General features: G+C 36.1%; 1 protein-coding gene across 4 annotated transcripts; it reads right to left on the bottom strand.

Moving 5' to 3' along the window:
• Positions 1-20,913: 20,913 nt before the first annotated feature.
• On the bottom strand, positions 20,914-58,102 carry LOC145691874 (uncharacterized). Of its 4 annotated transcripts, none has more exons than XM_081767192.1 (5): positions 57,732-58,102; positions 42,257-42,384; positions 40,927-41,076; positions 40,237-40,467; positions 20,914-28,897 (listed from the first exon to the last, which is right to left on the bottom strand). In XM_081767192.1, exons 3-5 carry the CDS (start codon positions 41,020-41,022, stop codon positions 27,815-27,817), a joined length of 1,410 nt encoding a protein of 469 aa, XP_081623318.1. In that variant the 5' UTR covers positions 41,023-41,076; positions 42,257-42,384; positions 57,732-58,102; the 3' UTR covers positions 20,914-27,814. The 4 variants fall into 4 exon arrangements, with proteins under 4 accessions (XP_081623318.1, XP_081623327.1, XP_081623313.1 ...); XM_081767201.1 differs by lacking the exon at positions 57,732-58,102 and adding an exon at positions 57,553-57,716; XM_081767187.1 differs by lacking the exon at positions 42,257-42,384 and having other exon boundaries at positions 57,732-58,101.
• Between the last annotated feature and the right edge of the window lie 13,987 nt (positions 58,103-72,089).

Below are 72,089 nucleotides of genomic sequence, written 5' to 3'. Positions count from 1 at the left end.
ACAATAAAAATAATCATAATATTAATAATAATAATAATTATTATTATTGAAAACTCGTTTCCTTTTCAAACTTTCTGACTGCCTATAGAGCGTGTGTGCATATAGCGGTCATGTGTGCACTTTTTGTGAATGAGCGGTTCCAAACGTGAAAGAGGACGGAAATTTCAGAGAGAGGAACAAAGAAATTTTCTTAACACAAATTCTAGGTCAAATTTCGAAAAACTTGCTTTAGACAGGTGCTTTTTTGTTTCTCTCTGTTTTTTTCTTTTTTTTTTTGGAAAGAAAAGTTCTGGCGGCTAAGTTCCAGTATATAATATTGCAAATTTGCAAGTGGATTTATTTACATTGCAATTTGTGAGCATAAAGAAATTGCAATTAGAAGAAACTATTGTAAAAATTAAGTTTTTTTTCTTCGTCCATCGTAAGTCTTATGGACCCCTATACCTCAAGTCCCGAGTATCGATATCCAAAAATTTAGGATGTTGATATATCGATGTCGATATATTTGTGATATCGAATCTTGATATATGTCAATATCGATATCGACGATATCGATATGTTGACATATTGCACAGGCCGATCCAAGAAATGATGCAATAATAATAACGCGAATATATAGAGGATCCAGTAGAACTGTAGATCTCCGAGACACTTTAGGATAATGTAAACCTTTAACCCATGTGTTGTTTCCCCGTGCTTCGGTTGCAAATTCGATAGTATTCATTGGACGTACTGATCTGAAATACATTCTAATAAACTGAACAAAAAGAAAGACAGAAAGAAGCAAGGAAACGAAACGAAAAAGAAAGAAAAAATGAATGAATGCTATTTTATTGCTAAATTTCTATCAAAAACACCCTATATTAAAAGTTCAAACTCTATCACAATGAAAAGTTAGAAATATTCAAAGGAAATATTGGATGTTTCTTATAGTTGTGGCAGACTGCATGTTTTCAAATTTCAAATGTGAATAAAACAGGGAATTATAGGATGGAAACAAATTTTGTGTCAAACTAATAGAAATAAAATATTGTTGTAAAGTAACCAAAGAGGAGGGAGCTTTTTTAGTCATCTCCGAAAATTTATCTGTTCCGAACATCCAGGGCCTATTGCGGATATAACGTTGTAATTCGCACAGTTGCAGCCATTATTTTACGCGAAAAAACAATACTACCTAGCGGGGAATCGAACTGAGATTTTCCACGTGGAAGTCTTCCACGATAACCACTCCTCCACCGATTGTTCTATCCAAACTTCGCTTAACAAATGGTATGGGTTTCTTCCTGACAACAGTAACACGAAAAGTGTATGCTGCAGATCAATGAAGTGTTTCGAATGTCCTTGTAATTTTCTTGCCTTTTCCCAACCAACATTCGTAAATCGTTTCTATCATGATTCAAGTGTTTGGTTCCACATTCTTAAGGATTACTCGTCAAGTGTGAGAAGTCGATTCTTCATGATCACTTGCTTAAAAGAAACTTCGGCGTGAACAAAATTTGAACCTACATTGGATAACTGTATTGCTTGTAAGTCCGCTACAATACCCCTACATTACCATTCCACATAAAACTAAACCCCAAATATTACTAACTTCTGCGTTGGAACGAACCAGCTTCTTCTTTTAGGGGTATATACAAATAAATACACAACTAAATTCATTTATTTGACGACGTAGAGACAAATTAGTACCCACTAATAAGGGAAATAACATACAATCCAGGAAAAATTACAGAAATAACATATTATGCAGTAATTTCGCCGTACAAGTTCAAAGTAGGCGAATAATAATAATAATAATAATAATAATAATAATAATAATAATAATAATAATAATAATAGACAACTATACTCTTAAAGTTGACATTTAGTGTATGTTATTTCTTTTATGACTAGGCACTATTTTTCTCCAGTTCGTCGAATAAGTGAATTTAGTTCTACCGTGCCGGACGTAAGTCCTTGACTGCTTAGAAACGAAATGCAGAATATGAAAATTAAAAATGTCTTATCTGTACCTTGTTGTGCAAAAGAAACTAAATCGTGAACCAAAGGTTTAACAACAACTCAAGTTATTAATATAAACTTTGCCAAAGATTATTGACTTATAACATCATAAAAGAAATACGAAAGACGTTTTGAAACGAAGAAAAATAACGTATAACTTTTTAAACGGAGGCAAAGATGTCTAACGTAACCACAGAAAGACAAACCGGTTACCGCGCAGTGATTGTGGTTCTGTCGTCAAGGCACCTGGTCATTAATCTCGAGGTTGTCGGATCCATGTCGGGAAGTATTATTTTTTTACTTTAGGATTTTTGGTGGCGATTGATTGGTGATGATATATGCTTTATTATCTTCAGATATTTGCATACTCGGATGTTTCAATAATTCAACTATTTCAGGAATAATAATAGTATTAATTATTATTATTTCGTATAAGATTTAGAGTTAAGAGCTTATTATCACTCAGATCATACAATTATAAGCAGTAACGCGAGTTTTGGCAAGAATATTTTGGTTTTGTTAAATGTTGCCAGAGAGATGAATTTCTAATCTCGTTCTTAAAACAAAAGTAACCAAATCGAGACGAAAATTATCATTTTACATTCGAGACGGGACAAGGGTAACTCAAATTATCGTCTCGCTTTGCAGATGAGAATCGAGACGAGACAAAAAAAAGTATCGTAAACATTTCTCGTCTTATCTCGATTCTCGAAATAGTGTATGGCCATCCTTTAAAAAATAACTGCTCTCTAGACTGAATCTTATATTCTATTTTCATACTCCGTATTTCGGAGCTCAAGGAGTTATGGGCTGTGTAGGAATTTTTGTAGCATAGCTTTTATACTATAATTAATTTTGTACATTCTAAAAGTTGTTTTATTATATGCTTTAGTGTTCAGTGATATTCAGTTATTTTCCTTAAAACGCAAAGAGAATACTTTCTATATGAAACTTTAGATGAATGCTTTACTTTAAAATTTGGGTAGTTGCAGGGGCGTGTCTTGGAGGTACGAACCTCCCTCTCCGAATTCTCTATTTTTCTGTAACTTTTGCCTAATTTTAGGCCAACTTTAAAAATTTTAATACCATTTTTGTTACTGACTGAATTTAATGGTTTACCCTGTTCCACCCAGTGGGCAATGTGCTGAACAAACGCCATGTGTGTATGCAGGTTTTCTCGGGGTTCTGTTTCCTTCCACTTTTTATTCCACTATTTCATTTTCATCATCGACGTATTCTTTAGCTTACCCGGCATAACCATGGAACGTAAAACTTAAAAACAATTTTTCTTAGGGTTTTTGTGAGTTCAGTAGCCCTACTTTCTACATGAAAATTTCCTGGAAACTTTTCGCTTAACAATTAGTTAGTTGTAGGGACTACGCAGGGGTATATTCTGATGGACCTGACACTTCTCTCCAATCTCAACTATTTTGTAAATTTTGCCTGTTAGTAGCATGTTGCCGCCCACTACCCCCCCCCCCCACAAACTTATGTCTCAAACAAGGAAACAAGCCGTGATTTTGCAAACATACTAGCTCTTGTTGAGTAACAATTTAGGTATTACAAGTTACAATGTAATTTTACATAGTAATATACATAGTAATCTACTTTTAATAAAGAGGTACATAATTATAATACTAGAAAAAAGAATGATATTGATATTCATAATGTTAATACAACTAAGTATGGTATAAATAGCGTTAAGCATAACATTACACAAACTTATAATAGTCTGCCTAAAGATATAAAAGCAATACCTTTATTTAAGAAAGAAATCAAAAAACACTTTTGGAATAAATTTGCTGAATAATCTAGTAGCCATAAAAATGATAAATGAAGACAGGGGATACTGACACATTACTACATAAAAATAGCAAAAAGAAATACTTAGTCCCTTAAAGCGAGCTATTGCTCGTTGGAACATTTTTCATCATCTACTGTCCGTATGTTGTACCTGTCAGTCATAGGGAACTTGGAGGACCAGCTCCCTTTATAATTTAGAAATATTAAGTGTGAGAAATCTGGAGGACCGATTTCTCTATTAATGACATATATTAAGTGTGACAAATTAGATATTATCAAAATAAATTCTAGGAAATTTGGATTTCCAATTTCTGCATAGTATGGTATTTCTGTTACTCTTTGTTTTTACTTTTCCTCTTATTTTTTTTAAAAGGACTTGTGTTAGTAAATATGCATTGATTGTAATGGTATAATATATTGAGAACAAATGTAGATATCTTGTATAAATCGTCCAGCACTGGTCTATATTCTCTAAAATATTTTAAATGGCCTAATTTTTTCAATGATGATTATGATGTGGTGGTCTGCCTGAAGGTAAGTATTTGACACGAAGGCCCCTGGACAAGGTGAACCCAAAGTAGTTTGCCATTGTGTTCCAAGGGATGATGGAGGGGCGGCTTGAGGATTTTAATTTTGGGTAGGCCCATTTCCTCGCTTATGGACATATATTCATATTTGATTGATTAGACAGTAGGAAATTATTTTTATAATAGTGGAAAATATATTTACTCTTTATTGTATCTTTTAGCGTTTATTTGCGTTTCAAAAGTTTTGGGTAGGCACATGCCTTCCCGACCTACCTGCTGAAACCGCCGCTGGGATGATGATGATGTACTATACTGCAATTGAGACTACATGTCATTTCTGACAGCTCGCTACGAGCACGTGGTGCTCAATGCTGTGTTGCCAGCCTTTGCGTCGGATATTGAAACACAAAATTGTTCACTACAAGTAAATCTGTTTTATAAAATTAAATGACACACAAAAAAATAAGAATGTACTCAATAACCAGTAGGTCCACTACTCAAGTTGACATTCGACTAAAACAATGTGGATTTGTGTGTATTCAAATTGGTAACGTGCGGAAAGGGTGGAATGTTTACCATTACAGAGCAAGAGAAATGAGCCACTAAAATTGACCGAACACGCTGTTGCCACAGAAACAGTTCTTCTTGCCTGACTGTTATGACCACGTGCAGCAAGGAAATGAGTTGGTTGGTTGGGTTGGTTTTGAGTTTAACGTCCCTTTTCAGCAGCGAGGCTATATGAGACGTGGACCTACTGATTAACGTGGAATCCGAACCATATGGGCTCCCGCCGGGAATCGAACCTGGGTCTTCCGCGCCAAAGGCGTGTACGCTAACCGCTTAGCCACGGATGAGCTCAGCAAGGAAATGAAAACAGAAAAAAACAACTGTCAGAAAGGACACTTTCTATTAAATGAACTGTGAGGACGGGACCTACAGCTTAACTTGGGATCCGCACCACTTGTCGCCACCGGGAATCGAACATGGGACCTCTTTGTTACAAGTCAATGAACTTAACCAATTTTTTAAAAGTTAACTGACTCATCAAATGTGTCTCAGTAACTTACTTGAACTACTTATTACTAATTTTACTTGCTTTTTCAATTACCTAGAACGACAGGGACACGAATACAGAAACATCGAGGAGTTAAAATCCCAAAGGCTCTCCCAACGAGAATCTAACCTGAGACCCCGCACCGACGCACGTGCTAGCCACTAGACCAGCGGAGAGGGCACCACTCATCCATTGGGGACACATTCTCTCGATACTGGCATGTAATTTACTCATTTAGGTTTTAATTTACTGTCCTGAGAAAATGCATTCTATTAATTCTTAATCAACCGTTATCTCATTTTTATATGTCATGATTTCACTTGAATTATGATTGAATATTTTACATATTCACTCTTATCATTATAATAGTAAAATATTTAATTAAAAATCTCGGAAGTATTTTTGACATTGTTTTAAAATTATCACATACTTAAAGATCATAGTGAGTTTAGTAAAAAGCATTTTATAAAACTTTTTATGTAAAAAATTGTATTAGTTTACATGAGTGTGGATTCTTTCATATGTTTTTAATCTACTCAAAGGAATAAGAATCTCTTTCCAAAGTATTTGCAAATAAACTTTTTTCTCCTGTATGCATTTTCTTTTCTCATGTTTTAGGTTACTTGAATAATAATAAAAAGAACTTCACAAAGTATGTGCAAAAATATTGTTTCCTCCTGTATGTTTTCTCATGTTAGATTACCGAAATAAAAAACCTCCCCTTAAGAATAACAGGGGAGCATTTTAAAAATAATCGAAAACGATAAATATTAGAGTTGAATTTATAGTTTTTGAGTCACTGAGATGAATAGTGACTTTTAATCTAATTCAACTTTAAGGTCATACTCCGCTCCCCAGGGAGGGGGCGAGATTTTAAAAGTAATAGAAAACGACAGATATTAGTGTTGAATTAGTGGTTTTCGAGGTCGCTGAGTTTAATGGTATCAGTTTCCATGATGTTCATCTTCACCTCTTGGGGTGGCGGTGGGAGAGAATGACTTTAAAAATAGTCAGATAGGTAGCTAATTAGTAACTACTGTAATCAGAGCGAATTAAACACATTAATATATTTTCTCGCGCTTTGACAGGACTCTGCGGGTTGCTAGTTTTAAATATCATTTTATTGTCAATCTTTAAAAAATCCAAAATTTTGCGCGCCCTAAATTTGACCGCTCTGTGCTCGAGCACAGAATACCACTTACCTAAATATGAGGCATGAATCTGAGTGATAATAAGCTCCTAACTCTAAATCTTCTGAGATAATATTTATTACTATTATTATTCCTGAAGTTTGATTGTTGAATTATTGAAACATCCGAGTATTCAAATATCTGAAGATAATAAAACGTGTGTCATGGCTATTCAATCGCCACCAAAAATAATAAAGTGAAAACAAATACTTCCCAACGTGGAATCGATCCGAGGATTTCCAGATTATTGGTCAGGCTCCTTGACTATTGTAAAAAAAAAAAAAATAAAAAAAATAAATAAAAATAAAATAAAAAAACGTGAACTGATTCAGTGAACTAGCGTCGTTAAGTTGGCTCACAATTTAGTTTCTTCTCCACACCAAACTACTGATATGACAAATTTAATTTTTATACTCCGCATTTGGTTCCTAACCAGTAGCCATTACCTTGTCATGGACTTGCATATGTCCGGCACGATACATTTTGGTGTAATATTCTTACAGGAAGAAGCCGGCTCGTTCCAAAGCTGACGTTAGTAATATTTGGGGTTTAGTCTGATGTGGAAAGATAATGTACGGGTATCGTAGCGGACTTACAAGCAATAGTTATCCAATGTAGGTTCAAATTTTGTTCACGCCGAAGTTTTAACCAAGTGATCGTGAAGAATCGACTTTTCACACTTGACGAGCAATCCTTAAGAATGTGGAACCAAACACCTAATTCATGAAAAAAAAAAAGAAATGAAATATTTAAGTTTTACGTCCCGCGATTATGCCGGTTAGGCTAAAGGAGAGGCTGATGATGAGAGATGAATGAAATGAAGAAAGTGGGAGGAAACGAGAGAACCCCAAGAAAACCCACGAGCACGGTGTTTATCCACCACAAAGTCCACACGGTGCGAGCTGGGATCGAACCAGGGACCCCAAGCACCGAAGGTGAACGCTCTACCACTGAGCCACCGCTTCCCCCACCTGAATCATGATAGAGACGATTTACGAATGTTGGTTGGGGAAGAGAAGGAAATTACAAGGACATTCGAAAGACTTTATTGATCTGCAGTATACACTTTTCGTGTTATCGTTCTCAGAAAAAAAAGCACTACACCATTTGTTAAACAAAATTTGGGTAGAGCAATCGGTGTAGTAGTAGTTACCGTGCACAACTTCCACATGGAAAATATCGGTTCGATTCCCCGCCAGATAGTATTTTTTCGCATAAAATAATGGCTGCAACTGTGCAAATTACGTTATATCCGCAATAGATGAAATCAACACTGTATGTTCGGAACAAATAAATCTTCGGAGATGACTAGAAAATGGACACTTCTTTGGGTGTCAAAACAAGATTTTATTTCTGTTAGTTTGACACAAAATTTGTTTCATCTAATAATTCAATGTGTTTTATTCACATTTGAAATTTGAAACATGCAAGGTCTGCTACATCTAAAAGGAACATCCAATTTTCATTTTGAACGTTTGTAACTTTTCATTATGATAGCTTGGACTTTTAATATAGGGTGTTTCTGATAGAAATTTGGAAGCAAAGTAGCACTCACTCATTTTCTTCTTTCTCTTGCATACCTTTTCCTTCTTCAGTTTGCATTAGTAGTATGGAATGGAAAGTATGATCTACGCTACGTACTGGGGCAATTAGAATATATTTGGGATCAGTACGTCCAATGAACACTACCGAATTTGCAACCAAACCACGTGGAAACAAAGTAAGTGTTAAATGTTTTACATTATCCTAGATATGTCTCGGAGATCTATTTCTACTGGAAGTTGAGTATTTTATTTGACCACCAAGTTTGGTATCCATTTTGAAAGTTACTTAATGAATGTTTCAAGCATCCTATATATATATCCGTATTATTATTATTGCATCATTTTTCGGCTCTAGACCTGTGCAATATGTCGATATTGATATGGATATATATCATCATTCGATATCGCAAACATATTACATCGATAATGAACATCCAAAATTTTGGATATCGATATTCGGGGGCGGGTATAGGGGGCCCCTAAGACTTGAGATGGATGAAGAAATAAAACTTAATTTTTACAATATTTTTTCTACTGGTGATTTCTTTGCAATTTAAATAAATCTACTTGCAAATTTGCAATATTATATGCTATAACTTCTTAGCTGCCAGAATTTTTATTCCAGAAAAAAAGAAAAAAAAGCATTTGTTAAAAGTAAGTGCTTCGAACTGTGACCTCGAGTTCATAAGAAAATTGCTTTGTTCGTCTCTCGGAGGTGTCCATGCCTTTTCGCCTTTGGGACCGCTCATTGACAAAAAGTACACATATGATCATTATATGCAGACATGCTCTTAGCCAGAATCAGAGATTTTGAAGAGAAAACACGTTTCTAATAACAACAACAATTGGGCTTATAACTAGAGTTCCATTTGTTTATCTTGTATGTGAGGCACGCAAGTCTGCTACGCCACTGGTGTCCCTTAATCAGTTTGTCTCTTCGTTTAGTGTGGATGTTGGTTTCTGTGCTGTTCGGCTTTTATATTAAGCCTTTGCATTATGTAACCGTTTTCTTTTCTTCTTCTTCTTCTTCTTTTTTTTTTTTACGAGATTCTTTGGGAAAAATTAGAGAAATTAGTTTCCTCTGATATGTTATTTTTTTACCATACTTCTTGTTTGAACTGCTTAATGAAGAACGTTTTGTAACTTTTCATGTCATCTATTGCCCTCAAGATAAAGAAAGTCATTCTTAACAATTTATTTTATTCTTATTTGCAGTATTTATAACAAGATTGAGGTTTGGTCCAACGCCTTTCTAATTCTCAACCACCCAAACGACTGTTTTTTGGGTTGCCTTCTATTGCAGGAAAGGGAGAACTGCAGGTGGTAATGCACTTTTGTTGTCCATACAAGGAAATTTATTATTAAATTATCTTTAACTGACTATTTTCACTGCAAAACAAACGCTTGAAGTAACCGAACTAATTTTATAAGTACTATTTTTTTTAGTAAATGCAGAAGGTCAATTCACCTAAGATGGCCAAAATTTGTGCGCTTAACTGCTCACGACAATTCCTTTCTTCCCAAACGGTTGCGCTCGATGTGGTGGCCACGAGCCTGGACTATTGCCCTGCAATGCAATTTCCACTGAAGCAGTGCGCGTTGAAGGTGTGAGATTGGAATTGTAGACCACACCGCTTGACAAGCTTTCCAGAGCCTCGCTATAGTGTTGGGACACCTTCGCGCGAGGCCTTGTTTCAGAAATCCATCGGCGACGCATCTGGTGACTTCACAGGTATGGACGAGAAGGGTATAACAGACACACCAGTCTCCGTGGACATACGCCGATAATACGTGGCAGAACTGCGAGCAGTGTGACTGGATGCTTTGTCCGTGTGAATCCACACCTTCCGGGTGTCCCTGCCATACAACTGTGATATGTGTGTTGTGTATAAGGGTTCCATGGTGTTAGTTTGAAAGTAGGCTGCATTCGCTTTGGTCACCGAACCCATACGACGCATTAATAACTTCTCAAGGGCGCAAAAACCTGCCACCACCATGAAGCCTTTCGAAATCTCGCGATATTCATGGACGAACTCGCCGCAACTTTTCGCATCATGAGGTGAATAAAAAATGGCCCTGAGCTTATTGGTGTCATCAAGGTAACACAGAATTTATCTAAAGTGACAACCTACTGCCATTCGTCACCTGAGAGGTACCGTTGGTACAACTTTCTTGCGTTCGTGAATCTCTCTTGAATGTGCTTTGATGATAACTTATGTCCCATCGCCTTATGACTTTTTTCAGTCCCAAATTGTCCTTTATGATACGACACACTGTGCTGTGATATCCTGCATGTTGTAGAAAGGTTGCTTTGGGTGGGAGTGTTCTCCTTCGCAACTGATGCCCTGATGTTTCTCACAAGGCGTGGTGTCCCGTTTCCTTTTAACTCTCACGCCTCGATCTTGATAGTTACGGTCGGTGCTTCTACAGCGCTGGCTTACCCTTGCTGCTGTACGCCTGCTGATATTGTTGCCCTCGCCGAACAATTTCACAATCACTGTCGCACTGAATTGTGCATCGGAAAGTGCATATATGTACCCTTCCCAATAAGGTGTCACTTTAACAGACATAATACCTGTTCATCACAACTACTTCCACACAGCGTTGTACGGAACTCACTACTGGATTCACGGGCTACTGACTTCTCGTTCCTTCTACGCTGTGCTCGTCATTAGCTCTGTAAAATTGGCCACCTTAGGTGAATTGACCTTCAGTAGAAAGGCAATGTGAAGAAAGGGACAACAGAAGTTTCTTGAAACATCTACCTACCTTACTGAGAATTATTCAGAAGCAAAATCTCTTTTCAAATCAAAGTGAATGGATAGCATTGAAGAAAACAAACTTTTTATTTACTTACTAGAAACTGTTTCACATGCATGTGCTATCGTCTTTTATTGTTCTGGTTCAGATATTCCATTCCTGATCCTGCACCTTTCCTTCTAAACCTTTACTTTCAGGAAAGTACGCTGATATATATGAGTGGAATCAGATGGGCAGTCAAGCAGCTTCGACTTTCACTGTGGTAGCCAGAAAAGGTTGGTTTTCATTTGCTAATTTTAATTTCTTTATGATACGCACAGGACCACATCTCGAACCTTCTAATCAATCATTCAAAGTGTTAATCTTTCTAATGTACAGATCTACACTCAATAATTAACCTCTTTAATGAAACTTTCCCTTACTGCTTTTAATACATTCTTCGAAGTCAATGGTCTTTTATTTCTGTATAATGCCTGAGGTCTCTCGTGACTAAGGTCAACACGGGTGCGGTAGACCTGCATATTATTAAGGAAAATTAATGTAGTATAGAGACTTTCGTCGCTGTAAGTTCACACATTTTCGTTGACTGTGAAACCCGGTTTGACAGAAATCACTGTCTCAAGTTGTTCGAATGAAAACGGATGTTCGATTTCTGCAGGTTCGAGATGGAAGATACTTATGTTAAAAGTCTACAATGGGGGAAAGTGTTAAAGTTTACGGTATATATATACACAGATGGTGATCAGAAAAATAGAAAAACCTGAACGAAATTGCAACGTAACAGATTAATATGGTGTCGGGTCACCTTTCGCCTTCAGAACAGCCTTGATGCGACGTGGGATGGAGGCATAGAGATCGTGAATGGTAGCAAGTGGAATTTTACACCATTCCGCGTGCAGGGCATCGGCCAGTTCTGTGTGAGAGGATGGAGGTGGAAATCGTCGCCGGAGTCGTGTTTCCGAGACGGACCACAGATGTTCAATTATGTTGAGGTCTGGGGATTGGGCGGGCCAGGGGAGGTGTTGAACTTCATCCCGATGTTCCTCAAACCACGCTGCAACAACGCCAGCTGTGTGAATGGGTGCATTATCATCCTGGAAGATGGCGTCATTGTCCAGGAACAACATCCGGACCATAGGATGCAAGTGGTCTCCTAAAATTGCGACATAATCGTTGGCAGTGATTCGTCCGCTAATTGTGACCACAGGACCTAATGAAAACCAGGATATGGCGGCCCACAGCATCACCGAGCCGCCGCCATGTTTCACAGTTGGGCGGAGACATTGCAGATCATAAGCTTCTTTGGGCGTTCTACACACATAAACACGGCCCGTGGTTGGTAATAGGGTGAAGGATGACTCATCCGAATATATCACACGTTTCCAGCCCTCAAATGTCCAAGTTGCATGGTCGCGGCACCATTTGCGGCGTGCGAAAGTGTTATGGTCCCTGATGAGCGGTTTGGCCCGTGCAACACGACCCCGTAAGTTCATGTCATGTAATTCGCGGCGGACTGTGATTGTCGAAACAGGGTGGGGGAGGTACTGATTGAGTTCCTCTGTCACTTGCTCCGCAGTGGCACGACTGTTCTGCGTGACAATGCGCTTTAATAACCGGGGTAACTTGTCACTCATGATTTTCTTCCGCCCACTGTTCCGCTTCCCCGATGTGGTTTTCCCGTGTGTTGTGTAAGACGTCATCACCTTCGACACTGTCCCACACGACACATCTAACACAGTAGCCACTGCAGTCACATTCACTCCACATAACCGTGCACCAACAATTTGCCCTCTTTGAAAATCTGAGAGCTCCCATTTTACACTACCTCCGTCTGCTGCAGCCACAGGACACTGCTGTTCCACTGTGCCTGACGTAGTATGGAGACCGACCTAACACACCACCACCAGCGGTCCGGCGCTGCGGGCGCCACACCACCACTGCCATACATCTGACGTGTTGTCAACTACATGTGTTTCCATTTTTCTGATCACCATCTGTATATATATATATATATATATATATATATATATATATATATATATATATATATATATATAGAGAGAGAGAGAGAGAGAGAGAGAGAGAGAAAAGATCATTTTATCTTCCTACCCTATAAGTTTTAAACTAATAAAAAACGCTGAAAATTTTTACCATGTAAATATTGTCAGCGGAACATTGTTTGTCATACTTGAGTACAACAAAGTTAAGACTGTTGGCAACCTAACAGAGCTGTATTTCTTCAAATGGCACTCCGCTATGTTATTACATATTTCAAAATTGTGTAAACGAATACTATACATCGAACACTATGACGTATTTCGAACAAGTAGGAACAAAATTACAAGGAATTGAAAATTTTAATTATATCGGAGATTGTATTTCGAAAAACTATTTGCAAAAGTATCACATTCAATTTCATTGGTTGTTTTCATTAGACAGATATCACAATGCCGCTTACAGTAATTTGGTATCTCAAACCATTCCAAAGATATGAAAAAATGAATAAATTTGATATATTGTTAAAATGGCGTATTAGCAGATACACCTTACGTCACTCCTCCTTATACGTATGATGTAACTCCAGAAAGTTTAGAGGTATTGTATTGCAGTAAATGCCATGGTAATCTTCACATTTATTGAAAACAATCTATGAAGTGGGATGATGCACTTCTCTAACAGCTTTTGTAAAAATTCAAATTTGTAATACCTTGCATCTTTGCTTCTATTCATTCGTAATCAGTAATAACATGATCATTATAAAAGTATCCAAGAAAGTTCTGTCGCTTTTTCACCCACCATCTTCGAACATCGATATGTCACCTAAGACGTACCTGGAAGATCAAAAATAGTCCCCATCAGCATCGATGACTTTCTGCTGACATTCTGGACGGTTATGGATTCCATTGCGGCAGAACTTGGTGGGCTGTGAAGCGAAGAAGGTATCAAGTGCATTTTACATCTCTACTAGGGATCTGAACTGGCGTTCTCTAAGGTGATTGTCCAAAGAATGGAACAGGTGATAATCGGATGGTGTAATGTTCGGGGAGTATGGAGGATGTGTTTCCCATCCAAGGCGCAGAATGGTGTCCCGGGTCATCCTAGCCACGCGGGGCTTAACGTTGTCCTGTAACAGGAGGACTCCTTTGCGATTCAAAGTTCTGGCTTCAGAGTTCTGGGTTTTTCTTGAACACGGCTCAACTGCTGACAGTATACAGTTCAATTGATGCTGTGACTAGTTAGTAGCAGTTCCCGATGCACGATGCTGCGAGCAGTCCACCAAACATACAGGAGGACCTTCTGGTACAGTGCTAGTTTCGACTGTTTTGGAACCGGTTCATGGTATCTTAACCAACGATAACGGTGCCGTGGAGCTTAGGTATAGGCCCCACTTCTCATCACATGTCAATACCCTGTTCACATGAGACAACAAACACAGGTGTCTACTCGCTGGCCCGGAGTGAAATCATGTTGGACCCAACTTATAGTGCTTCTCAAGTTGATGGAGGTGCTGCCGAATGGCTCACCCACTCACATTGAATTGTAGTCCCAGTTCTTCACATGTGTGGCCACTGTTTACCTGAATTGCTGCCTGAAGATCTTCATTTTAGACATGGGTTGGTCTTCCGGCACGTGTTGCGTCTTTGAGTGTTTCGTCACCGTTCTTAAACTTGTTAAACCACCGCTGACTGTCCGCGTAGTCATGACACTGTAACCAAAGGCCTGGCATATCTTTCGGCCTGCTGCAGCGGCGTTTGACCCCAGTTTGAACTCGTACAGCATACACGCCCTTATGACGCTCTGTGGAGGTCCCATGTTCACTCTGTCTTTACGCAAGTTCACTGTGTAACTGAACTGCCACAACCAGAAATTATGTTCGATATACCCACACCAACAACTGACCTTCGCCTTATCTCCATTCACATTCAACTCATGGTGTGACGGTCAATTGAACAGAGGCCTCCACAAAAACCGACAGAACTTTCTTGATTACCTTTATATCACTTAAAATTCTTTAGATGTATATTGCCTCGTCCGTCTTACTTGCGTTATTACTGGTATAGAGGGGACCAAAATTTTGATGTTTGTGATACTGTACTGTTCTTAACTTACAACGAAGAATGAAAGAAATGATATCGTAGGTTTTCGTTTAGCATATAGATCTGAAATATTAAATAATCTGACGTAGTTCGATTTGGAAATAAGCTGAAATGATATCTTTTAAGTTTTTCGTCCCATGGTTATGCCGGCTAGGCTAAAGGAGACGGTGATGAGAAGTGAAAGAATCAAGTGGGAAGACACGGGAGAACCCACGTGCACGGTGTTTGTCCACCACAAAGTTCACTTGGCACGAGCTGGGATCGAACCAAGGACCCCATGCACAAGAGGTGAACGCTCTACCACTGAGCCCCGAAAAAAAGGGGTTGGTAACTGTTAATCTGGTAACATCACAATGTCAAACAATACACCCTTGCCAATATTTGCAGGGTATGAATTGTAACGTTTTTATCTATAATTTAAAAATTGCAAGGTCGTATCACGACAAATGGTACATCCTGTATTTATACATATTAGTTTAAACATTGTAGAAAACATGTTTTGAAGATAAAATATTATATTTTTCAACACAATACAAATACAAAGACTAATGCACTGAGCTGACTAATTCATACAGTTCATTTTCAGGAATTTTTGGCAGACATCACTGATGATGGCCGTACTGTGAATACACCAAATTGTAGCTATGTTATCAGTAATGGTAGCACTATTTGTGGTGTTGTTGGGGTAATCATTTTTTGTTTTTCAGAGTTTAAAAGTATGAAGTGTGAAATTGAAAAGTAGGATCATCTCCCACATGTTCTCCTGAACGAGTTCAACAAAGATTCTGTCATAGATGGCTTCGGACAAATCTGTGCAGTAAGGAGAGGAAGCTATTGCTGAAAGGACCACACCTGGAAATGATTTGACATATTCCAAAGTAGAAATTTTGACCTGAGCGATATGTTCTGGTTGCCCATCTCACTTTGATAAGGACTATTTGAATAACTTGATCCACCGTAATTCACTTCAAAGCAAAAGGAAATTGGTCACGGATATAAGCAGTGGACAGGCAAGTGTAGTGCGTCACTTTCAACGTATGGGAAAGGGCCATAAACTGGGTTCGTGAGTGTGTCAATCACTCAGTGCAAACAAAAACTAGGGTGTGCCAAATGTGGGTGTTTATTTGTTTATCGTGCATCCTGTTGCCTACATCAGCCCTTTCTCTAAATTACCGGGGAAGAACGGAGAGAAAAATGGTGCCTTACCTCAACTTTACGCAGAGAAAGGAATGAGTCAGCCCTAAGAGAAACACAATATCATGTCCCAAACAGGATATGCATCCCAAGAAGACAACTTGTATATCCAGAGGGATATGGAAGGAATGCTCCACAGTGAACTCCTGTCCCGTAATTGTACTATCAGTGCTGCTGTATACAATGACCATTTTCAACGTGTTCATGCAGCACTTCAAGAATAAACGACATGACTACAGTATTCACATGGATAATAGTATACCATATGTGGCACACACAACGATCATTCCTATTCTACAGCTTCAACAGGAGGTTCTTCTTCGTCCAGTTTATTAACCAAATGTGACCCCTCCAGATCATCATTTTTGTCGGCTCATGTCGAATACGCTCTGTGGTACATCCTTCGAAAACGACAAGCAGCTGCAAAATTCTATCGATGACTATGCATGCAAGCCACTAAGTTTTTGTTTTCTTTCTTCGCTAAAGGATCCAACAACTGTGTGAACATTGCGAACAGATTGTGAACAATGTGGGGGAATATACCAGTGGTCCATTATCTAATTAGTTCAACCCTCAAACAAGAAATGTATCCGTTAGTTCCAAACGGCATAAACTGATCAATCAAACCCAATATTTGTTCTTTGATTGATTTTGTTTTACCTGAACTCGAGGCTCTTTTTGTCTTGTACAAATGCAATTTCAAGAAAGGAAACACACTTAAAAATAATATGTATTTTATTTCTATACATTAAATGTTTAAATAGTAACAGAGAATATGTGACGTTCTACGTACGGTCAGATACAAATATGGATTTTCTCTAATAAATTTTCTTTTAGCAATAAGTTCTAAACAGATGAACCAAATTCACTACCACAATTTTATGTAACCTACAGGAAAGGTTTATTTGGCCAATTTATTTAGAGATTATTGACTAAAAGTTTTATCAGAGAAAATCTACTTCTATTGGTAAATGAACAATTAACATCTTCTGCAAGAGTGTGTCACAGATTATGATCTCTTCCAGTTCATATAAAATTTACAAATTGTGCTAGGCGTAAAGACAACTTCATTGTACCTGGTTTCATACATTCAACACAATACAAAGTAAACATTAAACTCTATTAATTATCTTTAGAAATCTCTTGTTATGTTAGAATGAACAAGTAAGTACTACTATTAATCATACAGCAAACGATACCAAAGGATTATTTCGCCAAACCAAAACACATCTAAATACGGCGAGGTACTATTCTCCACCAAGTACATTATATAAAACAATGTATGAGAGAGAAGACAGAATATAAAAGGATCTACGATGTTTTTGTAATAAAATTTTCTTTCAATAAACATTTAAAGATATTCCTTATTACTTAAAGTGTCTTTATCTGCCTTGTCCTAGTTCTTTCTCTTTTTTAGTTGTAGGCAACTAAAAACATAGGGCTTCAATACTGGTGATTACCTTTCGTGAATATCAAATATTCACAAGAACATACAAACAATTAAAGACCAAAGACAAAAATGTTTGCAACTTTACTACTCACGCATCAATTCTTATAATTATAGATATACCACATTGACATGACAGCTAATCTTTCATTCCAACCGCTGTTATCGGCTGAAGAAATTCCACTCCCTTTCGCTAAGACTCTCTCGCTTAGCAACAGCTGAAACCTCATTGGCTCAACGCGTGGGTGTATCGAGGGTTATGAGCTTTAGTTCGCATTTTCGCCACGGGTCAAGACATTTTGGCAGCACTATAAAAAGATACATTTTTGCCGAAAGAAATAAAAATGGGTAAAAAACTTTGTTTTTGGCTGTCATGATACATCTTTCGAATGCCTTAGTTTCAGAGAGTAACCACGATTACTCAGTTACCGAAAAGAAAGTATAAAGAAGTGAAGGAATATCTTCTTTTACGAAAATAAGCTCACATTTCATGTGATTATTATTTTTTGGAAATCTGCAAATCACAATTTTAGTAATGACTTACATTTTGCTTGTTTTAAATATCTTACCACAAAAGCACAATACTTTTTTTTACTACTGTCCTGATATATATATATATATATATATATATATATATATATATATATATATATATATAAACAAGCGCAAGGCCAATCTGAAGATAGCCACACTGGATCGAATTTATGACTTACAATTAAATCTATCATGGGAGAGCAAACTTTAAACGTTGAAGAAAACACGTCACTTCAATAAAATGTTGATAACTAATGGTTGAGGGAGCCAACTGTCATGACGAAGATTAATGATCTGAGTTTTATGTTTTCACGCAACACAAGATTTACACAGAATGGGACAAACTATTAAAGTGGGTTATGAAAAATAACCGGAGTTCGCAGTTGTCGGGTGCACAGATCATCATGCACGATAAATAGGCCGTGTTTCATCACACTATCTCGTCCCAAAGAGACTGGATTATAGGATCACGCTCCCAACAAACATTACTGGTGAATTTGTACAATTAAATGATTTTAACAACTTGTGACAAACTACTGTATCACACACAAACTTAAGAAATTCTCGTACCTTAGAACACCAAAAAAGACGTAAGACCTAGGTACGTATTGACTATTTGTTTCAAAGCATTTATCATCATCTTCTCGGGGCTTCTAAAAGAAAAAAAGTTGCTTCCAACATAAAAGACATCAAATATGAAATTCTTCTGCATGTCCATTCTACATACAATGAGTGTAAAATATGATAGTAAGAGTTTCTTCTCTTCCTATTTTAAGTGTAACGAAAACCCTTTGGTATGTATTTCCATTTAAATGTTTACTATTTGTAAACAGTATCACAAATAGAGAATACTTAATTAACGATCTTAATCTGTGAATTGATGATATTGCAATTATTTGAACTATATGAACCCTCAAGAAGTACTTACTATGTAAAATGAATTTGTAAATAGATACAATTCATCAAGTTGTGACTTCTATAGAATTCAATCTTTTTATTTTCTCTCTTCTAGAATCAGACATTTGAAATCGATAAACACCTGAAGATCAAACTGCGATTGCTTACGTTAAAAAGAAATTAATGTAGCAGAAATTTTTCTTTGGGTACACTGAGGAAGAAGTGAAGAGAGTCTCAAAAGTGTACGCACATTTTATATCTTTTGGATGTTTTAAGGTAAGAGAGGTTTCTATTTACAATTAGTGGATATGATTTTTATATCAACTAGTAATCATTACATACAGTTCCCGGCAAAACTGCAGTCTTCTTTATCAATAAGTGAAATGAACTAACCAACTTGAGTAATTGTTTTTCCAGAGATACGGTCAATATAACAGAGGAAAAGAATACTTTTCCCTGGCGACTGTGTAAAATATAATATGCTACTTTAAAAGTTGATGACGTTCCGGGTCACAATTTACAAACTTTCAGGTCAATACCTAATGTTAAAAAAAAAGCAACTTTATTTTCCCCGACCAGGGAGCTCCTCAACTACTATGCATGGTGTGTGTATGTAGAGAAGTTTTGCAAAACAAACTGATGTATTTTCTAAAATACCTTCTATCAAATAACTAGGCAAACTATTGCTGTGGCAAAATAAAGGTTTAACAGGGTTCCTACAGGTTTTGAGCAAAAAAAATATTCCCTGACTTTCCATGACTCTCCATAGAAATTCCCTGACTACAAGAAATTTCTACGCAATCGGCCTCCTCCTCTCCCTACAACCGACCGTTCCTCACCAACGTAGTAATTTTCTTTTGATATGATGATTGATTACTATTGTTATGCATATTTATTACATATTCAACATAACTGTTATACGTATTCCATATTAATTAAATTTTGACTATATTAAGGCCGGCAATGAATATCGCAATATCGTAACTATGCATAAAGAATTTAAAACAACAGTGTTCAGTATCTTGATGAAATTTTTAATCAGCACCACCGTTTTCGATACAGTGAAGCTGTTTTCTTCTTCAGCTCTTCAAATTCCGCATCAATTACACACTGTTTATCCTTATTATTTTGACGTAACATTTACTTTCTTCTAATTCCTTGAGTCTTGCATCCAATGTCCTTTTCACAGATTTCTTCTAGTCTTGTTCATTCTTCTCTACCTTTCTCTGGTCCAGATATTCTTGACAGCGTCTAGGTGCATTTGAAACAACACAGCATTCTGTTTGAGATCTCGGCACTCTGTACTATACCTAGGTCTAGGATACTGCCATACGCTTGACGCTGTGCCACAACTGTTTTCTCCAGCATGTTCTCTAACAAAGACTTATTTCTAAAAAATACTTCGACACTTGCGTTGAGGTGAAAGACAATCTTGCAGATTTTATAACATGCTATAACTATTTGACATCCTCCTTGTTCATGAGAAAGTTCATGAAGGAAATATTCAGTCCCTCACCGCAAGATTGAAAGATTTCCTCAGGCTTCTTTATTCCCAGATTACAGAATAAAGACTACTGCTTCTTCATCTTTTCAGTTACTACATGAAGGATGTTGGCATTGTGCATTACATTTAGGAGTTTAGTCTCTTCTGTCCAGTCTGAATAATGTCAGGACTCAAAAATTACAAAGTTCTTATGGCTTTGTGCTTTAGAGGACTTTCTTGCAGTATCATTGAGAAAACATAGTACGAGAAAGTTTCTCCTTCTCCTGTGCTTGAAAGAACGAAAAAAAAAAAAAAAAAAAAACATATCTCAAGGCGGTATCAAATAGGAATCCAAATATGGAAATGTACATTTTTCTAAAAGAAAATTCCTAAATAGATGTGCTACTATGATTTAGAAAACTCTACAACAATCATGCAAAAAGTATTTTTCTAGTCTTTTTCACTTTTTCTTTACAAAACAGTTGCTCAATTTACCTCATTTTTCCATGACCTAAGACCTATTTCCTTGATTTTCACTGAAAAAAGAAAAAAAACTTTCCTGACTTTCCAGTCCATACTGTAGGAACCCTGTTTAGAACAATGGGTTCTGAGAAGAAACAGTAGGTACTTCTCACTTTTCTGACTTTCAGGACTTTTTACGAGTAGGCTTAAATCCCACTTCTCTAGGCTTTCCTTTCCAGGTCGGTGGGAACTCTTTGTATGCATTCATTTAAATCAATCGTGGTGGAACAGTTAAGTATCTTCATTGGAACCTAAGTATGATTATAGGTTACTTACCATTACATTAAGAATACTCGAGATCGATTAACAGCGTAAACAGTAAACCAAAATATATGGAAAACTGAACAATAACTTCTTTCAGTTTGGTTATTTTAAATGACTGACATCAATTTCCACGCAATGAAGTGAGCCTACTGTTGTCGGGTATGAGAAATTACCGACTTTAGTTAGCTCTCTCGACTTTGAAAAAGTTATTTCAAGGTAGCCACGAAAACTGGCTTCAAAAATCTCATCATGTCGTGGAATGAGGTGAATTTGCGGCGAAACGACTTAAATGAATTTAAACTTTTGGTAAATGTATTTATATTTAATAACTTCAGAAGGGTTTAGTAACATCAAACCTGTATCAAGCCCAAAAATCACATTTTTACATAGGGGATCATATTGTATAAAATCATACTGATTTAAACATCGGATGAAAAACGCGCACTGCATTTAGTAACAGATCAAATTATAAAATATGACAAAGTTTTCCTTTCATCCATATATGTTGGGAGTTGTAAATGTAATGTAGCTTGGAATATTACATTGAGGGAAGAAAGTGGGTTCATTCAAGGTACTAGCCACTTTTGTATCATAAGGAAGGTTCTAATATTAATTGCCGAGGCTAGGGCGTAGGGTCAAAGAATATGAAAATCAAATATATGTCATTTAGAGGTTATATTTATGGTGAAGGTAGGACGCAGTGTTTGATACTTCCATAAAGTAGAATTGAAAGATCGTTATATAGTTTATTTCGCACACCTTTTTGGAAGTTTAGTACTACTTCCTGGAGGGTTTGATTCGCTGTAAGGTTAATGGGAAATAAATTAGATGTGAAGCAAAAGTGATATAAGTTTTATTTGGTTTAACGTTATTTTGTAACATTACGTTGAACAGAGGTGCCATGTGCAAATTGAAGTTAATTGCTATAGCATGGAATGGTTTTAATTTATCTGCTCATGGTCACCGCATCTTGGTTTATATAAACTGAATTAGTAATAACACTGGTTTCCCTAAGAAACTTGAAATATCAACAGGATTGGTGACCTTTTAAGAAGAAAGGAAACTAAATACTCGAATTTTCTTTTTAACATTGTGAGTAACTTTATTCTCATAAGATGTTTTGAGCTTGGAAGTACATCAGATACGAAACAAGTCGTAAAGAAGTCTACATTTCGGTACTTTCCTCAAGATTCTTGGTTTCCATTTGTAAAAGGTAATTTACCGTTTTATAAATACCCTAGAAAACATTACATTCTGTCAGGATCATGCATTTTATTTCATTTAATACTATGATTAACAGGGAAGAATATTTGTAACTGACTAGTCATATTTACTATGATGTCATTTAACTGAAATTACAAAAAGAAAATGATCATGTCTATGATTGCAATATAAAAAAGGTTTGTTTTGATTGTATTACTCGTTGTGTTAGAGGTGGGAGTAGTACCACCTATCTTGTTTTAAAAGCTCTATTCACATTAAGCTCACAGGAGTGGCATGAAAATCAAAAATACTCACCTTTGGTTAGTAAATTCTATCTATAGAAGTTTATAACTTAATCTAACTTTGTAGATAAACTACTGAACTATCTTTTTTTGGTTTTAAAAAAATCATCTTTCTAGCACAGCAAATCGATCTACAAAATTAATCATCATAAGTAATTCCAAGATTCCAGCACTCGCCATATTTTGGGTGTACGAGGGTTTTTCAACAACTTTTTCATTCCACCATTCTTCATAATGAACCTCTTTCTATTTCATGCCCCTTCTTTCCACATTCTTTTGCACTTTACTCTTCTATCTTTTCCTTTGTCTTCCTGTCATTTTTACATGTAAAACTTATTTTATTTTTTGTATACGTCCATATGGCCATAGTCAAGATTTTTCTACACTTTCTCGGTCCAACTTGGTTTATCATATTGGTATTAATTTAATTTTTTGTTCCACTTTTATTGTCGTATCAAAACTTTTCTTTCGCACGTCATCTCCCTTGCTTGGATTCTGTTCCATTTTCTTTCCGTGACTGTGTTTCAATAGAATAGTTGTAAGCATAAAGTACGAATTTACAGCAGCAGCATTTTAACTTTTCTGTTCCGATATCTATAAAAAATTTTACACTTCGGCAAGTCTTCTTCCTCTTTGCTGTGGGCTTCCGTTAAATTCTTTCCTTGTTAGCTCTTGTAGTCACCTCTGGCCTCAAGCTTGGTGATTTCCGCTACGTCCAATCCTTTCCCTCATGTTGTTCCTTGTTAGTGTTTGTTTCTTCAAACGAACAGTTTCACTTTTCTCTTGGCTATAGAAGTCATATTATAGTCCGCGTCACCCAAATTGGCGTGTGGCATCAGCTAATAAGCTCGCAGCGCCCTGTTACTAACCCTTCAGGGAGGAATCTGATCATTCATAATTGATTTTGTTTATGTTTGCGAACAATTATTAATAATTAGATTCCTTCTTGAAGGTGTAGTAACAGGGCACTGCGAGCTTATTGGCTGTCACACGTCAATTCGGGTGACGTGGACTATAGTTGGTTGCATTATAGTTCAGCATCCCTTTTCATCATTGAGGTTATGCGAGACGTGGACCTATAGTTTAAGGTGGGACCCGAAACACAGTAATTCGTTCAATGCTCTCCCACCAGGCAATGACACTGAGTACCGTAAAAACACAGTACGTGTACTGAGAGCTCACTTCGAAATATTTGCTTAGTCTATGTTGTTTATTGTTGAAGTTTCGTGTTCTTTTTCAGCACTGTTACTATACGCGACATGGAACTATTTCGAATTATCCTAATGCGTTCAATGTCTTTTTACCGGGAATCGAACCCATAGTTACGTTCACCGTGCATGAAGCGTTTTGGTTCCTCATATCGTTTCCAGGACTCCCACTCTCTTTCCCAAAAAAATTTCCAGGACAAATCACCAATTTTCCAGGACTTCGACACAGGAAAGTATAATAGGATTGCAACTGCAGGTTCAAAACTCACAACAGTAAAATGAAAAGTACAGTAGCTTATGTAGTAAATATTAACGCAAGCAAGTACAGTATTAATGCACAAAGCGAAGTGTAATGTGATTTTCTTTTTCTTTCTTTTGTCGCTTCCCAACTCCCATTATACGGTAGCCACCCGATCCACCCATATCCAGCACATGTATTTTAATTCTTTCTACATGATATTTTAATTGTGCACCGAACAAATTTACAAACGACAAAAATCTGTTTTTCGTACATGACATCTTCATTGTGTGACAGTGTGATAGATATAATTAGGGAAAAAAGGAATTAATTATATCATCAGTTTTTCAACTGAGTATGGAGTTGTGGGATTTCCTCTTTATAGATATTGTAATATCCTATGTGATGTTGTAAACAAATAATTCCACATGTCAGTGTTTACAAACACCACCACGTTGTTCGGCAAGAAGATTTCACACCAGATGGATCACTTGCAGACGAGGGCTTCTAGCCCCTCCCACGGAGCAGCAGCGCCAACGCCACCCAAGGAACCCTATAAATTGGATGCACAAAGGCAATTCAGTACCAGTTTTCTAGTGACCCTCCTCTAGTCTGCTACGGGACTTTAGGAGTAACCTAACCCCAGGTCTCTAGTCTGCTACGGGACTACGCCTATCTTATCTCCTGGCTTAGCCTGTTACGGGGCTCTGTCTGAGAATCCTAATCCCAGCCGCTTAGCCTGCTACGGGGCTCTGTTGGTCACTTAACCCGCCTTTGCTTGCCACGGAGCATTGGTTCCTTAATTCCCCTCTGCTTAGCCTGCTACGGGGCTCTGTAGAGATGCTGTCTGCGACCTTACGGCCGAAAGACAACCTATAACTAACCCTGTATATTAGAGAAAGTATTAGTGTAGTATTTTGTAAAAATACTTTTATAGTGGAGAAGTTTTATAATAAAACTGGTAGTGGGAGATCGATTCCGGACACTCTTTTTATTAATGCTCTACCTATACTTATATGGGACAAAACTTTACAATATAATCTCTTTCTTCTTTAGCGAAGTTGTTCTACGGATAGCATTTGACTTTGTCAATAAAGTAAAGCAAGACTGCTGCTCTGCTTCATGTGCAAGCTGGTTTGCTTCAGTCTCCAAAGCTTTACGTTTCCATGAATTTCCTTTTCTTTTTCTGTAGCTGCTGTACTTTTCACTTATCTCTTTCCTCTTGTTCTATACTTGACTTTATCTTTCAACAGTCCTTATTTTCTTCAGCTTTGCCATATAGCGCTACCTTGCATGAAAGACATGATGCAGCATTTCTTTCGTGATGTTGATTGAAGTAAGGTCTTTATGAGAAATGTTATCATACACCAATCTCAAACCGACCAATCATTTCTCCTTCATATTTTTAACGAGATCTTTATTTATGCTGTAGCCTCGTTCGACAGCAGCCTGCCCATGGGACAAAACCATGATTAACAACAATATATAATTTTCTTTATGATGAACAACAAATCTTTAAATTCTTCCGAACCATCCAACAGTTTGGTGTAAAAACATTCTACCTTTTAATAAAATCCTAATTTAAACAACTCAGGAAAACTTAAAAGTTTCTTTGGTTTAGCAAGGAATTGAGTTTCACCTAGATATGACCTTGTCACAAATAGCATTTATATGAAATTTTACTGAAGAGTAAGTACTGTTGTGAAAATAGACTGATTATAGAGGATTGCTATTGGAGGATAGTGCTGGTGAAGAAAGTGGTCCAAGAATAGGTTGACAGACTAGTGGATGAAAGAAGAGAAGGTCTCTCAGCCAACCAAACTGTTAGGAGAAAGAAAGCCCACCAACCACCCACATACCCATGATCATGACAAATTATTATTCAACACAAAAACAGGAATAGCAAACAAAAATTGCAATCAATTAAAATCTTCATTACAATTATGAAAAATCTGACATTCAGTATTTCAAGGACAGAAATGCATTTTCAAGGACATTTCCACGATGTTTCCAGGACAAAATCAATTCAAAGACATTTCCAGGATTTCCAGGACGAGTGGAAACTCTGAACCGTTTCTTCTTCCATTCTAATCTACTGAAGTCCTTCCCTAAGGTACTCTCTGTTTTCTCTAGTAGCTGTACGAACCTTGACCACTTTATTCAAAATTCGTTTTACTCACCTATTCCAATGCAAATATTATTTAATTGTTGATCCTCCTTTCATAAACCGTGATTTCCGTTGCTCATGTTCTGTTCAATTACCTTAAATTAATCGCTACAAAATTCCTTGACTTCACGAAATGTTGTCGTTACCTTGTGAATTTTATTTTACAGCAGTTGTATTTCTTACTTCCTATCTTGGCACGATTTCTTCTCCTCTCTAATTGTCTGATATCCTTCTTTGTCTGATATGCACTAATTACCCTGTAGACACACTGAATCGTATCATTTCTATCGCTGGTTCATATGATGCGGAGCACTGCCTGTTTTTACTATTCAGCCTTTACTTTTTCAAAAGAACTGTAATTTCTTTGTGCTGGTATTTGTTTTGGCTTCCTGCTATTACTTCATGAAATTTTGTTTATCGATTTCCTAAAAATTTCTGCTTTATGCCTTCTAGTTGCACATCATTCTGTCTTTAATTTATTGTGTTGGTCTTTGCTTCTTTGTATTCTACTTTTTTAATTTTTTTTTTTTTTCATTTAATATCTCTTTCGAAATTCGGATTGAATTCAATCTGCTAACCAAAGGTGAAATTATGGTTATTTTAAAAAGACAGCGATATATATATTCTGTAAACAGAACACCAAAATAAGATGATTTATTAAGGGGGGAGGGAGGCAAAATTTTCATTACTTTCTTTAGACACAACCATAGCGATTTTATGCACCCTCATACCGTTGTGTTTGGCAGTATATTGAATGATGAAACGTCATATTTTAGAATATATTAAAAAAGAAGTTCTATAATCTATAATTCATCTAGATTTGTTAAACATGGTACTAAGAAAATAACTGCAGGAAGGAAAGAAACTATGGACTAGATATTTTGGCCATTGTGATACTTCAGGCGTTGTTTCTGTATTACGTAGCCCTGAACAGATTTAAGGGAAACATTTTGGTGAATACGTACAGTAAACTTTAATTGTAAATTACAACAATTTAGCCAAAAACACTAACACATTCAATGTCGATAAGAAAGGTAATCAGATCACTATAATATATTATACAATCAAGTACAAAGAAAGTGATTAGTATTAATTATTTAGTAGATAGATGTTATCAAGGACTATTGTTAGTCTAATAATATAGATTACTGTCCCATAGAGATTCGAATCTCGTAATAAAAGGTTACGTTTGTGAATATTCCCTAAGACTGAACTGGTTTAAGTCTAGATACGAATTCTACCTATTGAAAAAAACATTTAGGGATCATTCAGCAAGTAACATAGCACGGTATTTAGTTTGAACGCCTTACCATGTTTATTGTATATATTTTCCTCTCAATTCACTATTAATTTCCCATTTCATTCCATTCAAGAAAGAACTATGTTTGTAAGTTGGAAGATTCATTAGCATGGTGCGTTGTCATATGTCGATTTAAATTACCCTTCCTCGCAAATGATCTTCTGCAATACGTACAACGGAAAGGCCTTACCTTACCACTGTGTGTTCGCATGTGTAATTTTAGGTCAGCGCTTGTTAAACATGATTCTTTACAAATATTACATAAGAAAGGTTTCTCACCTTTATGTGTCCGCATATGTATTTGTAAGTAACAGCTAGAAGTATATGCTTTCGAACATATTTTGCAAAATAGTAGTTCATCTCCCGTACGCCTCTTCATATGGTTTAATATGTACTCCTGGGACAAAAATGTATCGCCACAAAGTTGGCATATATAAGAACTGTTAGTCATTTGTTCCTGTGTTTCCAGGTGACTAGACTGCTGAAATTCCTGTTCAGTATGGTTATCTCCTCTCTCCTTTGCACGCTGCTTTGAGAGACCTTTCCTTGATTTCTTAGGTTTATGAACTCTACTCTCCGAAGGAACCATTTCAACGTTAGATCGATATTCATGTGGAGGTAATAGAAACAAATGAATGGGCTCATCATTAACTTCTGGTGCTCCAGTCTGACAATGGCCTCCCATATTATGCAGTTCAGGGTTTCCATAATCTAATTCAGTTACATTATCACGTGTATCGCCTTTATCCTGAAACACAGATACCATTGTGTGAAAACACTTTTGTAACTCACAATCTCCGTATTGACTTTTCTCCTGGTTTGTTTCACTTTTAACTTCAGGTGGCTTACCATCAATGTCCTTCGGTACACTACACTCAACAACGCCTAGTAAATCTTGTTCACACTGTTTCATCTCACCGACAACATTCATAGGGCACTGCAACATCTCATTCGTAATCTGACCTTCCTTATCTGCTTTTACAGACATGACATTCAACAATTTTTCAGGATCCTTTGACGCACCTTCTGGACCACTTTGAAACAAACTAACCAATTGGCGAATTACATCAACTGTCATATCCAGAGACCTCTCATCAACACATCTACCTTCCTCCTTCAATGAGGAGCGGAGGTATTCAAGATCCAACTTTTGATTACAATGCTGAAAAATTCAGAAATTTGTATAATCTTTTTATTCACACAGACAGTGAAAATAATATAATTCTAATTGAATATTTTTTTCTTCATACTTATTACCTGGATACCAGAAAACATATTTAAAGATTAATAACTTTAATGAGTAACACAAACAAGAACTACTTATGCTCCGTCCGAAAGAATGAACTTGTTCTTCAATCTATCATACACTACAAAAAATCCCATTTTACTCTACTTAATGAATGGCATTACGTGCGAAATTTACAATAATGCTAAAGTTCATATACTTTACTTCGGAAATCTAAGTAACTGGCTGCTGAAATTTTAACTTGTACTTGAATTTAAATAAATTTGCTGGGTACCTGAACGACGCATACTAAATTACGATAGTTTTTACAAAGTAAAGTACACAGAAAACTCTCTTCATACTGCACATGTCAAGTTACTTGAAATGAATGAAACTGTATGAATTATTAAGAAACAAGGTAAAGGAAAATATAGATAAACTAGCCCAAGGACATGAAACGGGGCTCTAAGATAAAAAAAAATATATTTCTTATTACAAAACGTAATTCAGCTATGATTTGCAAAATCGTTCTATACAGCCATGAACACAGAAAAGCCCAGTACTTTTCCAAAGGTTAGTCAGAAATGGAAAGGAGATGAAGACGTAAAAGAAAAAACGCGCTCAAGTGTAAGGGTCACCATACTGGAATGCAGTCACATGACGGAAGCTTCTCACCCTACAGACTGATACTGAGGTTCTCATCATTTACTGAAAATTCAAAATGAAACCTATCTGAACTCCCCCGGGTTTGTCTCACTACTCTTGTCATCGACAATTCTATATTCTTCCATTATCTTTTTTGCCTCCGTCTCCTCACACGCCTAGTAGGTAGTGTGCGTGCTATTGATGTATGGAGTCTCAGGTTCGATTTCCGGTGAGACAGCTTTAAAGTTTGAACACATTACAGTGGTTTGGATTCCACTTTATACTGTAGCTCTACGTCTCATGTAGCCCCAGAGATGAAAACTCACCGAATCTTGTAGCAAAGAACACTCAACACCTCTTCGCCTTCTAATCTCCGCTTGTAGCGTTACCGAACATACTCGAATCACACAATTAATTAACAGATGAAAAATCCAACCAGGGGCTTCTGACGATCTTATTTCTTCCCCTACGCAGCACAAAGAATCTCAAACACTACGAAATCTTCCACTACAATTTCTCACTCTGACCGAAGAGAAAGTTTATCTTATGGCTTATCTTTTTGCAAAATCAATCAAGTTCAACTTTATATTGACTTCCTTTGCCATAAGGTGACAATACTACTGGTTTACCAACCAGAATATCTAACAGTACAGCCTACAATGAGATCTATTCCAATATACAGACATTCCTTCAACCTCTCTTCTAAGAGCTAGTCTGCCCTGGAACTTTCATTCAAAAGAGTTTACTAATTCCAATTTCCTGAATATTCTTAGAGTACACCATAAAACTACACCTACCAAAAGCAGAGCAACCTGGGCGTTATGTTCTCATCCTACCATTACAATCCGCCCTGTAGATATGAGCCCCCCAAAATTGTCATTAACTACTTATACTGTCGGTCTGAAGACCTATAGCAACTTTACAACTGCAGCTACTGCAAGTATTTGAAAGAGGATCCTACCCGAATTTTCTCACTAAAATTCAGTCTTCCCAAACTAACCTTTCTTGAGTCTCGGACCTATCTCACACCAGAATTTTGCATTTTACTTCGAAAGCCTATCTCACACCAGAATCTTGCATTTTACTTCGAAAACCTATCGCACACCAGAATCTTGCATTTTACTTCAAAAAACTGATTATTGAATACATCTCTGCTTTTCTCTACTACCACCTCCAACCTCAGTCTGTTCAGTTTCAGTATAAAATGGAAACTGTTTCAGTCTGTGAATAATGCTAATTCCTAATAGTTAACGGTCGTAACTCCGCTACATTAGCTACCTGTCTGCCTTTACTTGAAAATGGATAATGATGATGTTTTCTTGCGTATTATTAAGATAAAGACCTATTAAATGTAAATAAGATTGTAATTACTTACGTAAAATCCACAAGTATTTACTCCACGTCAAGCACAGTAGAATTTAGCAACAGTATATACACCAGTCAGTTGTTACCGTTTACTTTTAGGATAGTGCAATACTTAACACGCTTTACCGCCAATCTACATAAAGTATACACTACCATTAACAGGCCATAGACATATTTAGACTTGAGTATTAATATTTGTGTATAACTGCGGTCAGATGATATAAAAATAAATAAATAATTAAGTAAACAATTAGAATTTATAATTAAGCACGAATTTAACCTATAGCGTACAGCGAGCCGAAAGTTTGGGGGAACGACTAGTAGCAATTAGAAAAATTGTATGCGAAAATTTTACGAAGTTCATACCTTGACTGACTGTCCATAACTCTAGTACCAAAGGCCTGCACACCATACAAATTCATATGTATACCAACCATGCCATGGTCTACCATTTTAAGTTTGGTTAAGATGAGTTGCATCAATCGGGCACGATATGCGACATTGATTTTTAAAAGAAAAATCAAATGACTAATAATAAAAGAATCGTACGATAGACGGATTCGAAAAAAAAATGAAATCTTTGAGTTTAACGTCCCACCGTTATGCCGGTTAGGCTAAAGGAGACGGTGATAATGAGAGATGAGTGAAATGGTGGAATGAAGAAAGTGGGAGGAAACGGGAGAACCCCGAGAAAAACCCACGAGCACGGTGTTTGTCCACCACAAAGTCCACACGGCGCGATAGACGGATTCGAGAAACGCTACAAAGAAACACCCGAACCATGAGCAAAAGACAGCATTGAACCTAAGCGGTACACATTTCATGTAAATGTTGCATTCTTACACACAGTACCATTTTTTTGCAAGCGTAAACAAGGACATACTTACCGAACATGTAAAAATCGCCGGCTGTTAATACTCAAACCTGCATATCGAAAAATTTAAACAAATATATGCACGACATTTTAAATCAAAAACACATGAAACAGAAAACTAGTAGCGATAGATTGTTGGCAGTTAGTTCAAGAGAAATTAGGAACCACTGAACCGGTACAATGGAAGAATAACATCATTGGTGGTGACTTCACTGCTGCCAACAGCAAAAATTTTAGATAGAACCACATCGTGAGTCGAAATTTACAAATGTCACTAAGAATTTCTGTCATATATTTCGTGTTTTGGATAATTTGGCGTTAAGCCATTTAGTGCGTCCCTCTTAGGAGTCATTCGGGACACTGGTAATTGTTTTAAAGATCGGGATGTCCCGCCTAACTCTGAGTAGGTGGCAACTCTATTCTAACGTCTTTTTCAAGAAAATATCAACTGATTGAAGTTAACCTCCGTAAAGATTTCACGAAGTGCTTTATCTTAATGTTGGTTAGTAATTTATTTACATATAAGGAAGAAGTAACTCTTTATGTGCCAGTAGTAGAAGAGAATTTTCGACACTAAATCTGTCAGAAGTGACTATTCCAAACAACCCTACTACAACTAAATCCATGCTTATAATCCCCCAGATTTAATACAAACTAGTACGAAACGTAACTGCAACAGCAAACTCAAAAATTCCGAGAACATTTGTCAGCTGCTTATTGTGAAGATCTTGGCAAAGCTCTGCTTTTATAATCTTTCCTGGAACAGTTGCAGTATTTTAAAATGTTAAGATTTAAATAGAAAACAAGAAAATAATTACAAGATTTTCTTACACCACTTCAACAGAATTACCATGAAAATAAAAGCTCAACGATTTTTGTTTAATTAGTGTAACTTAAACTAAAACAAAACACAAAAACATTTTCTTATTTTCTCCAATCCACTAGTATTTATGAACCAAGCTGCTGAATTTTTGTCGTTTTTTCTTGCACCTTCTTTCGTGTCAATGCTAGATGCAAACTAAAGGTCAGTTAATATGAACTTGATTATAAGACGCAGCTATAAACTAAATACCTCTTCCTAAATGAAGACTGAACAGACTTTCGTCCAGAAAATTTTGAATAGCGTTCCAGGGAAAGAGGGAAAGGAAGGGAGATAAATCAAATGTAAGGGTAGCACTCAGACACTATTTTGGTATATTGGCAATAGCAATTTAATTTTTCTTAGCTCTGGAAATTAGCTGAGAAGCCCCACCGAGCAATAAACCGAAGTGGATTATCACTGAGAATCGTCATCTAACTGCGGTGCAAGTGACTGAGGAAATCAAGCACCTTCTTTAGCACTTTCTACAACCTGTATCGATAATCACAGATCACCGTGTTACGTCACATGGATTAGCTGAGTTAAGAGTAGCTTTTATTCAGCAGGGAGGCTATATGAGATGTAAATCTACAACTTAACGTGGGATCCGAATGACGAGTTTCCATCGTACATAAGACAGATATACGGGATCAGGTTGCTCTGACAAAACAGCTAACAAAGGACCATAGCGCTTTAGCACGATGCCAATGACGCTGAGAACATCAAACATGGACCAATCACGACTGAAAACGTATTATACTGTTGGATGAGTCATCCACGGGAAAATCATATTTCAAATCGGAGGCTGTGTTTGTATGAACGGATACCCAAAGAAGCGTGCAAGCCAGTTTTCCGCCCAATCGTGAAGTATTACAGCTTTGCGATGTTGTGGGCTCTAATCTAGTTTTCAGTTAGCCTTGTGATGACGATTATCGTTCTTGTCACTTCCCGTGGCTATGTCACCATTTTAGGGGACCACGCACATTCTATGGTCCAGATGTTGTTTCGTATAATGACGTCATATTACAGAATGATAATGCCCCCATTCATACATCTGGAGTTGTGGATGTGGTTCAAGAAGCATTGGGATGAATCATTCTACTTAAGAGATTTCTGTAATTCCTGAATATTACTTGTATTTCCGAATTTTCGACTCTACCCTGGAGTCTTGGTCACGAAGGATGAAAATAGGACGGAAAAAAATAAAAAAGATTAGAAAATAAAATGGAAGGGAGTACCAAGGAATTGTGTTGTGTGATCGTTGAACTTGACAGTGTTCCAGTGTAAGTTCCATTTTGTTACTTGATGTTATTATTTTTCTTCCTCCTGTTTTATCCTCCGCGACTTAAGACTCTAGGGGAGAGTCTAAAACTCGGAAGTACAAGTAATGTTTAGAAATTACAGAAATCTGTACTTAGAAATCTGTAATATATTGCCTGATATTGGGATAAAGTTGAACACCCCCCTGGCCCATCCAGTGTCCGGACATACACAATTCAACATCTGTGGTCTGTTTGGGAGACAACAATCTGGAGCAGATATCATTTTCCATTTTCTCTCACGGAACTGAGTGATGCACTGTTCACGGAATGGTGTAATATTCACGACTGCTGCGACTTCATTCCACGTCGCATCAAGAGTTGTTCTGAGGAAGAACAATGGTGCAATTCCATATTAATCTGGTAAGCTGCCATTTTTCAGATGTTTCCATGAAATTACATGAAACGAAATATTTCAGTTTAACGTCCCACGATTAAGCCTGTTAGGCTACGAGAGATGGATAATTAAGGTAGATGAATGGAAGAAGTGGCAGAATGATAGTGTGGGAGAAGACGGTAGTACTACTACTAGAAAAACAAACGGACACGATGTTGTTCACCACCAACTTACTCGGACGGGGATCGAACTCCAAGTACAAGAGATAAACGCTCTATCATTGAGCCTCTGTGCCTCCCCGGATGTTTCCAGTAAATTGGTAAGGATCTGCAGATCAGCAGATATTTTATATATTTTATCAAGACTTTTATACTCATAATATCACGCAAAATATAAGTTCTTACATATATATATATATATATATATATATGCAGGACTGAACCTAGGAATGCAGTCATTTTCTAGGAGCAAGTACTTTTGCGATGCTGCTACGCTGTTTTCTAAGGTCCAATAATGGATTTTAGACCACTACACCTTACTTCACGTTCGGACCTATAACACAGCAACGGTGCAGAGTTACGAGATGTACATTACCACATGACCTACATAGGTATGCAGAATTACACATGTAAAATTTCATCTCTCTACGATATGTGGAAGTGGGTCAGGGTAAAAGTTTCTCGCGCGTCTCTCGTTAACCGGCAAATTTCAAAGAAATCACATATGTGCAAATTACTCAGAAACTATTGATTTGCGATTCCCGGTTCATATACATGAAAATGTTCCAAAGTACTTGTAGAATATACCCTTGTACGGAATGCATCGAATTACCAGTCACCCTATAAAATTGAAAAAAGATTAACCATGTCCTATTTTTTGAATTTTCGCTGATTCAAGCGGCCATCTTCCTTTGAGCCTCGTAGGGAGGAGTAACTTAAAAATTTAATAAATTTTAGATCAGTAACGAGAAGCATAACTTCTAAGCTCTACTAAATATTTTAATCAGAATGCTGATTTATAATCCTCTTCGAGTTTCCGACGTTTTATTTAATTCTTAACCACTATTAGAACACCTAATGGTGGTGGTCTAATTGTTTCCAGAAATAAAATAAAATCGAACTGGTTATCTGATCCGTCGTATACTTTAATATTTTTAGACTGACTCTTTCCTGAATTTGTAAAGGAGTAGACTGAAGAGACGTACGCTTTCTAGGTTTTTTCCTAAATCTGTACGATTTAACAGGTGATTTAATGAATAAAAGACAAATATTTGAACTTGTAAATAAGATTCTCAGCCTTGAGAAAGGCCCTACTTATTCGGAGTATTCTGAAGACTGAGAATAATGTTAACAAGTTCTGAACCTAAATTTTTCAAAAGGTCAAATTTATAAGAAATGTCCCCTGAATCTTGTATAAATTCCGTATGTGGCATTAGTGTTACCAAAATCGCAACTAATAACACATTTCCGGAGAGGTTGCCCATTTTTGGTCCACTTGACTCTTGTCATAATATAATGCCGAGATCTCAATTTGAATTAAAAACAAAACAAACAAACAAACAAACAAACAAACAAAAAAAAAAAAAAGGCTATAACCACACTCTATATTATACCTTCTAAAATTGGGAATAAAAATTGTTGCTCTATGAACTTGCTGTTGGGCTTTAAAGTGTGCTACAAATTTCTATCTAAATTGACGAGTCTAAGTTTTGGGGGAAAAGTGTAGCCCATGTGACATTTGTAAGCATTAGTAATTAAATGACTGCTTTCAGATGTGTTTGACATTACACAACACCCTGACAGAATTCGATAGTTGTCTAACAAGGCCTACATTATAGTAATGGCACAGGTCTTAACCACCATCAGATTCTTCTTCTATGATGAACCTCTCTATCTGCATAAACTAACCACTTCATTACCGAACTCTCTACTCTCGAGTTCTCTTTCGGTACTCTCCAACATCCCTTATTTTCAGGAATCTGCGAAATTCCTAAAACTTTTTAAATTGTAGTGTACAGGTTAGGTCAGACCTTGTTATGAAACTCCTTATGATGCATTTTCTTGCAGGAATACATCCTATACTTGTAGTGTCAAGTCTATGTTACCTCTTTTATTTCCTTAAACTATTCTCTTCTTTTACATTTTCCAAAATAAGTTTACTAAATTAATATTGAATATGGGATATTTCATAGTATGTAGAGTACAATAATTAACAATATTACAAATTTTATTAAAATCATGTACAGAGAAGTCATTGAATATTCTAGTTAGTAACTCGGGATTAAATTTAGTCAAGATCAACGGACCAGGGAATGGATTACAATTTCGGAAGTACAAGTAGTTCTAAGCAGGGACACACAATCATAGAAGAATCAGAAACACAGCTTCTACTTCAACGTTCCCTTTTGGCAAGTATTCACATATTTCTTTACTAAATTTTACTTCCTTTTCTACTATTCCTTCAAATCCATGATGATAAATCAGTATAGAGGTTCAAAACAGATATGAGTGGTAGGTAGAACGATATTTCTATCATTGATTACGTGGCAAACTAGGTAGAACGATATTTCTATCAATGGTTACGTGGCAAACATGTAAATATTACCATATATATATATATATATATATATATATATATATACACTGTCATTTATTGTTAGTTGATAGGTTGGAAAAGAGCTCCATTGATAAGCTCGAAACATATACAATATTAAACAACTGCTGAGGGGGCGTAGTTTGCTGTGCTTTTCCTTTTCCTATGCTATACAGAAATATCTTCATCTATGAAGTAAGAATGTATAACCTTCGTCTGGTAAATTTTTAATTAAATATTACTACTAATTTTAAATTACGCAAATTGCCTCCACAGTTTAATACCTCATAGCGACATCTATTAGTGCAATTATTTGGTAGGATCAGATTTTAGCGTCCCTTTTAGTGCCAAGGCTATAAAAAACGTGAACCTACAGCATAAGTGGGACCTACATCCTCGCGCCGAAAATATGTACGCTAACCATATAGCCACAAGGGAACTTTAGCGTGATTGTTTATTATGAGGATATATAACCTTAGCCAATGTGTTTATCCCAGCTATAAGTTTTCGAGTGCCACTCCTGCTCTGTTCTTCAGTCGCTCAACGTACGAGAAGCAATGTATTCACTAACTTACTGAACGCAACAGTTATAAAATTCTTTATTTTTCAAACATTGAGCAACTGAGGAAGAGAATAGAAGCGGCTTTCGAGATCTTATCACAGGGATAAATGCACTAGCACTGTAAGATTAGTTATATTATTTACACTCATCTATGTTGAACGATGCATATGTAGTACGTTGTGTGAAGTAACTTCAGCATGGTCGAAGAAGAAGAGTAGGAAGTGGTAAAATATTTAACAATAAAAGAATTATAAGTCAACTTTTTCGTTAACGTATCTATAATGGTGTTTACGAGATTATGCTTTTCATGGTTTACCTAAAACTTGCCAAACCTTTAAATCACTCCTACCTAAAGGTTCGGAAAAAGATGGTAACCTCGATCACCGAAAATTAGAGAAGCAACTGTATAATAAATAAATAAATAAATAAATAACTGCCGCCTATGAAGCCCAAAGGTTCAATGCTGCATTCACAAAAGCTCTCCACTGACTTCTGTCCTTAGCAAACTGGATCCAGTTCCTACTTTGTATTCCTATTTCTGTGAGATCCATCTTAATATTGTCCTCACATCCGCGACTAGGTCCTCCTACGTCTTTCCTCAGTTGAGTTTCCAGTTAAAATTTTACAACCTTCCTACTTTCTTTTAATCTGGCTGCACGATCCACTCACCTGAACCTCGTCCCCGACTTAATGACCCTAACAATATTAAATAAACAGCATAAAGTATACAGTTCCTCTTTTTGAAGTGTCTGTCATTACCCATTTCCATACATTTTGTGTCCAAATATTCGCCTGAGGATTTTGTATTTAAATTCTTTCACTCTGCGTTCTTCCCTCAAAGTAAGCGAACACGTTTCGCAACCATACAGCACAACAGGTATAATTATCGTTTTATATATTTTAAACTTCAAATTCTTCGACAGAATTCGCGAAGACAAAAGATTTTAGACTGAATAATAACACGATTTCCCTGGTTTTTAGTCGACACAGTAAATTTCTTCGTGGATACAATTTTGGTCTGTTAATGTTGATTCTAGTTATTTGAAAATATCCACTTTGTGGAAATTATTACTTGAAATTTTAACGTATCCACAGTTTGTAGTATTACAGTCACAGCGAATTTCCATGTATTTAATTTTCTCTACACTTACTAAATCCATGTCCTTGCAGGTGTTTAATGAAACCTCTGCATTTCTATCTATTGTCTTTATATTATCTCCTATGAAATGGATCATCATCAGCATAAGCCAAAACCTGAGAGGTGCCATTGAGCTCTAGAAGCAGGTTACTAATTCTCCTTTTATATATATATATATATATATATAAAACGCATCTTGTTGTTTCAGGCCAGTTTCGAAAGCTCACGGACATGTATTTCCCTACTCGGATTTTATTTTGGTTTTCATTCAGAACATCTTAATTAATCTAACTTCTGTGGTGTGCTAAACTCGGCAAAATGTTCTACAATGTTTTCCCCCTAATCGAGTCGCATGCCTCTCTGAAATCAATAATAATCCATGTACCACGGTTTTGTTTTACCATTTCTTTTCTGGAGAATGGTAAATATGTGGTTGATAATTGAAGATTCCGCCTAAATCCGAACTAATAATCTCCAATTTCATCTGTGTATGGGGTCAATCTTGTTAACTGAATGTTTGACAAGATTTTATACGATATAGACGAAAGATAGATGTCTCCAGAATCATACCGGTAATCAGTTTTGTTACGTTTCTTGTGAACTAGAACAATGATTGATTACTTCCACTCTTGTAGTAATTTCTCCTTGTTCCAGATGAAGTGAATGAATTTGTGTATCTTGGTCCGCAATTTTTTCCCTCCAGCTAAAATTAACTCAGCAGGAATTTCGTCTATACTCAAAGACTTGTGTTTCTTTAACTTCTTCATAGCGATTTCTATTTCCGTTCGGTTACGTTCTGCTGTACCCCTTTTACTTTCTCCACGAACATTGTTTGTCGACTACGTGTTTAGTATTGTCACAGGAATCTTTCTACCTTTTCAAAATAATAATAATAATAATAATAATAATAATAATAATAATAATAATAATAAAAATATAATTTTAAAACAAGCACTGAATAAGGTAATTTGTAATTTGATTATATTACTCTGCTTCGTGAACAAAAGCCCATAAAAAAGCTTAGCAAATAAAATTCACTGAATGAAACCATGAAATATTTTTAACGTAATTCTGCTAAGCATTATTGTTATATATAATATTAAAAATATTAAAGAAAGAAAACTTAAGCTCTATTATCAAATGGTAAGATATAAAACAGAATCTTTTTGAAACCAACTCTACCGTATGACTTTTAGGTTATGCTGTCTTTTGTATTACATGACTTGGAACTTTATTTATTGCAGAAACTCCTTTTCTCAGGACTAAAATTCATTTTCCAATAATTATAAAATTTAGAAACACTAGTTTCTATTATTATTACTTCCTAATAACGCAAATGAAACTCTATTTTAAACAAATACAAGGTAACGTTTTCAACTACATAACAGGTACTTACCTTATATAAGAATTAATTCTGAGACAAGGTAAGTACCTGTTATTTAATTAGAATTATGTATTCTATACCGTCCATTAGCAAATGTTACGTTTTCAAACCTACAGTATGCACACCATTAGGAGAGAATATTATATGAATGAAGTGGCTTTAAAAAAAAGAAAAAAAAAAGTGTCAAGTGTAAACACTTACCTGTAACAAAGAATTAATGTTTTGAGATGATTCACCAAGATCAGTCAATTGTTTTATCAATTTATACTCTTTTAACCTATCACCATTATCTGAAGAACCTTCTGCACAACTGCTTCTGGCAAAGGCCTCTTCTATTTGACTAGTTAAGTCAGTTGGCAAAAGAGTACTCTTGTAAGTTAACTGCCGAACATTATCATCTTCATATGGTACAGTGCCAGATGTATTAATAGGCTGAAACACAAATTGTTCATCAATAAGCTTATGTTATATAGGAAGATGGTAGTTGTGACAAAATCTATATTTTGAGATCTTTAGAGAAAAATAAATGTCATTTATTGTAATCATTGATCCTATTTGTCTTTTAAGTTTTGCTCACCTTCGTACCGAAAATAGAAATCATATTGCACACCGTTATTGTGGAATGCAACTCAGCTGTGCAAATGGAACTTAACGCTTTTCACCAGATGGCATAAATTATCGTTGACCAACAACATATATGGAAAGCAGATTTATTGCTATGGTGTCAAGGTTGTTACGTGCTTCTAAAATGATTCTGTCAGATTAGTACATATTAAATGATACCTTTTTACATTTTTTTCGTATTTAGATATCTCTATAATGCTATTCTAACAAACAAACACACACACAAATATCACGGATGAAAAAAAAACAATAATTAGTAGTAAGTACCTGGTTAGGCGTATAAGCAATATTTTCCTCTGTCTTCCCGTTTGTCAACTCTTGATTTGCACTAATATTATCCGTCTGTGTATTGTGAGAAGACATTCTAATACATTATTTACACTCACACACATTGGCAAATAGTTTTAGAAAAGGTATCTGCAAAAACAAACAAAAATAACTTTTAAGAAATTTAAATCAATACACGAAAATATGGAACTAACAATGAAACTAATCCTAACGGTAAATTCCAGTGGAGGGTTAGCTCTTTATACCACATTACTTATAAGAAAAAAATATGGCTAGTAGTGTTTTAAGAAGTGCGTAGCCGATTTCAACACATACAGTAATGTGGAAACTTATAGTTCTTACAAAAATTGCACTGATGATATCTACGCATTTTTAATACTACTTGTGTTTATGTGATAAAATTTCACTGCTTCCGTTAATTGCTATGAGAATTTTAACAGCAGAAGGAGCATCCTTTACTAACTAAAGCTATAGTTTTGAGAAAACATCCAGATGGTTAATTTCACAGTGATCGTTTCAGCAAAGAGCAACTGCCTTTTTCAATACGGATCTTTTCAAAAAATTAACATTGCTGACGAACTACATCCTGTTCACTATCCTTTACTGTAAAAAATAACTTAATGCCCTTCCAGAAGTACAATTATTTTAATTCTTCGTGTAAATACCTTCATTTCCTATACCCTGTGAAGAAATCTGTCTTCTGTGAAGCTAGCATGCATTTATGTATGTATGTCAATCCATCTATCTGTCTCTGTTCTACTGCAATTTCTGTAAATTTACCCGACTTTAATGAACCTAGCATGTGCTTTCTTTGAAGCACAGAAACTACTCCTATTTCTTCACGTTGAAATTGCTTTTCTAAAAATGCCTTCTTTCAATGTCCATTCTCCAGAATAGGTGACGAACTTAACTTTCTTTCTAATTCAGAAATACATGATCTATTTTATATATATATATATATATATTAGTTTTAGGGAGTGATGATCTTTGTTTGTAAGCTGTAGTTTTTGAGGGTCATTTTCGCTAACTGATAAGCTGAGGGCATTAGATTGGCCCAATTACTTTCCAACCTTTATATTATTATTATTATCAATATGATTAGTAATATATTTTAATAAAGTGAATTTATTTTTTAAATTTGACTAAGTATTATAGTTTTCTCACCTTTTTATTCTTCCTCAGCTTTCAAAAGGAAATTAATTTCTCGTTATCATATACACCGATAACGTGAAGAGTGTTATCTATTAAGATTTACATATCTACAGTTTTAAATACCAAACAATATCGATATATAGCAAAACAGACGTACCTAAGAGTTCCTTCGTCGCTATATAGTTAGCCTCCGCGCATTTGGTACGAAAGGCATGGGTTTGCTTCCGATAAGAGCTAATGTAGTTTGGATCCCACGTTAGACTGTAGGTCCATGTTTCATATGACCTTGGTGTTAAGAGAAACATTAAACAGTAATACAAATAAACAAACAAACAAGAAATACCGTAAGTTACCAGAAAATCGAGAAATAGAACAATATTATAAAATACTGAAAAACCGTAAATACCGAAAGAAGACAAGATCAGGAGGAAAAAAAAAAAATATTACGGTATACATTTCATGTGGAAAAATTCGCATGAAATTGGTTCTCACAATTTATTTAAATATATATACATAAACCAGTAATGAAGCAGAGGAAATTCGGATTTTGAGCTCTAGGATTTTTTTTTCTTTTTTAAATTTTTTTTGGGTGACCTTACGCAACACTAAGCATACGTTGAGAATATATATAACTCATTAAAAAAACAAACAACAATGAGTCGTATTCTGATAAATGTATTTATTCATACAAGGAATATAATATACTTTGCTTTGTTCGTAAAGTAGAAAAAAATATAAAATTTCGGTTTAACAAGAGTAATGAAATATGTTAAAAGTAATGAAAAATATCATTCAGAAATTGAACGGTATTTCTACACTTTTTCTGTATGGTTCGGTGTTTTCGATATATTGATCTTCGGTGTAAGTAATGCCCAAATTTCGGTGTCCAGAAATACCGATTCCGGTATTACGATTTGTTTTACAGTCGTAGCAGACTCTTCCGAAAGATGTATGCTTCGGTCTAACCTACAAACTTCTTCGGATTTGCGAGCAAGTGGTGGTGGCATCAGGGGACACTTCCCTGATGGATACTGCACTAGAGAATTAGGTAATGGAGGGAATATAACGCACGGGAAGCGATTTTTATTTCTAAGGTTACGATAATTTTGGTCTTCTTAAAAAAAAAAACAAAAAAAAAACTAAGTGTGCAGTTTTACGTTGTAATCGAGGAAAGCAGAGATGCGTTCGGTAGGATTTCTGATATTGAAAACAATGGATTTCCCTAAGTTGCCGGGTTGTGGATTTTACGAGGAGAATTTAGGATTTGTGGCCTCCTACCTAAAATCTCTCTCCTTACCAGTAAGGAATAATTATACTAGAAACCCATTACACCAAAATTCACTAATCCGAAATTCCTTACTTCCTTACTTAATACCATTCTATACACTTCATTCCCTATGCCAGGGGTTCGTACTCTGTATGCTCGTACGTTGTGACGCAAGATTTCAGAATTTAAAAATCATAAATGATTTAATAATTGAATCGCTTAGAGGATAAAGGTGTTATGTTCCATTTTTCGAAACGTTTAATTCTGGCGGTTTATGCATGTGTTATATGATAGTCATGCTTCATAACACATCATTTAGTGGGTCCTCGTCCTAGTGAAGAGATTTGGAAACGATGAAGGGTGTACGTTAAAAGACATTTTTGTGAAAGTCAGTTTTCCTGAAATGTACAATTTGTTACATACCACCTTTATTCTCTAACGCTTCAAGTTAGTTAAACTTTATTTTGAGATAAATTGTATCAGCCAATGTCTCCTCCAACAGTAGCAACAATGTTCAATACTATATAGCGTAAAAACTTGTATACTTAGGACAATGGCACACGCAGAATTTCATCAAGGGGGATTCAAGCACTCAAACTCATATCGTTTCATAACAAGTATTATATTTGTATAAATATCTTAATATACAGTAATGTTAATAATGTAGTAAATGTTTATTTTTCCATAATATTTTCCTCGCGAGCGAGGGGTAAGTTAAATCCTAAACCAGCTCTTGAGTACCCTATTGCTTACACTATTGTAATTTATATTATTATTATTATTAATCAAAATTAAACAAATGTTTTGTCGCAATGTTGTTGGCGTTCAGTTAAAAGTGACGTCAGTTAAAAAATATTGGCCCCTACGTAAGCAAATGAAAGAAAGAAAATCCCAGTTTCACATCGATGGTTATACCATTTAGGCTTAAGTACAAGGTTGAAGAAAGTTGCTTTTGAAAAAAAAAAAAAAAGTCTCATGGTCTAAACCAGTTTCTTTCTGATAAAAACCAGTTGTTTTAATAACTAAATACATTTTAAAGATGCATTAATTAAATATCAAAAGTTACATTCTGCAATAGGGGAGTTTCTGTTTCCAATAATAATAATAATAATAATAATAATAATAATAATAATAATAATAATAATAATAATAATAATACAACATAAGAAAAAAAGACCACGTTAACGTAAAGAAGTGTTATGCGTCGGTCTTCTTTGTAAAACTTATTCTAGGATAACGCAATTTAATTTTAAATCTAGTGAAAATACGGTATTTCAATTCGAAATTTCATTTCTATTTATTTTTAAAAAGTAAAGAGAGAAAGAAAACGAGTCATCTCAGTACTGTATAGGTAAATGACCCAGTCTTGAAATAGGGATTAAGGCTTAAGGCGATACGTTATCAACGGTGTAAACGAAACGGGCGTACTCTAGTGGTTAGTGTGAGCTCCTTCGTGGCTAAGCGGTTAGCGTACGCGCCTTTGGCGCGGGGGACCCGTATTCGATTCCCGCTGAAGCTCATGTGGTTCGGAATCCACGTTAATCAGTAGGTCCACGTCTCATATAGCCTCGCTGCTGAACGGGACGTTAAACTCAAAATCAACTCAACTCTAATGATTAGTGTCCCTGCTTCACAACTCGGAGTATCAAGGTTAGAATCTGGTGGACCACCAGACCTGACTGAGGGTTTTTCTTCAGGTTCACTAAGTGAATACCGGGATGTTACCACTAAATATAGGCCTTGACCGATTTCTTCCCACCTCCTTTCTCATTGTTGGTGTCATTGGTTTTCGTTAATCATTAAAGCGAGCGTAACGAAGCTCTATCATTCGACTAGAACGGCACTTGTGTGTCTTTACGTCCGTCTGTTCCACGATAATTCTCATAAAACTTACGCAAATTTAATGAAACTTGGTACACGCCTCCCTTCAACTTGCAGAAATATCCTTATTGTTTGCGGTTGTAATCCTAAAAAAGACGTAAAATTCACCCTATGTTGTAAATGTGAACATATACATGCAAGACAATTTTCCAAAATAAAGCAAGTAAAAAACTGCGCGATTACACCAAAACGTACTGGCAGTTTCTTTAGTGGAATCTGTTTATCACATTTTAGGGTTACAATCTGCTAAAAATAAAAGGATGAATTTACTCCCCCCCCCAAAAAAAAAAAAATTTAAAGAACTGTCTTGTGGCTCTCTGGTTATGGGAACTCAAGTAATTCGCATCCCACGTTAAGCTGTAGGTCTACGTTTCATATAATCTTGGTGCTGAATGAGATGCTAAACTACAGATCCCATTTTACTAAAAGATATATTCCACGACAGTTTTTGTTAGAAATGTTCGATTTTGGTATTACGTCGCATTAATTTTAAAGTTTCCGAGTCATACTCTCTGCATGGAGATAAAATCAGTAAGGAATAAAGTAGTGTATTTACTCTTCTACTCTCTTTTTTAAAGGGCTTCACTGTAAATTTTATAAACTCCTGTGATTTTATTTATTTATGCATATTTCTAGGCATTACTGGTATATATGGCTTTAAGCACGTTACGTATAAGGGATGACGTCACTTGGAGACCACACTATCTGAGAAGGAAGAAATCAACCTGAGATCTGCATGTTAGGTACCATCCCGGCATTTGCCTGGTGTGAATGAAGAAAACCAAGGAAAAACATAATTCAGGATGACTGGCCTGAAGAAGTTTACACTTTTTTGACTGCAGAGTGTCCGCAGCAGGAATCGAAGTCGGGATCGCTCGCACCAAACATATAATTTTGAGAAAATTCTACACATTTTCTGTAACTCTCCGTAATCCTCAATGCTTGGGGTTAAGATCAGTCAAGAATGGAGTGCGAATTTAACCCCCTAATGTAAGATTGATTATTCTCCTTCTCCCCTCTGGACTTAAAAAAAAATCTTTCGGAAAAGTATTATATTCTCATATATTATGGCGTATATGTTTTTGAAGTTTCACAATTATTCGTGTTAACTGGTTTTAAAATTAACCAGAAACGAGAGTAACCTTATCTTTGCCCCATCCCTTCGCGCACGAATTAAAGGAAAAGTGTTCTATGATCACGTTCATAGAAAGAGTCCATTTTGATAGAATATGGCGTATTTTCTCCAACGATTTCCAAGTATCTCGTTTCCTTGGAGTTGAAACAGGTTAATAATGAGGGAGTGAAGTCTTTCCCAAAACATGTATATTGGAGACTTACTCTTATAGTTTGGAGTTGAAATTAATGAGAGAACAGATAGGATCGTTCGCTTCAATAATGTAGACCATTAATAGTTCCATTGTAAATTGGCTTCACAGGCTGCAATATTTGTTAAGTCTTTACCTGGCAATACCTTGACTACCATTACGGCCCAAACTCTAAAATAACAGATACTTGTTACATACTATCCATCTAAACACATCTTCTAGACTTTGACCTAAAGTTTAAATCAACCAACCCTTCTAAAGGAAACAAGTGATTAAAGTGAATGATTATGAAGTAACTGATGGAATGATAATGTGGGACGAAACCGAAGAAAGCTCACGCATACTATCTACAACGAACTCACACGATCTGGGATCGAATCAGGGACCCCTCGCACCAGTTGTGAGTGCTCTACGACTGAGCCGCTGTGTCCCCTCTACATAAACTAATGATAGCTGCTTATGCCTATTCAGCACGTGACTCAAAAGCGAAAAGTCTTTCCAGACTCACTGTAAGTTTACAGATAGCCCCTGACTTTTCACTGAAATACCCCCATCTGAACATAGGAATGTTGAAAACCCAATCGTAAATCTTGTCCTGTATTCGACTCTTGTTTAACTTTGTTGCAACATCGATTCGCAAAGATAATAGTTCACTAGTTGCAATTCTTCACGCCTAATTTATGTTCTCAATGCATATATTGTCCAGCTTTCTATGTTGACGAAACTTTATATATACATTATAACCGTAGATTCAACAAAGCCTCGCGTAAATAGACTCAAAATCTTTCCCTTAGACTTTTCCTTGATCCTCAGTAAGAAGTGTAAGACGTATTACCATCCTATTCCGTGGTCACAACCTCTATAATACTTCATCTATCACACTTAGTCCGTCTCCCATACACCTATTCCTATATCTCTAAATTTTACTTTCATTTTCTTACTTTTCCTACGCATTTTTCATTATACTCCATAATTTATTTAATACTTTTACTACTCTTCATAATTTATACTTTTTACTATTTACAATTATTACTTGTTATTTTCTTTACTACTTTATATTTTCATATTGCAATTCTTGTTTCCTCATACTTGTATATACATTTGAAACCAAAAATAAACCATGTACGTTGGTACTGTTTCGTACAGACAAAAGGGAAGTCACAAAAATACAAGAAGAATGTAACTGAAAGACTACTGAAAGTAAATAACTTATGAATGCAGGAACGGTGTTGTAGTTCACTAAGCAAATGTGGTTTCTGAAAGAACCTGTGCTGAGGATGACAATACCCATTTGCCGACACGTACACAACTGTGTAAATAAACGTATGGTTTTGTGACCCAATTACATGATGCTACTCATATTCTTAATTTGTGTCGATAAAGACACCAATTCAATTTTAAAAATATGGCAAGTGAGTAAATATTGAAAACAGGGATTAAAATTGTACATTTTCTATTGTCAAAAAATATCAGGACAGGAAAATTTATGTCAAGAAGCATAATTCCCATAGAAGGCAATAATGCCGTACAGACAGAACCAATTAATATCGCGAGATATGTATTTACTGATCGTGAAAATGTTTCCTAAAAAATATATATATATTAGATCAGCGATTCCTAGTCTCTTCCACTAGCTGCACTCTCATTAGACCTTTTCATAGATTGAACCGACATTTATATAAAATATTCTTTATTTAAAAATGGTATTTATATTTGTTATTTAAAAAAATGACAAATGGAAATTTCACAGATAAAATTTATTATTTCAAGAGAAAGAGTGGCATCTAAAAAATTATTTGTGTAAGCGGTAAGATATAAATTATGCATAATGTAACCAAAACGTCCATATAAGCAAAACTGCACACTCACATACATACATACATATATAATTCAAAACTTAAGTTCTTGTTTAAAGGATTTTAAGGCTCAATGACTTTCTGTCCGCGCTGCCTCAGGTCTCAGCATTTCTCTGTGGAATTACGAAACAAATTCGTGCAAGCATAACTAAGAGAATCACAATGTATAAAATGGGAATAGAGGGCAACTAACTCAAACATTTTAACTTCATCCTTCTGTAACACAAGTGTCCTAACGTGGGAGGCGGATAATACCCCACTCCAAATTCCAAAGATGGGACAAAAACCACCGAATGTTTCCTCGGATATATGGCCAACGAATATTTTAGAAGAAGAAGAAAAAAACGTCCACTGTATAAAAGAAAACGTATAAGCGTTTAAAAAGTAAAGTAGTGCTAATTTTCGAAAAGTTAATTTTTAATTGGCTAAGTGGGATTACTTCACATCGGTGTTAATGGAAGGGGGTCTTTTTCCATTTGAATCTACTTGAACAAAAATTAGGCCTAGACAGTACAAGTAAACAAAGAAAAGATATTTAAAAAAAATATGGAATACTAGATTATTAGCTTTCATCCTACTCGATATGGTAGAAGAGGGTCTATTTAATCTAATGACAGTTTTCCCAGATGAACTGATCCCATTGATCTTCTACTTTATTTCAAGTATACCTATGTCAATGGAATGTTGTGTCGAGTCCAAACTGCTTCGCAAAATACACTTGCAGTGAATTTCAGAAGAACGTTACCATTATTTTTGAATGAACTACTGAATGTGCATGAGAGAACACTAAGTGGCGGTAGAATTATGAATCACGCAGGAACTTGCAATTGTGGCTTTACAAATTTGGTTGGTGTTAGTGAGCCATCATTTGAAGGGCGTTTTGAGTGTAAGAAAGGATGCACGCACTGTAGTTACATGTCCCGTTCACTCAGAATTAGATCGGTACTCTACAAAGACAATAAAGAGGAAATATGCGAAATTGGATAACATGCCATGCAATTTATGCTATAAGCAAAAAGTAGGCAAGGAGTGGGTCCTAGGGGTCCCAACCTTCCATAAAATCCTGACTTTTCTGTAAATTCAGGCTAATTGTAGGGGTGATTTTTCATCGCCATATTGAATTTGGATTTTCTCGAAAGCTTAGGACCTCTCCCGAGATAAATTTCTGCCTGCGTGCACTTGGCTGTAAGATAAGGAATGGTACAAAAAACATTCCAAGTTTTTCGAATGCAGTTGCTCACACAATTAGTTTTTAATTAATGAGTAATCTTTAGTGACAAGATCATCTTCTATTGTACTCTATTACTATGTATTGATATATTGGTATTACGTAAAACAATACACTTGTTTCTGTATACGTACTGTGTTGTATATCACAGTAGTATTCTAGCGTCATTTTATTATTATTTGTTTAGTTTAACGCCTCACAATTATGCACTAAGGTTAAAGGACACAGTGATGATAATGATGGAATCACGAAAGTGGCGTGATTTAGAGGAAACTCACGCACACGAGTTTGTCCATCACAACGCTCGCTTCAAGGGAGTTACGATCAAGCCAGGGACCGCAAGGGTTAGAGGTGAGTGCCCTACTACTGAGTCTACCTTCCGATTGGCAAGCTGCTAACACAGTAAGTCTGTTTATGACATTAGCCACCCCTTCCCGAAAATAAACATTACTTTGTAGCCATAATATACCGAGTGGCCCCAAAGTACGTATACAGTCCCGCACTCATCAACTCATTGCCTTTTATGTCATTTCTTGTTGTTATCCATTAGGTAGACTTAGTTTCTTTATTATTTGTTCTTAATGTCTTTTTACTTATATCTTAAGCTCGGAACAGCCGAAGCAAATAAACCTATAAGCTAGAATGTTAAACTTGATCAATGGAGCGGTGTATACCTACTTTTGGGCCACCCTGTACATGTTAGGCCATTCTTAATCTGCACGTAAACAACTGAAAATGAAATGAAATATTTGACTTTTACTCCCACGGTTATGCCGGCTAGGCTAAACGAGACTGTGATGATGAGAAATGAACGCAATGGTGAAATGAAGAAAGTGGGAGGAAAACGGGAGAATGCCGCGAAAACGCCCCACTTGGCGCGAGCTGGGATTGAATCAGCAAACAAATATTAAATAAAACTTCTATAAAAGGATTTAAATATTTGAGGTACGGAACTAAATACGATATTGTTTGGGATACGGCTACTGCAAGGCTCAGAGATTTTCTGACTAAAAGAACCGGGACACACTAGATATGTGAATTTACACTTTAGTCATAGTTAGACACTTGGTTCTTGCTGAAAAATCAGAATTAATACAATCATAAATCGGCATTTCTCAAAAGTGAGTGTTAACTTATGTTTTCGAGGGGGTGGGGGATGGAAGATTTGAAAGATTAACTGCCGCACATTGTGCACAGAAATTAAAAAGAAAAAAAAAATGAACAGAATGAAACGAAATGTGAGCATGACAGTAACAGAAAAGGTATCTGTGTACGGTGATTAATTAGGGAGAAAAACGAAGATAAATTTTGAACTATTTGAAATGAAATGAAATCTTTGAGTTTTAAGTCCCACGTTTATGGCGGTTAGGCTAAAGGAGACGGTGATGATGAGTAATGAATGAAATGGTAGAATGAAGAAATTGGAATGAAACGGGAGAACCCCGAGAAAACCCACGCACACGGTGTTTGTCCACAACAAAGTCCACTTGGCGGGGGCTGGGATCGAACCCAGGACCCCAAGCACCAGAGGTGAACGCTATACCACTGAGCCACCGCGGCCCCCCTTGAACTATTTGAGTTCGTGTATTGATGGAGTATTAGATAAGCAGGCAATAGAGTATAATACGGCAGAGTTTTCAAACCCAATGCCATATTAATTAACTTGGGACGTTTATGCCACAGTAATGGTGGGAAATAGAGAAATGTAGAGCGGGAATATACGATGGGAGTTGTACGAGAACCAAACGTGGTGAAATCGTTTATTTCTCTTCTGTAGCAACCTAGTACAGGAAAGAAGTATTTTTGTATGCGTTTTGTAATATTTAATGTCCCAGGGATATGAATTTGATAAAGGGCTCCGCTCTCAAGGTCCAGTCTAAAAGTTTAATTTAGTGTTTTATAAATTGTTTTCGTTATTTCTGAATAGTACATAGTTTGCAATACTTAACAGTTGGAAGGTAGTACTTTTGCGCAGTAATACAGTACAGATGAATATGTATGTAGTGAAGATTAAAGAAAGAATGAAAATAAGAAATGTCTACGATTAACAGTTAAGAGTGAATGATGTAATCAAAGGGGAGTAATTCTAGGTAAAGTATATTAAAATAGCAAGAAATAAAATGAAAGATAAGGGGAAAAAACATGGAATGTATATGTATGTGCTTTTTCGGATGTTTTGTCTTATCTGTTGGTGACTCTTGGTACTATTTGACTGTATAAGTTATGCATGCCTAGATGTAGAAATGTCCATGTAAGAAGGGGCGAAAGATTTAATAACCCTTTTCTCTTTACGCGGTTTTCGATATTAAAACGCCGTTTTCTCAAAAATGCAGTTTTGTGACATTTCACCTTTTTCCCCCTTAACCTTTAAATAGTGATAAAGCGCTGAAAACAGGTTCACGTGGGTCTAATTGGGGCCGCCATCTGCGGAAGAATAGTCCGCCTGTAGTTTCAACAACTGATGGGGGAGGGGCGGATGATGATGCAAATACGAGACTGTCCCAACTAAACTGGAAGGTTTGAGAGGCTATAGGCTAATGTCAAGTGTGATATATTTCCATTTTAATGCCTGCACTTTCTTTACAGTACAAACGAACGTGACTATACATTGTCCATAATTTATTTTCGACATACTACTGCTGGTCATGTGCTGAACCCACTTTAAGTTTAAAGTTACAGAGCTAAAAGCAGTACACACACTGTTCTAGTTATTTAAGTTTATTTGACTACCTAAAATCTGGCTATAACATCTTCCACATTATGTTAGTAATCTATCGACATCAGATTACCATACACGGAAGCACAACCATGTTATGGAAATAATGATTGAAAAACAAACAAACAAAAAACTACTTATAGCAACTATCATACGAGTGATTCCATTTCAGATCGTCCAGGGTGGTCCACACGACTGTCTCAGATTTAGTTTATTTTTTTTTAAATAAGAAACTGCAAACAAAATTCTTAGACCGATATTTTTTCTTTTTGCTGAAAAAAAAAATTCTTCGATATACAGCCTTCCAAAATGGCTGCCCTCCTCTCGGATTGCTCGAAAATCTGAAAAACATGTCACATTAAAAATTTTATTATAGAGAAACGAGTGTACGTAGTAACATAATCGCAATAGCAGGAAGAATATAAAGTTGTATGTTTCGGTGGAGGGCCAAAATTCGTATATTGGTCCAATAGGAATCACACAATTCACTCGCAATGTTGCCAACTTTGAAGAAATTTTTGCTAACTTCAAACCTTTTTTTTTTTTCTGTCCTCAGGAGCAATATCAACCATCTGCTTCTAGCATCGAAATCTATTCCATAAAGTCTCTTGAAAATGTAAAGGACTTACGTTTCTGATTATTACATCCTACGTTATAGCATGATGAAAAGGAAAATTTCATTAAGACGCCATTTTCTCAAAAACCCCACCTTTTAAAAATCTGAATTTTTTACATGTATTGGAGAAGTACCTATGTATTTAATATCCGTTAACCGTTCATGCGGCTGCAGCCCCTAACTTTCGCAATTAATTTTGAAATATCGATATTTGTACTTGAAATGTAAATATTTCCTATGGACATTTAGATCCTACACACAAGGCGAATTGAAAGGGAGTATGAAAATTTTGAGAGATGAATCCTGACATCAAATCCAGTAGAAAAGTTCCTATAAACATGGGTCGAATTCCGCTTCGTTTTCGAGTTACAGGGTTTCCATCTCGGCACCCAAAATCGGCCCGGGACAATAGAAAATAATATATATATATATATATATATTTCGCGTTAAATCAGAAACTGTGTGTTAAGGTTTTGATAAAGTTCAGAAAGTTGATTTGTATAAATATGATTTATACGTGCGTTGTAATTCGGTTGACAGTGTTCCCAACTGTCATTATAAACATCACATGAAGCACAATTTTCCCCACATCACCAGTTTTCGAAAACTTACATGCATTTCATTAAAAGGTTTTATCTCGTGCATTATTGATAGTTTGAAACATTGAGTGTGAATTTCACCTGATGTTTGCCATCATTAGTAAAACCAAAATGTCGAATAAAAACTACATCTGTGTAAGTTGTAATAATAACAATAAAAAGAACAACAAGAATAAAATTTATTTTTTATTATTACAAAACCTCTCCCAATTCCACGCATCAAGTTCGAACTTGTTCAAGAAGTTCTGCTGCAACCACGAAACATTTTATTACGTGATTCGGTGTCGTGAACATCATCCTAGTGTTCACTGGAACCATGAAAATTGTTTTTACTGGTAGCATGACATCGTAGTGCACTAAATACAGTGTTTGTGTGAATAACAATGGGGAAGTCCTATTACAGTAAGAACCGTATTAAATGTGTTGATTATACTAAAAGCCACAAGAGGATTGTGCACAGAAAGAATTCTAGACAAAAATTTTATCTTGCGGTAAAATATATGGATTGGGTACAGCGTGTCTGCCCAAACGTACTATTAGGGGAGGAGGATGATTATTTGTGTCCCGTACACAACGCGATTTGAAAGTCAGTATGAAAAGTTTTGAGAGGTAAATCCTTCACCGTAGTCTAGGTTTCACAGATAGCGGCCGTTTTAATGGTGACACATTCATGTTTGGCATGTTAACTGTCTGGTTAATGGTTTTAAATCTACATTCAGAGGAACAAATTCTTTATCTTCCTGGTGCATAATTTCATATTTACACCTTCTACCCTGGTCACCAATATCTCATATATATTCACGTTGTTCACGGTAAATATTCAAAGCACCCTTTACACAAATAATCATCCTCTCCTAATAATACGTTTTGGCAGACGCGCTGTACGCAATACATATATTTCACCACATAAATTTTTGTCAAGGAATTATTTCTGTATACAATCCTCTTATCCGTTTAAGAATAATAACACATTTAATATGGTCCTTACTGTAATAGAACTTCTTTATTGTTATTCACACAAACACTGTAACTAGTGCACTACAATGTCATGTTACCAGTGAAAACAATTTTCATGGTTCCAGTGAACACTAGGATGATGTTCACGACACCGAATCACGTAATAAAATGTTTCGTGGTTGCAGCAGAACTTCTTGAACAAGTTCGAACTTGATGCGTGGAATTGGGAGAGGTTTTGTAATAATAAAAAATAAATTTTACTCTTGTTGTTCTTTTTATTGTTATTGAAAACTGGTGATGTGGGGAAAATTGTGCTTCATGTGATGTTTACAATCATTAATGAATACCAAATATCAAATAAAATCCACGCAGTGTCATTTGGAAACAAAAGTTCTACCAAGTTGGGAATACCGTCAACCAAATTGCAACGCACGTATAAATCATATTTATACAAATCAACTTTCTGAACTTTAACACAGTTTCTGATTTAACGCGAAATATATATTTTATTTTCTATTGTCCCGGGCCGTTTTTGGGTCCCGAGTCGGAAACCCTATACCTCGAAAACGAAGCGGAATTCGACCCATGTTTATAGGAACTTTTCTACTGGATTTGATGTCAGGATTCATCTCTCAAAATTTTCATACTCCCTTTCAATTCGCCTTGTGTATAGGATCTAAATGTTCATAGGTAATATTTACATTTCAAGTACAAGTATCGATATTTCAATAATTAATTGCGAAAGTTAGGGGGCTGCAGCCGCATGAACGGTTAACGGATATTAAATACATAGGTACTTCTCCAATACATGTAAAAAATTCAGATTTTTAAAAGGTGGGGTTTTTGAGAAAATGGCGTCTTAATGAAATTTTCTGCTTTTCATCATGCTATAACGTAGGATGTAATAATCAGAAACGTAAGTCCTTTACATTTTCAAGAGGCCTTATGGAGTAGATTTCGATACTAGAAGCAGATGGTTGATATTGCTCCTGAGGACAGAAAAAAAAAAAATGTTTGAAGTTAGCAAAAATTTCTCCAAGTTGGCAACATTGCGAGTGAATTGTGTGATTCCTATTGGACCAATATACGAATTTTGGCCCTCCACCGAAACATACAACTTTATATTCTTCCTGCTATTGCGATTATGTTACTACGTACACTCGTTTCTCTACAATAAAATTTTTAATGTGACATGTTTAGTTTTTCGAGCAATCCAAGAGGAGGACAGCCGTTTTGGAAGGCTGTATATCGAAGGATTTTTTTTTTCAGCAAAAAGAAAAAATACGGGTCTAATAATATTGCATGTAGATCCCATATATAAAAAATAAATGGAATCTGAGACTATGATGGGGACCAATAGTGGTTTCCTGGACGATTTGAAATGGAATCGGTCATACATCAAATTCTGGTAAATATACAAAATACCGTGAAGAAAAAAAATACTTCATCAATTTTCCTCTTCTTGTCCCCTGAAAGATTTGCGGTGGCGAAATGAAAATATCTCGCCTGACAAAACTCAAGGGGGTCAGCAGAGAGGATTGTTAAAAAATCACAATTCGTTTCCGATTTGCGTATAAATACGGTTTCCGGATGTACGGCATAAGAACTACAGTGCACAAACAAACCAACCTGTTCTAGGTGGCCACTAAAAAGCACGGGTGCGTCCGAAGGGAACAGGCACCTCACTGATGGTGCGTATTCGGATAAGCAAGGTAATGAAAAACAAGTGAATTTTGGCAGAGATGCGAGTTTCAATAGCACTTGCCATGGCTTTACTCGAATAACGTTCCACTTGTAAACATAAGATACATCGGGTTCACTCGAGCAGACTGTTCTACCCAAAACAAAATCTATAGGTAAAATAAAATATGAAACACTTTTTGTAAAAGCAGTGTGAATATAAGTAACTTCTGTCATTAAATATCATATTGAAATACATTTTGAACGGTAGTGAACGTATTGTATTCTAACTGTAACTATTTACTGAAGCGGAAGAATACAAGAATACGAAGAAGGCGGAAATAAATGGCGGGAATGTTCTGCTCGTGTTAGCAATGGACGTTTGCGATAAATATAAAGCAAACATACGATTTTATTGCAAAGAATTGTGATACAGAGCGTCCTGTTATAAAGTTTTTGCAGCGTCATGGTATGTTGAAATCTAAAATCAACTGTGCGAAGTGTGGGAAAGAAGTACAAATTCAAAACAGACATATTTCTCCTCGCAGCGGGCCATTTGTACCCGGGAAATCAGTGAAGCCATTTTGAAGATAAGAATTATTACAATTACTTAAGCTTTTAAAGGTGAAAATTATTGCGGATATTTTATGTAATTTTCCACTATCCTCGTTTATGCGTATGCCCCCCGTAACTAACACGCCTGTTCCCTACGAACGCACCCTGTCGTTCTGCTAGGGCTCCCCTGCTACGCTTTTGTGCTGACTCGGTTAGCATTCGTGCCTTTTAGTGGCCACCTAGCACAAGTTGGTTTGTGGTTTACGCACTAGCTCCTCAATTAGTGCATGTTCTGCAAAAAGGAACCTTAAAATGTAATAAATGTGTGAAAATTTCGTAGAATCATCTGTTCGAGCAATGCGAATAAAACTTGTGTACGTTGTGCAGAAATACACCACCGACGGCAAATAACATCTAACAGAGTTATCTTTCGGAAAATAACATCTAATAGAGTCATCTTTCATATGCACTCACTTATTTTATTCACCGCAAAGATTTTAAACTAGCAACCCTACACTTTTAAACAGGAAATAAAGATGTATCACTCTGTATAAAATTTTGTAACTGGAGAGACATGTTCCTTCTGAATATATCTTTTCACAGAAAGTATTCAATTTCACCTGTAAATCTTCCAAAATCTGGTGCGCCGAAAATACACCAGCACAAAAAATTACTGCATTATTCTTAAAATACGAACTGTGACGAATTCTGTAATCACTTTCCTTGTACCAAAACACACTTGCAGACAGAACTATCGTTCTCAGTATATTTACCTTTGTATCAAATAAGAATAAATGAGTGTGCAATTAACGCAATACTTGAAAACGTTCATTACATTCGAAAGAACTTGAGCGACTATTTCCTATTAGTTGAATACAAACATTCGTCTATCGTCTGAAAATTTAGGTATTAAACAACTACAGACGTTTTCTGTCACTGGCGTATAACTTACCTCATGTCTTAGTAATACATACATTTTCAACCAACACGTTTGGAATTTTACATTTGAATACACATTTTTGTGAAGAAGAATCAATTACTGTTGTCCACACATTGAAATATAAAGCATTTTAATTTTACTTGTTTGTTTATAGCGACCAGCGTAGTATCATTCTACTACCTTTTCTCCCACCCTTAGCGAACAGGAAACGGGATAAAAAGATAAGAAAAAAAAACATTAAAAAATAAATAATAAAAAACTGTACTAATCAAAGGTAGCCATCCATGTAATAAGAAATCATCTCGGTTGATAAATTTGATTACTAGATCATTGTAATGAAGTAATGTAATGTTATTTTGAAAGATCTCGTACGCCTAAATTCAACGAAAACAAGTGAAGTATAAGTTACATTATAGAAAAAATTAAAATTATGGTGCAGATTAAGATTACTGCAGCAGAAAATAGGAATTTCACGTAAAATTATTGCCCAATCTCCTTTTGTGTTTAGAATATATATACATTTTAATTAATAGTATAATAATTAAGGTTGGGATTTCTGTGGAATGGCATATATATATATCCTGCCATCTTTTTAAACGATTAAATTAGTTAAATACAAACAGATTTCCGACTAATGAACACAAACATTGTGTTATTTTTGGGCGCATTCTGCAATGGTTTGCATCAACGAACGCAAACTTTGGAATTTAGTTTTGGATAGACGAATGAATGTGGCAATTTCTTTTGCGTTGCGATCATTTACACTAAGCAGAATTAGTACGGAATGAGGTTCTTGGTTATATGATTTCATTTTTGAATTATAATTACAGTGGTTTCCGGTTAATTCGAACTTGGATAATTCGAAATATTGGATAATTCGAACAGAAGTCCATTCCCCTTGAAAACTGTATTGAAAACAATAGTAAAATATCGTGGATAAATCGAACTTTGAACCTATGTTTTGGATAATTCGAAGTAAATACAGTTGAAAATTTTTAATGTTGGACAGATGTAAACAGAGAAATACAGTTTTAACGTGTTTTCAGTTAACCAGATGCAGCCATAGAGATGAGTAATACAAAAGATAAATAGACAATCTATGTAATGATAAAGGTGGAGATGAGTTGGGGAAGAAGTAAAGATAGAGAACGTGTGCCAATCTAATCTTGTTTCAGAATTGGTTGAAATTTTAAGATGAATTTTTGATAAAGTCAACCAAATGTTATTAATATCGTATTCCACGCACTACATGAAATTCAGGATTTATTGACCGTACAAAAACAATCAAATTTAAGCAAATGAGGTTTACGACTTGTTAATGGGGCGTTTACACTTGGTCGATTTAGTCGCACGACTAAATCGACTCGCTGCATTTTGGGGCGTTTACACTTAGTCGATTTGCGTTCGATTCAGTTGAATTGACGTCACTTTCAACTTAATCGACCGTGTAAACGGGACTTCAACTTAATCGCTTGTTGATCGAAGGCGACTAATCGACTGGCAACTGAATTGAAAGACGTTCTATTTCCTGTGGTTGAAATAATTGAACACATCCATCAATCTGATTCGGCCTAGTTGCTTCGATTAGTGGCAAATGCTGCGAGTCGATTTAGTCGTGCGACTAAATCGATTAAGTGTAAACGCCCCATTTGCCACTAAATCGAAGCAACTAGGCCGAATCAGATCGATGGATGTGTTCAATTATTTCAACCACAGAAAATAGAACCTCTTTCAATTCAGTTGCCAGTCGATTAGTCGCCTTCGATGAACAAGCGATTAAGTTGAAGTCCCGTTTACACGGTCGATTAAGTTGAAAGTGACGTCAATTCAACTGAATGGAACGCAAATCGACTAAGTGTAAACGCCCCATAAGAGTGAGAAAAGATTCAAATTGTTACTGGTGTTTAATTGTTTGGGCTATTCAATGTATGTTGTAGTGTTGTACGTAAATATATAGTTTGAATTACGTGGAGTCAATGTCGTTTGTTAGTTTGCGGTATTCGATCACGCAAATAATTAGCTGCTTTAAAGGTAAAGTCTACACCACATGAATATGTTTTTGATGCACAGTGCTGTGGTTTGTTTGTTGTTATATATGTGAAAATGAATGTTGTTGGATAATTCGAATTTTGGATAATTCGAAGTTTCTTCGTGTCCACTTGGACTTCGAATTAAAAAGAGTCCACTGTATTTTAGCTCTAGGCCATATTTGGACCCAGTTCTAGAATTCTACAACAGGGATTTATTATCGGCAATGGAGATGAAACTGACTTCGCAGAGCAAAATCATCTTCAGTGATGTTTTCTTTTACAGACATTCTTTAAATTCTGATATTCGATACAAAACATTAGAGGAAAAAGTTGTCATTGTATAATTATGTATTTACAGTGGTTCAATAAAGAAGTCGGACACATACTTACTGCCACATTCCAAGAGAGAATAAACATTCTAAGAGTACACTTCAGAGAAAAAGTATATATATTTTAATTATTCTATATTGTTTACTTATAGAAAATAGAAACAGCAATAACAAAACCCATTTTAATGACTATAAAAATACAAGAAAGTGAAAATACAGCTAAAATCCATGTGCAAAAAGATCTCGGACAACTGGCAGCACTCTCTTTCTTTTTGGGATTAATAGAGGAATTTGCAAGAGTTTGTATACTTGAAAGTCTTAGGTATCCAAGTGAAGCGAGTTAAAGCCGTTGGAAAAGCAACGTGATCAAACGCCTTTAGAAATAAGAGAAGTTATTTCAAAATATTATAAAGAGGGAAAATAAGTTCGTGATATTGTGGAAATTGTAAATAGGTCACACTCAACAGTTCATGACATTATTGGACGTCTTAAATCAACAAAGTCAGTGGAAAATAAACCAAAAAGTGGTAAACCTAGAGGGCCTTATCCAGAGTCGTTTTGAAGCGCGATTGGTGCCATGCTAAAGAATTCGACTAACATAAGTCTCCTGCAGTAGTTAGAGTTTTAGTATGATGCTAATCATACGTCGAAACGACTCTGCATAAGGCGGAGAGTGTTTTCAAAGTCAGACGAGCGATGGATTGTACTAGAGGTTAATAAAAACTCCAAGATAAGTGTCCTAAACTGGTCAAAAAAATATCAGAACATCTTAATAAAAGCGTGCATCGCGAAACGATAAGATTGGTTTTAAGAAGAAGCAATTTACATGGTAGAGTAGCCCATAAAATACCGTTCGTGAGTAAGTGCAATAGACAAAAGAGACTCCGTTTTACAAAACCCTATAAAAATAAAGATTTTTTTTTTTTTTTTTTTTTTTGGTCTAGGAGCACTGTGTTATTCGCGGACGAAAGCAAATTTAATTTGCATCGCTTAGATGGTCAATGTTATATCTAGCGGAAAGCTAATTACAACTCCCGAGAGCGTAATTTATGGCCCAATGAAACATGGAGATGGTTCGGTAATGGTTTGGAGCTGTATGCCCGGTGCTGGTCTAGGTAAACTGTGAGTAACAGATGGAATCATGGACCAAATAAAGTGTTTAAATATTCTGAAGCAAAATTTGCACAAAGTGTTGAAAGGTTAGGAATAACAGAGAACTTTTAGTTATAACAAGATGGCGATTCCAAGCACAAAACACTGAATGTGCGTTTGTGGCTCCTGTATAATTGTCCGTATGTGCTGGAAACAACTACGCAATCCCCTGATATTAACATTATTGAGCACTTATGGGTTCATTTGGAAAAACATTTAAAAATCAAGCTATTAGAACAGAGGGAGACTTAGAATCAGCAGTTCCGACTAAATGGGTAAAAATTTATCCTCAATTCTGCAAACAACTTATAAAATCCATACCCGAAAGATTGAAAGCCATTGTGAAAAATGAAGAATTGCCAACAAAATATTAAAAATAGCTAATTAGCCTACATTCTAAAATTTTGCTATAAATTAAGTGGCCGAATTCTTTTTTACATGGATTTGAGCTGTTTTCACTTTTTATATTTTTTATAGTAATCAAATTGAGTTTTATCATTGATTTTTCTATTTTTCATAAGTAAATAATGTAGAGTAGGGGAGAGGGGGGTACATTTGAACATCTGTTTTCGAATATTCGTTTTTGCTTCCAAACACCCAGTAAATTTCCTTATAGAACTGTAACAAAAGCTAAATATAATATACATTATATTTGCCATAAAATAGAGTACTTTGTTTGATCTTGTCATTCTGTGCAAGGGCGCAGGGGGTGTCGTTCAAATGTACCCCCTTGGAGGGTAGATTTAAACAAGCATGGGGTAGATTTGAACATACGTGGGGCAGTTTTGAACAAACCATTATTTTACTACAATAATCGTTATTTTCAGGATGAATTCGTTTACGAACAACAAGGCTAATGTAACAAAGCAGCATTAACAGTTTAAGGCACAAGAATTAACCAATCGCGTATGGCAAGGAAATAATAATAATAGTAATAATTGCTGAAACATATATGCAGGCCCGTATTTGTATATTGTGCGCCTCTGTGCTCTAAATAATTTGCCTTCCCTTCGGAAACACATCTGAATTGAGTTGAATTCATAGTTTTTGGGGTCACTGAGATGAATAGTGACAGTTATATTCCAATTCAACTTCAAGGTTATACTCAACTCCCAAGTGAGGCGGACGAGAGTTTAAAAGTAATCGAAAACGACAGACAAGGATTAGAAAGTCCACACACAATATCAGCAGTTGGTACTGAACATTTGTCTTCATTGTCTGAGAACACAAACATGTTGCTGGTACTTATAACTTTCAGAAAAGCATAGGTAGAACAATGTTCAAATGTGCCCCCTAATTTTTGTTCAAAGCTGCCCCAACCGGCATGATCAAGCAGAATTTGATAATACCCAGATAGTACAAGCTATTGTGAAATACAAAGGGCAACATTGGATAAGTAAATTAATGTACTTGCTTCTGCAATGAATGGCAGATAATATCAAAACACAGGCTTCTGTCAAAAATCTTACAAAACTTCACAAAAATTCCAACTTTTCACCCCACAAATGTAACAAAGTACTGCTGTTCATCAACAGTTACATTAAAATTGCAGATAACAGTTGACCGTCATGCAACGCAGTTTTGCCAAACTAAAAATTTTGAAACCACCAGATATGCTATTATTTCTAGCCTGTTATCTTAAATGTTCAAAGGTACCCCCTGTTCAAATGTACCCCCCTCTCCCCTAAACTCCTTAACCACTCCAGCCACTGTATTTATGTATCTTACATACAGATTTATTAGGTTTCCAAACTACTTTATGCATACATATTGAAAGTTTATAGAATTACTTTGTCCGTCTGTATGTCGGCATCAACGCAAAACTGTAGGAGATATTGAGATTCGATTTCTTGTAAACGGTTCAGGATCCCAAGAATATATTCCCCCTCCTCCGTTTACTCTATATTAACCAAATGGTTCAAATTAGTCATTTCCGGTTTTAATGTTTATCGCTATAACAAAAAGTGGTAAAGGTAGCGACAAACATTTTTCTGGAATCGGTTTATTGTCTTATGAAAATACACCATTACAACCAGCAACCCGCTACTGAAACCGGAAATGGTTGAAATTTACTGCTACTCCCAGTTCCAATACTGATTTCCGTAGAACAAAAATAGTAAGAGATATCGAAATGAGTAATTTTGCAATTGTTTAAGCTTGCCAATACTAGACTCCACCTTAGTCATTAACCCTGTATTCAAACCTGAAGTGGTTCGAATTAATTATTTCCGGTTTCAAGATTTATTGTCATAGAATATAAACAGCACGGTAACGGATAGTATGTAATGGCTTTTTGATATGGATTCGGTGTCCAAGGAACAGTTTTTATCTTTGATTTTAATATTCTATTCCAACCAGTAGTTACAGATATGGTATCTACTTAATTTTGAGTACTGAATTCCCATAGTTTGGAAGTCTACTGTATTTTCACAGTGTGAAACCAACTCACTTACTTGATTTAATTTTACACATTTTTTCAGCACAAAGAATTGAAGATACTCAAGAAGTGAAAAACAATTGATGTTGCAAACACTACTCAACCTATTTCTTCAATTGAATTTTCTCCAATCGATTCTGTAAATGAAATTTAATTTCCAGTTGTAGCCTACGTTCTGTGCTACTTGCTCTTTAGGCTAAGGCAAAGAGATGAGTCAATGAAATTTAATTATGACATAATTGGTGGAATGACAATGTAGGAAGAAACGGGAGAACTTGAAAAACCACGGACACGATATTATCCACACAATCATAGTCATACGTCTTGCAAATAAAATCAGAAAAATAAACACTGCTGAACAAGACTGCACTTATTTCATATATATATATATATATATATATATATATATATATATATATATATATATATATATATATATATATACATACATATATATATATATAAACACATTTACACGTGATGTTTCAATTTTCTAGCCAAGATCCTCATCAGATGTACACTCTGACGAGGATCTTGGCTAGAAGATCGAAACGTCACGTGTAAACGTGTTTTTTTTTTATATTAAATAAGTGCAGTCTTGTTCAGCAGTGTGTTTATTTTTCTGATATTATCCAACACAAACTGGCCTGGGAGAGGGGGGGGGGATCAGACCAGGATCCCCCCACACTAGAAATGAAATGAAATGGAATCTTTCAATTTAACGTTCCATGACTATGCCCTTTAGACTAAGGCAGACGAATGGTTAAGACAAAATTATGAGAATGTGAGAGGAAATGGAAATACCCCGAAAAAACCATGGACACAATGTTGTCTACTATAAGCTTAGTTGGCCGGAGATCGAACCAGGGACTTCACCCATCAGAGGTAAGTGTTCTGTCTTTGATCCACTATTTAAACAAGAGATGCGCACTCTACCACTGAGACTTCGTTCTCTTCTCATCGATCATTTACAAATCTCTCGGTTTCATACATACAAACATATTGTAACGAATATAAAAAGTAGATAGTAGTGAAATGCTAAGTAGCTTCGTGTATCGTATACTTATTTATTTACTTCTAAGACAGAGACACAATAATATTTTCATAATGCATTGAAACAAAATACGCGTCCAATTTCGATCATTTCTAAAACAAATGAGTAATTCATTCGACCATTCATTTTCAGCACCAAGATCTAGATTGACTGTTTAACGTAGATTCTGGACCACATGTATTCCTATCGAGAAACGAATCCTGGTATCCCATGCCAAAGATGAATTTCCAAACTACCGGTACTCTATATACGTACGACAAATTTTCAAGATATCCATGAAGTATCACAAGTCTACGGGGCAGGGCCGTCATTTAAGGGGAACAGGAGGGGCAATTGCCCCCCCAAGAGTTTGATGAATACATATACTTTAATCAATTGTGTACTAATATACTAGTACAAAACGTGAAAGTCTTATGTCGGTGGTACTCTTGGCCCCCTCAAGCGAAGTCTGAAAGGACGCCCTGCCACGGGGCATGGAATTTACTGACTCCACGTGAATGCTGTCTGCTAAAACTCACCCTACATGACTTGACAATTGGATATTCTCTACTTATTGATATTTTATAATCATTTATTTGAATTACAAGTCTAATTACAGACTTGAATTACAATTCACAATACCATTTCAGTGATATATCAATTTCTACTGTAGTTCAGGAATATTCATAGTTCAATAAATGCATGCAAAAAATGTTACGTAAACATACATCAAGTGATAGTAGATTTAAAATCTGTAAGATATACCAAGAAAGTATTCTTCTTCTTCTTCATCTTCTTATTGTTTTTTTTTTTTTTTTTACCTATATAATAATTTGAATACCAGCGTCCCAAACAAAGAATGATTCGAAATTCTACTGTGGATTCTTCTCGTCTTTGATATGAGTCATTCTGTGCATGCGTGTGTGCGAGAAGCGGAAAAAAAATCCATCTCACTTCGCTCGGATTGAGTGCTTCACCTAGCCACAGGACTTAGGATCTGCATCTGCCCTATTTCATATTCTCCTATTGTCCCGTCTACTGATCGAAACGGATTCTATTTTTTTTTTTTAAATTTTTGTCACAAGAAAGTGTGATTATACTGTAAGGACAGATGTTTAATTACTTCTCTATGAAGTAGGCCATCGCTAGAAAGAGCTAAGACAAAACACATGAACAGAGAATAACATCAAACATTGTTCATGATGCCAAATCTCTCAGACATCAATGAGAGTTGCAAACTCCATATTAAGACAAGTATTTTTTCTTCGGTTGTTCTTTATTCATTCCCAAGAACAAATGTTCATATTTTCTTGATTATTTTTTTTTTTTCGTATTATAATTGGGAACACACGAGATAGCGACGCACATTACATTCATATCCGGAGTGACTTTAAATACACATGAAATTAAAGTAATGAGTCTTAAAAATTGGTAATCCACATTGCGCACGATCGGAAATCTAACCTCGAAACAATTTTTCCCTGGGTCAAATCTTTAATCTTCATTTTAACTCATAACAAGAGTAGTCTTTTCTTACCTGTACACTCTAAATAATGATTCGAAATTTTACTGTGGAATGTTATGTTTCGAGAATGAGGCATATTTGACAAACGTTGGAGGTATTTTTGTCATAAAACCTGCCATCACTGAGTTCCGTGACATCAAGTGCTCTAGCAGTGTGAGGTTTCACGGTTTTTAGTAGTAACGTCAATTCAGCATTTGCTTTGAAGGAAGAAGGGAAGAATATATATATAATTGTAATATTTCGCGTGCTATTGTATAAAATCATTACTTTACGCTTGTGTTTACAAACACCACAACATGGTTTTACATCAGGATACTACGCACCATGTGAATTTACTATAACCAGCAGACAAATGATCTTTGGATCCTCCTGCGAAGCACACGATGACATCCGAAAAGCAGTGCTACGGGAATTCTTTACCAGTTCCTAGGGTATATTGATCTGTGACCAGTTCTTTTTTTTATGTCCCTCCTACTGTTTGCCACGGAACATTAGGTGTAACCTAACCCCAAGCCTCTAGTCTGCCACGGGATCCTTGGTTTTTCCTTTCCTCCTGGCTTACCCTGCTATAGGGCTCTGTTGGAAATCCTACCTCAGTTGCTTAGCCTGCTTCGGGGCTCTGTGACTACTATTGTAAAACTCCTCACTGCTTGCTATGGAGCACTGAGGATTCCTTCGCCACTCTGCTTAGCCTCCCACAGGGCTTTGTAGAGATCCTGTCGATGGCCTCAAGGACTATGTAATTTCTAACCCAACAAATCACAGGAGAAAATCTTTGTAGTATTTCAGTAAATACTGTTATATAGTGACTTTTATAATAAAAGCCAATAGAGTCGATTCCGGACACTCATTTGTTCACCTTGCTCTACTTACAAACTATATGGAACAGAGTTTTACAATATATACAAAAAGGTAGTGTCTGGGTCGCTCTGGAACACCCTATATATATATATACACACACAGGGTGTTCGGTGCAAAGATTTTGGGGTCAGGAAATGCATAGGATCTAATCTCCTTCGTTTCGGAGATAGGGGTGAAAGTAAGTTTTTGCCGCTTGCACTTCTCAAGTTCCGTGTGAAAGCTTATAAAACACCGAGTGGTTGGTTTTACGTTAAGTATTATACCTCATTTTATAGCTACTGAAACAGGCTTTCAGACGGTATACAGTTTGTCCACGTACTGCATACAAGAGAGAAATAATGAAGGGAACATTTTTGAATTGTGCTATAAAATTCCCTTTTTCAAACTATTTTTTGCCATTCTTGGGTGAAAACACTGGCAATAGAGTAGCAGGATCTAATTGGGGGGAAACGATGCTGTATACCACAAACCCAGGTGAAATGTCAATTTAGTGTCTTCATTAGAAAGCAGAGAAAAATGCTTACGAAAAAAAATCGTAAAAGAAAGATTTCTACTGGAACCAAACAATTGTGTTGATTGAACACTTATACAGTAATTATGTCCCTTATTGGAATGCTATTGGTATTACTGTATTATTCGAAGAATTGTGGGCCTCCTGAATGCACTTTGCAGTACGCCTCAGGACATGCATTGTTGCCCAATGGATGTCTGCTCGTCGCTCTTTGACGGTATTGAATGCCTGTTGAATATTCTGGAGTAAGTCTTCTCGTGAGTTGACCCTCCGTCTGTTCACAATGTCCTCCAACCACCTCCACAAGCAAAAATCCAAAGGTGTAAGATCCGGGGGAGCGGGCTGGCCAGTGAATCAGCGACCTGCGTCCTCTGCGACCTATCCAACGATTAGGAAACTTGGAGTCAAGGTAGTGACATACACGTCGTGTGGCATGGGAGGGAGCCTCGTCGTGCTGGAAGTACATAGACACCCGAGTTTCCAAATTCACATCTTCCAACAGTACCGGCAATTCGTGGCGCAGGAAATGCAAATAATTGTCACCAGTCAAAGGCTGGGGCAACACAAAGGGACCGATTATCTGATCACAAAGAATCCCCTCCCAAACCTTTGACAGAAAATCGTTCCTGATATTGTCTAACAGTAATTGCTCTCGGATTTTTGTAACTGCAACGATGTTAGTTGCGGGTGTTATTTATCCCATTCCTTGTGGAAGTGGCCTCATCAGTGAACAAAATGAATGACAAAACATTCGGATGCTCCTGTACCCATTGAGAAAAAGCAACACACAGTTCCCTGTCTCCTGGATGCAGATGTTGCACTCTTTGAATGTGGAACGGATACAGCCCCTCTCCTCGAAGCACGTCATGTACATACGTACGTGGAAGTTGATGTTGAGTAGCAAGTCTCCTAACGCTGGTTGTTGGACGTTGCGTTGCAGCCTCAATAACGTTGTCTTCTTGCTCAGGGGTGAATTTTGAAGGTCGTTCCGACGTTAGGTTCACGCTAGAAAGCTCACCAGTTTCACGCAGTTTAGTATATACGTTTGTGAAGACGCGTGCATTAGGGACTCTGCGTCCAGGAAATCTATGCTGGTATTCATCCACAGCACCTTTGGCATTACCATCACAAAACCCGTAGACATACATCATATCTGCATATTCCGCGTGTGTGTATTGGAACGGCATTCTAGTACTACATCGTTTTCACAGTCACCACACCAACTTCGTTCACAGTCTACAAACACGCACTGTACTACACGGAGTACGTCATGGATATGAGGGGGGAGGCACCACTGCAACAACTACAGGTCACAAAGCATTATAGAAATGGTAAAGTCAATGTAAGATAAGCATGACACGCTGCTTGATGGGACATATACATCAAGTCCTATTCAAAAAGCCTAGGAGAAAGAGAATATTTAGCTGTCCGAAAGAGAAGGTTTCCGGACAATGTAAATCAGGACCTTTGAAGGATGATTGTTAACAAACATGATACATTAATTTTTCGTAGATTAAAATCTAATGGAAAAGTTTGTTTCTTCCACGATGAACCTTTGAGCTCTTTAAGCCAAAGCGTTCGTTATTTTTGTATAATTGAACGAACTCGTATTTATCGTTACTCTTTCTTTCTTAAACAATAATCTACTCTTGTAACAACATTAGACTATATTGCACGCCATAACCATATCTCTCTTGCAAGTTAATTACTGCAAATGATTATTAAGGAAACCAATAATCTTTCTAAGACAAAAAAAGTCATTTTTCCCATCTTCTGCAAAGAGGCTTAGCAACATACATTATTATTGGGAGAGGTTTTTCGTAGCTAAGCGGTTAGCGTACGCGCTTTTTGCGTGGGAGATCCGGGTTCGATTCCTGGTGGAAGTTCATGTGGTTGGGATTCCACGTTAATCACTAGGTTCCATCTCGTATAGCGTCGCTGCTGAAAGGGATGTTAAAATCAAAATCAACTCAAGTCATTATTATTGGAACAGTATTATCAGCTCTTCTTTTTAATGTAAGAACATCTGTTTTAATGTAAGAAACGAGAAGTTTCTTTTTCAGGTTCTACTGTTATGATCCTAACGCTCCAATAATTTACCCATACATATTGTATTAATACTTGGTTTTCGATTTTATATTATTATGAAATTATTGTATCGATAAGTAAATACCTCTTAATTACCAACCCTGCAATGCCTTGCCATTGTAACATTATGTCACAACCTCGACTGCCAAAAAGAAGGAAAACAAACAATAAAACTGTTTAATAAAATTTCCATTATAATAACACATGTGTTACGTACCTCACTAATACAGGCAAAGTGTTTTAAAATACTTTAATGTAATTAAGTGTTTTAAAATACGTAGTGTTATTATGAAAGCTGTAATTTATTATTTAGACATATTTAGATACACTCTATAGCTTTGTGTGCGGGGGCTGATGGTGGAAGACGAAACGCCAACATTCACCTGTACTTGACCATGGTGGGGGAAAAAACTTCTTTTTCCTATCAGGTCATGTGAAATAGATTATAATGCCGCACGAGGTAGCCACTGATCCAGCCGAAATAGCTTACCTCTTCGTCTTTCAGTTCCGTTAAGTCCAGTTGATAACCCTCTCAGTCTGAAAGGTTTTAGGTGTGGGTAAGAAATCCAATACATGCCTTAGTACTCTTCGTATTTAAGCTCCACAGTAATCGGTATTGCAATGAAATTCTTCTTTCCTAACACTATACAGATATCTGTTGTCTGCAGTGTCGTATAAAGATATGCAGTATCGCATACTATCTATGATGGACAGAGGCAGACGTCGACTGTGGGGAGCCCTATTAATGTGGACCAATAATATTTCATTTTTTCTCAGGAGAATACGTGGACGGTATACATTTCCCTGATATCTTCAAATATTTTAAAGTGTTTGAAGAAATATTTTAAGGGGCATTTTATATTAATGTTTAATATTTATTTTTGAATTTAGATGCTATATCCGTATTTGATTCTCACATCAATTTTAACAATCGGGATGCTGCTAGGCTTTTTGTCGCCTGGGGCAAGAACTCGCCTTACCGCCCCCCCCCCCTGACCAACCAAACCAAAACGCTCCCCGACTGCACCCGATATTGGCACCATACAGTATTCCATTTTTCTTCAAGCGGTAAAGCTTGATTTCAAAATTGCAGTACATAATTTAATCTTTAGTAGAAGATAAAACACCAAACTAATTAGTATTTGATTGTCAAATAATCTGAGAGTATTATGCTTGACATATTCTTATAGTCTTATCGTGATGTATTCTTATACTCTTACAGTGAATTACACTATTTTTGGAATTACTATATCGGGATGTGCATATGTGTACAATAAATCAATATCTGTTGCTTTAGAGTAGAATATTTAAAGCTGTTGTCTCGAGTATTATACGCGGACATTTTACAGATCTCTTAAATTGATGTAAATTAAATGAAAACACCAAAAAACTGGAACTAAAAATCGACTTTGCGGGCTCTTTTGACTGCAAAGGTTTTTACAATGTCTTCAAAAGATAGCGTTGAAGCTAACTTATGCTTTATGGAGATGATCCTAACATGGTGAGTCGCTGTTGTCCTGTTAAGTTTCTGAGGTATTTTTTATGGTCTTTAGTTTGCTATTTTCCATAAGTAGAAGCTTTGCTTTGTATATAATTAAGTAAACACTAGTTATTTGCTGAGCAAAACTATATATTGTCATTAAAAATTAAATATGTGTTACAGTTTCTCCAACTAACTTTTTGGCTTCATTAGACACTGAGATCAGAAAAACTGTACAGTCTTATATACATACAACAGTTCGCTAAAACTCCTTTCTTGCCTTATAGTGAAAATAAATATTTGTCCAATTTTGCGTCCCCAATCTGGCACAAGCCCTGTTTGCCTCCCCTAGTTACGTCACTGAACAACTTATATATACTGTACATTAATGATCTTTCATTTGAAATAATCTTCCTGCTGTTGTGTACCGATTCCAACATTATATCCATTGCTGGAAGCAGTCATGCAACGTCTGTTGTGTAATGCGCAGATGTTTCCTTGTTGTAATAGTAGTATTGCCTGCCATTGCCCATCCTCCATAAAAAGTTTTGAGGACCTGGGTTGGCCTTTAGAGATTTACGTTACTTGCAGTCGGGAATTTTGAACTTTGAGACATGTGGTATGAGGACGGGAATTTTGAATCCATAGTTCTGGTCTGTCACGTAGTATGGCGCAATTAAAGTGGAATTTTTAGTTGTAGCTTTGGATCCCTGGTTCAGGAGCATGACCCCTGACTCAGGGGAAATGGACCAGGACCATCCTTTCTTCATTTTCGTAGATGTACCATGGTTCTAGGTGATGGTAATAAAGTCTTGAGACTATGGGAAACATATTTAACCCTTTGAGTACCGTTGCATTAGAATGGTGTGATGGACGTAGTTTCCTAATTGATAGACAGCAGAAGCCCATATATGCACCAAAACT

The sequence above is a fragment of the Thermobia domestica genome, chromosome 1 (genome assembly GCF_964235325.1).
Source record: "Thermobia domestica chromosome 1, izTheDome1.hap1.1, whole genome shotgun sequence".
NCBI lineage: Eukaryota > Metazoa > Arthropoda > Insecta > Zygentoma > Lepismatidae > Thermobia > Thermobia domestica.
The sequence above is the reverse complement of the archived record's forward strand: the minus strand, read 5'-3'. Positions and strand labels throughout refer to the sequence as shown.

What these genes read in the sequence shown, in the direction of transcription:
- LOC145691874 (XM_081767192.1), bottom strand. Translation starts at nt 41,022, where the DNA reads ATGTCTTCTCACAATACACAGACGGATAATATTAGTGCAAATCAAGAG. An exon ending in TTGCTTATACGCCTAACCAG is followed by an intron (nt 40,468 to 40,926) that starts GTACTTACTACT and finishes TTTGTGTTTCAG; the next exon opens with CCTATTAATACATCTGGCAC. An exon ending in ACATTAATTCTTTGTTACAG is followed by an intron (nt 28,898 to 40,236) that starts GTAAGTGTTTAC and finishes TGAATTTTTCAG; the next exon opens with CATTGTAATCAAAAGTTGGA.